The sequence below is a fragment of the Equus asinus genome, chromosome 14, assembly GCF_041296235.1.
Source record: "Equus asinus isolate D_3611 breed Donkey chromosome 14, EquAss-T2T_v2, whole genome shotgun sequence".
In the NCBI taxonomy this organism is placed as follows: Eukaryota; Metazoa; Chordata; class Mammalia; order Perissodactyla; family Equidae; genus Equus; species Equus asinus.
The window spans coordinates 32,228,170-32,289,508 of record NC_091803.1 but is presented as its reverse complement, the minus strand read 5'-3'; the positions used below and the strand labels follow the sequence as shown (position 1 = coordinate 32,289,508).

Sequence of the window (61,339 nt, the reverse complement as noted above, 5' to 3'; positions counted from 1 at the left end):
GATTTGCAAACTTAATGAGTGAGTATTGTTTTCGTGGCAATATAGTTCACGGCATAAGTTCAATAACAATCTGTTCTCCTTATAACAGGACACAACTGGAAACACTGGTTATATTACCAAGGCTTTGACATAAATGTCATATTTGAGAGAAACATAGAGACTCAGATATGACAAGACAGCTTTTGGGGAATAAAGGTTGACTTTCTGGACTAAAGCTGCTTGGAAATATTGGCCTGATACCTTGAGACCTTGTTTACAGAGTTCCCAGCAACCTTACCTGGTGAGTAAGGAAAGTCACTCCTCTGGCAGGTGCCAGGAACCTTGAAATATTTTGGGGGACCTTGAAAGGAGAGGAATTCACCCACATCTAAGGTACTGCAGGTGAAGCCTGATGACAAATCCTTGGCTTGGCTTTCCTGGCCTCAACAGGCCTTTAAAGTTCAGTCTGCAATTCCTTATAAAAAGCTCCAGCAAAGCAGATTTGAAAGAACCTATATAATCTGTTGCTATTCTTGCTGTACTTATGTAAATAATTGGGCCAAGTTTATTGAATCTAGACTTCTTTTGCAAACCAATGAGTCTTAATTGGCTATCTTTGGTAAAAATGAGGGTGATTTTAGAGAGAAAAATTATGTTTCAATAGAAACTATAGTACACACTCATGGATATTAGGTTCTTGTTCTGATAATTATTTTGAGGTTTTTGTTTTCTATCTGTAAACTAGACCAGATGCTGAATTCTTCTAGTCTCCTGAAATATCTGGCTACAAATCTCCAAACTAATGTTTTCAATTTTTTTCCATCATTTTCATTTGCAATCATTGAAAACTGAACCTGCCCTTTTCCAAGCTCTGCAGACTGAAGCTGGAAAACTTGATATAAACTTAAGAGAGATTCATGTCTGTTGCTGTGTAAGCCACTCAGAAAGATACCTGAACACCCAATGACATCATCAGAGGCATTTCAAGCTACCAAAGATGCTTTGACTCTGATATCTAGAGATCTTTTTGGCTGGCTGCTCTCTGGGCTCAGAAACTAATTTATAATTTGTTCTCACCATTAATCTTGTTTTTCTTTTTGATTCACTAGAAATGACTTACGTTAGTAACTCAGGGAAGGTTGAGACCAACATCTGGGAAATCTATGAACAAGCATCCTGCCTTCACTGATATAACCAAGGAACAGACCCCAATCAGGTGTGGTCACCTATCAAGGGTGCCCTCCCATCCCTCACTTGACTCCTTCCCTTCTTGGGATCCCTGGTAATCTATCCTGCTCCTATTAATTTTTGGCCCTGTCTTTTTAACCTTCTTGTCCTCTAGGCTCCAACAATTCCATGTTAAACTGACGGTCATCCAAGGATTCTAGCCACTTCCAATGGCTGACCCACCTGGTCCTCATTCTCTTTCCTATTAGACCCTTCAACAAGCTAAAAAAATACTTTTACTCCTCCTGGATATAGGGCCTCCTTCTCAAGCCCTGTCAGCAGGAAGTAGCTTCAGAAGAAGAGATCTTTGCCCAGGATCCTTAAGATTAAGGAGGATAAAATCTCTCAGGGGGAATGAGACAGGAATCAGCCTAATGAGACGGGCTGCAAGGCCCCTGGCCTAAAAAGATAAGGCCCCTAAACATTCCGTAAACTAAGAGAATCAGATAGAGGCCACCAAGATCCACATTCCACAGCCTCTGGACTTTCCTGGGCTTACACATACACCCTAGCACCCAAGAGTCCACTGAAGGTGATCCTAGCCCCATTAACATCATAAAAATCACACCCAGGGGTGGAGAGCTAGCATGCTAATGACACATGCACTTCATGTTGAGTAACATGCTATGTGACAGTGCAGATGCAAGCACAGCCTCACCTATACATGCTATGACAAGGCCCTCCTCCCCAGTCTTTGCCTAATAAAAGCCCCACAATCCCATTCCCTAACAAGCTGGTCACCTGCCCCTTTCCTTTGTGCACAGGCTCCCTTGTGCCTCACCTGTGCACAAGCTAATAAACTTTTACCTTTCTACTCTCGTTTGTTGTCTCTCTTGATTTCCATCCTAGGAGACAATAAGAACCCAATGTGCTGGTAACAAAACTAGCCAATGAAGAAGATATCATCTTTACTCTCATTGCAAAGATGAAATGAGACTTGGAGATGTTAAGCAACTTGGCAAAGGTCATCCAGAGAAGCAAGTGTGGGTGCAAGTGTGTACGTGGTATGTGTGTGTCTTTAGGAGAGGGATGGGGTCTCACTTTCAGCAGAATGCTAAATCATGAGCATGGTCCCAACGATTTCCTTTCTCTTCCCTCTTTTTCAATCTTGATACCTCCACCACACTTCCAGAAAATTGCTCATGTAAGGCTTGATCCCTATTCTTTCTACCTTGACATAACAGAGAGTTTAATATGAATAATATTGGAAGAAATAGCTATTCCTGGGCTACAGTAAACTGCATTTGCACCAAATGGGCCTCTCACTTCTCCAGACGTCACTCTGAGCAGCAAAGAAGGCCTGGCAACAACAATGAGGGGATGGTACGCCCTGCACCCTTTGTTCAATTGTTTATGTTATCACCATGCTGCAGGCTAAGGCACCCTTTGCACCTGCAGATTTTTACACTCCACGCAAGGCAACTAAGTAGGACTGAAGGGCAAAAGGGTGAGGGTGTTCACCATCAACAAGAAACCTTTATTGGAGAAGGCAGCACAAAGGAGACTGAATAGCAGAGAGGTTGCATAGGCAGGCCATATGGGTTCAAGCCTTGCCTCTGACGCCATGAGAGGGATACACTTGTGCAACTTACTTAGGTCTACATGGGTCTCAGTTTCCCCATCTGAAAATGGAGATAATAACAGCACCAGCTTCACAAGCTTGTCATGAATGCTGAACGATATTAGGAGTGCATAGTGCCTGGTCTGCAGCAAGCACTTAACAAACATTGGCTTCTATTACTGAAGATAGCTCTATGAGGCGTGCTAAGTGCTAAGCATGCAACACATAGCCTCTATCCACACCATCTAGGTAGGTTAGGGAGATGGGGCACACATTAAAAAAATAATTAATAATATAAGGTAGAAAATTGTCTCATGAGTAGTACAGATACATACTACGGAAATACAAAGGAAGAAATAACAATGTTAGAAAAAAACCCTGCTGGATTACAGATGGCCGGCCAGAAAGGGAAGGGGACTTTACCAATGTCACAAAGCTAGTTTTGAAAAGAGTTGGGAGTAAAGTCTAGATCTCCTGATTCACACTGTAAAACCCTTTCAGGAAACTATGCCACAATAGTACTAACGAAAATAATCTTAACAATAGCATTAGTTAACACTTTGAAGATACTTTTTATGTGCCAGGCATTTTCACATAATATCTTATTAAACCCTCATAGTAGCCCTAGGAGAGAGGTATTACATTTTCCCCCATTTTACAGATGCAAAAGTCAAGGTACAGGAAGCATAAGCAATTTGCCCAAAGTCCGACAGCCAGAAAGTGGCCCAGCCAGGACTTAAATGAAGGTTTCTAAACAGTTATAATGGAGGACTATAATGAAAGAGAGGGAAGGCAGGGGAGCCAGAAGCAAGGGGAATGACAGACTGAATCTTGGTGGTAGAAATGGACATTCATGAAAAGTGAATGAACTGCTTTTACTGGAAGAGGAAATTCAGGTAGAGGAGTTAGAAAATACGGTTAGAACAGAGTATGGGGCAGAGAGAAGGGGGCTTGAATGTCAATCGAGGCAGCAAATTTTCTGTTTGTCTGCTTGGTTGGGGAGAAGGTAGGGACAGAAGACAGGAGCTTGACAATTCTATAGTTGTGTGTTTTCTTTTTAAGACTGATCTGGTCACAGACAGAATGAAGGAGAGTCCAGTGGCAGGGAGACCAGTCAGCGGCCAAATGTCGCAGCTCCAAAGAAGGATGGGGTGTTTTTCAGGTGTTCCCCAACTTTCTGAGGTCACACGGCCACAAGTCCACTTCCCAATCTCACTTTAGAGCATCAGGAGAGACTAACACCCTCCACCCATCTCTCCCCACAGGCTGCAGTATTCCCACATCTGTATCAGTCAACAAAGCCCTTTGGGAATCATGAAGATTCTTTTCTGCTACCGATGTTCAGATTTATCTGGCTCCCCAAGCCATCTGGCCGGCACTTTCACAAAGATCACCAGCTTTGGGCACCTCTGACTTTTGCTGACTGTGAAGCCATAAATCATTGTAAGAGGTCATTACCTAAGAACTTTAATTTTGCTGGGGATGTGCTGAACCAGTGGTCCCAGAAAGAGCAGGTGTAAGATGATGGGCTTCCATTAGATGCTTGGTGTCTCAGCCTTCCATTCCCTTATTCTTCCATTCCACCTGTCACTTTTAATTCAGTTCTTTCATCCTTCTTGGTTTCCTTTGCTTGTTTTCCGCCTGTCCTCCCTTCTCCCCAGGGAAGATCTTTGATCCTCAACTACACGTGGCTGTCTTTCTCTGGAGCCTCCCAGGTTCCCCTCATCATGGCTACTCACAAAGTTAGGCCTCTTTTCCTTCATTTTCTCCAAGTCCCATGCAGAAGCTCCTTGCTTTCCATTCATTTGTTCAGGCTAGTCACAGGTTTATCCAAAGATCGGTTTTATGAATAGTCATCACTGGAGTAATTAGGAGAGAATCAGAAGTTGAGAATACAGCAACAAGCCTTGAGAAGTTTGTGGTGCAGCCTCAGGTCAAGGTCCCTGCTTACTGATCCCACCCCATGGCAGGCACTGAGCTAAACACTTTGCCCATCAGAGCTTACCAAAAGGCACTGCGAGGACCTGTGCTTCAGCAGATGCAGGTACTGGGTGTACACGGTATTAAAATACACTGCATCAATCCTTTCTATTAGAGAGAGGGGAAAGTCTTCCTTTAAATCTGTTATGTCTTTAACAGCTCTCTTACTTGCTAAACTTTCTTCTGAATAGAGAGAGCAGTTAGAAATTTAAAATCTCTGGATAAAATTTCAGGGCATATTTTATTTTCAATATATTCATTTTTCAGTAACCTATTTTTAGTAAATGGTACTAATTTTCGAATTATGGTCGTAATTAAGTGCATCTTCCTTAAGTAAATGTATACAAGTAAAAGTGAGTCGATGTAAGGAAAAAGACAAAGAACAATGGCACAGGTGTAGAAAGATCTGGCAAAAAAAAAGTGGTACTCAAATGACTCAAGGTTGAGAAATACTGACCTATATATTTCATGAAATCCCCATCACCACCATGGGGGGGTTGCAGATAAGGAACTTAACCTCATAGAACATAAACTACTTATCCAAGGTCAGCAGTTGCAAAGGGACAGGAACTAGCCCCGGATCTTAGGGAGCTTATACCCTACAGGGTAGGGCCACATCTGGAACACAGTACAGTATAATAGTTGAGGTACGTTTACAGCTAATTGAAAGTATGATGCCTTGCTTTGATGGGATATTATTAAAAGGATAATTATAAGGATTTCATAATGATGTTGAAAAATGCTCTTACTGCCAATGTTAAAAACAGCAATATATAAATTTTTTTTGCATTCACTATTAAAAGGAACTTGCAAATGTGAAACCAATTGTTGGGTGGAAAGAGATTAAAGGTGGTTTACATGTCATAAAAAATGTACTTAATGTTACTTAACATAATTTATGCAATTTTTGACATGCCAGGATTAAAACAAACCCCTATGTTGAATAGTCAAAAATATCCAGTTAATTAAATGCTAAGCAAGCAGCTAAGGATTGTTTCCTAACTCAGAACTTTATCTTCTGAGTGAATACTGAAATGCTTGTACTACACCACATGGTAAAAGATTTTGCTTTTGCTGTAAAGTGTATGCAGTCTAAGATCTGCCAGAAGAGAAGCTCTCCTGTAACCTCCAGACTGGATATCCATCCATCGAACATATTCATGTCACAGATCCACCAAGAGTACTAATAATTTCTGAGCCTATAAGAACACGTGGTTTGCAAAATAAAAATCTTATATTTCTATATTAGTGAATGATCTGAGGTCCTCTGAGGTGTTTTCTTTTTTTTTCTTTTGAGGAAGATTAGCCCTGAGCTAACATCTGCTGCCAATCCTCCTCTTTTTGCTGAGGAAGACTGGCCCTGAGCTAACATCCATGCCCATCTTCCTCTACTTTATATGTGGGACACCTGCCACAGCATGGATTGCCAAGCGGCGCCATGTCCGCACCCTGGATCTGAACTGACGAACCCCAGGCCACCGAAGCAGAACATGTGCACTTGACCGCTGCAACACCGGGCCAGCTCCTGAGGTGTTTTCTTAATTAACTTCCTTATAATCACGTATTTATTCATTTTCTCAAGAGGGGATGACATGTAAGAGCTGTTAAAGTATATTCAATAAATAAAGACTCCTTCCTAGCAATTCAACTCCACATTATTCCATTTAGCTGACTTCAGGGAACTGACCAAGAAATAAGTAGTCTGGTATATGGCACAGGTCTTGGGAGTATGGGAAATGTATCTCTGAATCCCCCTCCTGCTGCTTACTGACATTGCGACCCATGGGTTAGCTGTCATCTATACACTGGGATTAATTTTAAGTGAGATACCAGGCACATGATAAGTGCTCAATAAGTGGTTGTGGCTTCTTGTAATGCTTTACACACACTCTGCTTTCTTCCCATTGATCCACTTTAGAAAGTGCAAATTACCTTCCCTCTGTTTTTCATCTAATTCTCCCATATATGTTCTTCTCATAAGGAACTACTACTTTAAAATCAGGCCCATCCCAGGCCAGAGTTTAGAATGAAGGGAGGAGATGGGATAAATTAAGCATTGCCAAAGTAGTGTTGACAAACCTCCAGGGTGCCAGACCACTGCAAAGCCCCAGGTTTGAGGGCTGACTCTGCCACTCACCAGCTATGACCCAATCTCATATTCCATCAAATGGCAACAACTGCATGGACCTACATGGCTGCTTAGAACAGTGGTCTCCAGGCTTTTTTGGTTGCACAATCAGTCAACAAAAATATTTGGGGCACACATCCTCCCATGTGGTTATAGTTATTTACATTGTTTTACTGCGCTAACATAGTATGCATGTTATAAAATATACACACAAATGAGAGAAAACATTTTTTAAAATCTCAACAAATTTTGTAAAATTCTAATTCCTTTTCTCATCCTCAGTGGATTATCTTGCAAAACTTACTTTGGAGACCATTGGTTCAGAGGACTGAATGAGATAATGTTCCTAAAAATGTGTTATAAGCTGTAAAGTGCTATTTAATTGTTACAGAATGATTCAAATGTTCCACAAAATGTTACATGATAATAGCCCACCATTATAATGCGTACTATATGCCAGACACTATTATGTCCCCCATTTTACAGATAAGGAAAGGAAGGCACAAAGAGATCAAGTAACATGTTCAAGGTCACAAAGCTAGTAAACTGCAAAGACAGGATTGGACCCAGGGACTAGCAGACTCTGAAGCCAGTACTCTAAGTGTCTCCCAGTGATCAGGGTCCTGCGGGAAATCTCTGGGGACCAAGGCAGGGTATCTGAAGGCTGGATTCCACAGCTCCTCCTCACTCAGGCACAAAGCTCAAGTTTCCACAGTCCATCACCTTACCTAATAGACAACAGTTCTCTTCAGCTCAGGGCCCTCTCTCCTTCCCAGGACTTGTCTTCATGCCAGGAACAACCCAGCTGACAGCAAAAGACATCCTCTATCGGCTACGAGCATCCAAGGCCAAGTGCATTGTGGCCAGTGAGGAAGTGGTCCCAGCAGTGGAGTCCATTGTGTCAGAGTGCCCTGATTTGAAGACCAAACTCCTGGTGTCTCCACGCAGCCAGAATGGGTGGCCCAGCTTCCAGGAGTTATTTCAGTGAGTATTTGCCCTCACTTCAACTCTGGTACCAGCAATAACAATAATCACAGCTACATCTCAGAGTCTCCTTGCCTCCAAGGACTCTGCAATACTGTGGGTTGATCCTGGCTCCCTCCCAGAAAAGAAACACCTAATAAAAGACTTTGAAGGACAGAAAGAAGGGATGTAGCTCTGCCTCCACTTCCCTGTTTCCTGCTATGGCCTGTGATGAGTATCCTGCATGGCTTGGCCCTTGCCTAACTCCTGGACCACATTTCCCATGACTTTATCTGCCTTGACTCCCTCTGGCCACCCTTTTATTCCTCCAACACGCCCTCCTCCCCCACCAGGGCCTTTGCACCTGCTGTTTCTTCTGCCTGGAAGAAATGCTCTTCCTTATCCTTTTCTACAGTTGTCTCCTTCCTGTCAGATTTCAGCTGGCATGTTTTCTCCTCAGGGAGGCTGTCCCTGACCACCCCATCTAAAGTAGAGTTCCAGGCCACTCCAACACATCATCCTGTTGTTTTCTTCATGGCACTCATTGCTATCTGAATATCATGTCCATTCGTTTGTTCCCTTATTTACTGTCTGTTTTTCTCCTCTATGCTAGGGGTTGGCAAATTAGGGCCCATGGGCTGATTCTGGCTGAGCACCTGTTTTTTAAATAAAGTTTTATTGGAACACAGCCACATCCATTTGTTTACATATTGTCTATGGCTGCTTTCATCTTACAAGAGCACAGCTGACTAGTTGCAACAGAGACCTTATGGTCTACAAAGCCTAAGATATTTACTATATCTGGCCCTTTACAGAAAAAAATGTGCCAACCTCTGCCCTAAACTATAAGCTCCAAGAAGGCAAAGGCACTGTTTGTCTGTTTGGTTGATCACTCTGTCTCCAGTTCCAACCACGCATTTGGGGCTTAAGAAAAATTTCCTGAATGAATGAACAAAACAGATCACTTAACCTCAGTTTTCTCACATTTATAATGGGAATAATTATACTGCATATACTTTAAGGGTTGTTTTGAGGATAAAATAAGCTTATATGTGAGAAAGTGCTTCCTAAACTGTAAAAAAGGGAATAAAATGTTAATTAACGGTATTATCCTTCAAAGAGCTGTTAAATAGCTTATGTTTTAAAAAAAATTCTTCCTGAGAAGCTTATAGAAAGAAGACAAGTAAACCCTGTTGAATAATAGGGCAGTTTCCTCTGTTGGAATGAAATTTTATCCTACTAACTGATGTAAACCAAATCCTTTTGGTCGATCCCAAAATTCTCTCCCAAGCGCCATGCCAGAGAATCCTGTTTGTGTCTTTCATTGACTGTGGAACTTTGGATAAGTTGTTACATTTCTGAAACTATCTTACCATAAAACAGGGATAAGGATAGTATCTACCTCATGGGGTTGTAAAAGACTCAAATGTGATGAAGGATTTGAAGTGTTTAGCACAATGCCTGGCACACAGTAGTCTCTCCATAAATATTATAGTAATTATTGTTGCCATTATTATTTTCAAGTTAATAAAGTCACTCAGCAGTTCTGTGATTTCCTAAGATAATGTATCCAGATTATTTGAATATGTACCTACATAGGAAAATAGTTTTAACACGCTCCCCGTATACATGTATGTTTATTTCTTTATAAATTATATAAGTATGCTTTGGTGCATTATATAAATATCAAAAGTAAACATTTTCAAGGACAAAAGAATACATATAATTTGAAGTCCTCCTATTTTCCCCCATCCCCATTGTCTTACATAACTCTGGGCATCAACTACCCTGACTTTGGAGACTCCTGTCCTCAACAACTGCAACATTCTGCTGACTCCCCAAGAAAGCATAAAGGTGCCACAAAATTCCCCCCCAAAAATGCCTTGGAACTCATGTGAATTTCAAATTGAAATTTGCACATTTTTGGGATAGTTTTCAAGAAAAAGGAAATCACTATTTCAAACAAACAACTCTGGAGTGTCATAACTCCAAAAATGCCTTGGATTGTTTCTCTAAAAACTAAGGAAAAAAGAGCTGCCATGGCCAACAGTTGGCCAGTCTTTCAGAAAACCACACGCAGCAATAATGAGGGCTAATTTCACATTGTTACCGTCAACCTTTTATTCAAGGAGTTCATTTTAAGGCCTCTCACTCTCCTTCTGCCTCCCAAGGATAAAAGTCCATGAACATTTTCCAGAATATTTTAATAGGATGGGGAAAAGGTCAAAATTATGGGCCAGACTGATGTTTCCCTTTTCTTATCCTAGCAAAAAGGATCCCTTCCCTGTGGCTCTAGAACCCTGGACCCTGGTCTTAAGGGGACTGAAACAGTGTTCCAGGCAGAGGAACAGCAGGAGGAAAGCTATGGAGGCAAAAAACATTCTATGATGTGCAGAGAATGGACACAAGCAGTTTAGGCTGCCTAGAGAACAAAATGTGAAGTCAGAGTAGATGTCAGAAGAACCAGCACAGGCCAGATTATGGCCTCTTATATAAAGATCTCATACGTCATGCTAAATCTTTAACTTGACTCTGTCAGCAAGGGAAGCCACTGACGAATTCTAAGAGGTGAAGTGTCAAGGTCAGTTTTGGATTTTAAATAGATTTATCTGGCAGCTGTATCGAGGATGAATTTGAGAAGAACAAAATTGGAATCCAAGAGACTATCCTGGAGCCTAGTCTAGGGGAGAGATGAGGTGGGTCTAAATCTGAGCTCTGGTGAATGGGATGGAGGGAAGGAGGCAAACTAAAGAACCAGCAGGACTTGGAGATTGATTGGACGTGGAGGATGAAGGAAGAAGTCAAGGCTGATCTGCTTCTTAACCTGGGTGACTCAGTCAGTGGGGTACTATCAGCTGGAGAAAGAGTTTAAAGTTGGACATATTGAGATTGAGGGGTCTGTGAACATCCAAATGTCTAGCAGGTGGTAGATATATGAGCCTCAGACTCAAGGAGGTAAAGATACAAATCTGGAAGTCATCAGTATATAATCAGTTCTGAAAAATCCAGAAAGATATAACTCAGGTATCTAAAGAAAGAGAGACAAGTCAGATAATGAAATCACTGCTTAAAAATCTCTTTGGTGGGGGCTCGGCCTGGTGGCATAGCGGTTAAGTGCGCACGGTTCTGCTTCAGTGGCCCAGGATTCACCACTTCAGATCCCGGGTGCAGACATGGCACTGCTTGGCCAGCCATGCTGTGGTAGGTGTCCCACATATAAAGTAGAGGAAGATGGGCACGGATGTTAGCTCAGGGCCAGTCTTCCTCAGTGAAAAGAGGAGGACTGGCAAGAGATGTTAGCTCAGGGCTAATCTTTCTCAAAAAAAAAAAAAAACTTTTTGGCATTCAGATTATAATGTCTCTTCTTTTAGTAAAAGAAAAAAGAAAGAAAAGCCTTATATCAAAAGGTTTTCATACTGCATTGAGAAGCATTCAAAACAAGAGTTTTCTTTTTTTTCAGGGTATTAGATACTGGGAAGAATTCCCCTTTCTCCAGCCCAACACACACCAGCTTCACTCTCTCTCTATATAGTCATGCACCGCATATAGCAATGTCTCAGTCAACAGCAGACCGCATACATGATGGTGGTCCAGAAGATTAACACCATAAGCCTAGGTGTGTAGCAGACTTTGCCACCTAGGTTTATGTAAGTACACTCGATTATGTTAGCACCACAAAATTGCCTAACGATGCATTTCTTAGAAAACATCCCCGTCATTAAGCAATGTATGACTGTACTGAAGAAATCAATACAATTCAATAATCTTTTTCTATTTTTCTGGGGAGGAGGCAAGTTACCAAGAAAACCACATTAATAATTCATGAAACCATTTTTGATGATATGCTGTAAGTTTATGTGATTAATCTTCACTGTTTCACAGTTTCAATTCATCATCAGGATGAATTAAAATGGCATCCTCAACCTTGTTTCCTTCAACCTGGGAAGTTAAAAATATGATACGAGCCCCCAAAATTCTTAGGTATTGTATCAGTTATCCAATACTGAGTAACAAATCATCCAAAGCTTAGTGGTGTAGAACAAAAATCATTTTATTTGCTCATGATTCTGTGAGTTAGAAGTTCTCACCGGCCTCAGGAGAGGCAACTGTCTCTACTCCACATCAGCTTGACTGGGGCTGGAGGATCCAAGTGGGTTCACTCATAAGTCTGAGGCTTTTGTGTTGCCTGTTAACTGAAGCACCTCACTTCTCCCACACACGGCTTCTCTCTCCACCAGGATAGTATCAACATTCTTAATGGTGGCTGGGTTCCCCCCAGTGAAAGTGAAAACTATAAAGCCTCTTGAAGACTAGGCTGAGAAATTGCAGAACTTCTGCCACACTCTACCGGTCAAAGCAAATCATAAGACAAGCCCAGATTCAAGGAGAGAGGACATAGGGTCTACCCTTCAATGAACAAATGGCATGCTTATACAGGGATGGAAGGAATTGTTGGAGCTGTCTACGCAGACAATCTCACAGATATTGTTATCAGGCAGAATGCACATGGCTTTAGTAATGGGAGACCCAAGTAAAAGTGGCTTAAACAATACAAATAATTTTATTACATCACAAATAAGAAGTATAGAGGTAGAATGGAATGACAGTTGGTAATTCAGTGGTTTGATGAAGTGAGCATGGACCCAGATTCATTGATCTTTCTATCCTGCCATCCTCAGTGTGTCTGCTAATCCCCTCGTGATCCCACCATGGCTAGGGTAGTTCCAGACATCGTGCACTTTCATAAAAATATCCAAAGGCCAGAAAACAAGAAGCAGGGTGGGGAAAGGCAGCATCCCTTCCTCATGACTCTTTTTAGAACAAGGAAACAGTTCCCATAAAGTCTTTAAATCTCATTGACCATAACTGCATCATGTGACCATCCCTAAAGCAGGTGCTGGTAAGGGAAGGAATGACCATGATTAGCTTAGTTTAATCAAGAATCACCCTTGGAGCTAAACAGGAAACAGTCTCCCCTAAAGCACATGACTGTCTGATAGCTGAACAAAATCAGAGTTTTATCAGTGCAAAACAATTGGGATGCTATTCGGTGAGCAACTAACTGTTTCTGCCAGGGCTATTGAAGATATTGAATAAAAAAGCATTAAAAAGTTTGATTCAAATGCCAAAAGATCTTCCTTTAAATCATAAAAATTCCTGAAATGTTAATAACAATTTACAAAGATTCAATACTGATTTTTTGAAACTTGTAAATTAAAAAAAAGCACTTAGAAAAAAATGTTTAAATAAACAAAATACACATCCTTTTGTTATTGATATTGAAAGTTATCTTCCCTTTCTATTTGGCCTATAGGGAGGTGGAGCTTAAAAAAAGAGACAGAAAGAAATGTGCTGTTAAATCTTAGCACTGATGTACAAAGTCCTCTAAGATTTCTTCAGAAATTCCTCTCAGCGAGGCTCTGGATTAGGTTCTGTTCTATTAACTATCCTCTGGTATCAAGAGGACATAAGGAACAGAATGAAAGAACTATCAGAATTAAACTGGTCTGCCATCTTCAGCCACCATCTTGGGGTCCATATTCTACAGATCCGCGTCTGCAGAACACAGCTGTGTGGAGACAGGAAGTCAAGAACCAATGGCCATCTACTTCACCAGCAGGACCACAGGCTCTCCCAAGATGGCCCAGCACTCTCAGAGCAGCCTTGGAACTGGCTACACCCTCTGTGGAAGGTAGGGAGGAAACACTGTTTTTGCTAAACTCTCCCCTGAGCTGCCAGCACGTGTACCCAACTGTCTAGCGGACGCCTCTGCTAAGATGGCTCTTAGATATCTCCAGCGTAACGTCTACAAAACAGCACTCTCGACGCCCCTGCCCAAACTTAGCTCAGTAAATGGGCACCATCTCATCAACTGATCAAGCAAGAACTTAGGAGTCAACCCTGATTCAGTCCTCACAACAGCATGTCTGGCTCCTTCTCCTCATCGCCAGGTAAATGTCCCCACGCAGAGAGGCCCTCCTAGATATCCTAAAACAATCCCATCACTCTGTTTTATTTTCCTCATAGCACTTATCATTATTTGAAATTATGACACTGATTTATATAATTACTCATTTTATTGTGTGCTCATTCACTATCTATCTCCCTAAAATAAGAGCAGAGATCTGGTCTACCTTGCTCACCTTGCTAGGTAGAACAGTGCCTAGCATATAATATTTGTTCAATAAATACTTGTTGCATTAAAGGATAAACTCAGAAAATTATGCCAAACCCAGCCTCCCACTCCACCCTGAGACTATTTAGGATTCTGAAAAAGTCCTCTAACAAAAGTGGGGGCTAAAATCGCTCACCCTGCCTTGGGGCTTCTTTTGACCCTCCTCTGCAGCCACTGAGGTTCTGGCCAGTCCTCAAAGATACCAGTTTGTTTGCTCTCCTGATTTTTTGTGTGTGTCTTGTTGCTTCTCCGCATCATTTAGGTATTGGCTAGACCTGAAGTCCTCAGATGTCATAAACAACATGTCCAACACTGGCTGGGTCAAGGCCACCATTGGCAGTGTGTTTTCTTCCTGGCTTCAGGGAGCCTATGTCTTTGTGCATTGGATAGCCCAGTTTGACACTGACACCTTCCTAGATGTAAGTCATGACTTCTAGCTACATCTCTCCCTTACACAGAAAAATGATTCCTCAAGATACAGGGCTTCTTGGGCTTATGGAAATCATTCCTTTTTAAGAAGCAAAGTCTCCAGGGACTTGGCTTTTGAAATTTTTTTTTAAAGATCAGCACCTGAGCTAACAACTGTTGCCAATCGTCTTTTTTTTTTTTTTCCTTCTTCTTCTTCCCAAAGCCCTCCAGTACATAGTTGTATATTCTATTTGTGAGTGCCTCTGGTTGTGCTATGTGGGACGCTGCCTCAGCATGGCCTGATGAGCAGTGCCATGTCCGTGCCCAGGATCCGAACTGGCAAAACCCTGGGCCGCCAAAGCACAGCACACAAACTTAACCACTCAGACACGGGGCCGGCCCCTGAATGTACTTAACAGAGTCAAGAGAGAATATCCACAACACTCTCAGGCACAAAATTCACTCTTCTGCTTCAAATTGTTCACGATGTGCTAGTGTCGCTAAATCTGTGGCCGCTTAAGAGTCTAGTTCTAAATAACAGAAGTCTCAAGTCTAACCAAATCTTTGGTATCTGATTCAGTGAAACAAAGACAATGCTGATAAATCCAAACCCCTGTGCAGAAGAGACTGAAGCTGGGCTCACCTTTCTCGCAGAGCAGCTCCTTCCATTCTCCCCTCACCCCATGCTTCTTGCTTTGTTAATTCTCAGAACCCAAGATTCTTGAAACCAGGCATGCCTCTCCTTCTCAGCCAGAGACAGCTAGATTGAGGTATCAGATAACACCTATTTCTTTAGCCTTTAGAAAAATGTGATTCAGGCCAATTATTTTTCAACCATGAAAAGTCAATTAAGTTTAACAAAATATGTATTGATGTGGGGTCGGTGAGCCGAGGAGTCGAAAGAAAGATTTCTTGGACTCTCAAGATCTAGCAGTAGTGCTCTTTTATTTAGAGAATAGTGTGGGACAGCATGGGGACAGGGCCCATGGGCAGTCAGAGCTGCTGCTGCTGCTGCCCCCGCTACTGCTGCCATGGAGACAGGACCCATGGGCAGGCAGAGCTGGTGCGTGGGGACAGGACCCACGGGCAGTCAGAGCTGCTGCTGCTGCTGCCCTGAGTTGAGGGTTAGGGCTAGTTTTATAAGGCATGGGTATGTGAGTCGTCTCTTTACAAGACAAAGCAAAGAACATGAAAAAAAGTTAAAATGGTATCAGTGCAGGTGGGGTCTGGTCATTGGGTGATCCCATGACTTTTAGACAAGAATCAAATCGGATTAAGTAAAGGTTAGAAAGGTTAGAAGCCACCACCCTAAATCAGTTACATGAGATTGCCAGACAGCAACCAACTTAAGTTCTTGCCTTCCCCATTAAGAGTTTCTAGGGACGAGGTCATCTCTCTTCTTCTTCTTGGCACAGAGAGGGAGGCACCTTTTACAGATAGAGATTTACCTTACAAATGTAAATGTGTCCCAACAAGGGTAAGTTCCATTCCCCAGAGCCTCCCTCCCTGTCCCAGTTTATCAAAAGCAATCAGCCCCAAACAATCCCATGCCAAAGAGACATATCCTGGGGTGGCCAATTTCAGGTCCCTACAAGGTCATCCCCTCTTCCTCCACAAATGCAAATATCTCTCCAAGGGCAAGCAAATTCCAGTCCTCAGAGCCTGCTTCTCATCTGCAGTTATTTAAAATTAACCAGCCTAAAATTCTCATCATGCATTATTAAATAAGCACCACACCTGTGTGTAAATAAAAGCTATACTCACCCTGCAATTTTGCTAACTGGTCTGACGAGATGGCTTGAGGATCTTAACAGAAATGTAGGGTAACATAAGAACTGGGATCTCTACATCAGGTTTACAAAGTGCCCTAAAGTAGATAAGTTAACTGTGCAGTTTCAAAACCTACATTTCATAAAATAAGAATACTAGTTTTTATAAAATATTAAATATTTTATTTTTAAAATTTAATATATTAATATATATTCATAAATCATATTAATATATTAACATTATCAATTAGTTAATAATATATTAATATTATTAATACATCTTACTTAATATTCAATAAGAATATTCTTATTTTACAAAGATAATGTGTATATTTTAAGTGCCATAAAAAATTTCACAGATCGACACTACTCTTAGTTATATACAGTACGCTTAATATGAACAGTTGGAATCTAGGGAGCAAAAGTAGAAACACTCACTTACACATCAAAAGTTATTCTTGATCTCTGACAATCCAGATAGCCTAGACACACATCTTGAAAGCATTCTCCCAAATGCTTAAATTTAATACAAATTGTCGATTCATTACATGACAAAGTGGAACCTCTCTAGAAAAAGGATCTCTAAAACATTAATATTTCTCTAGATTTAAGATACCTAGGTCATTATTTGATTTTAAGGAGGTATAATGAGCCCACCAAATCTTAAACAATTTAAGAAAAGGCCTGAAAAATATCTTATGCATTTAATCAATCCACTCTAAAGGACTGATGTCTTTTATAGAAACGGTGTTGGAAAGGTCTCAGTAGGTTAGCTTACATCCAGAGTCAATACTGTACATGAATATATGGGCAGGAGTTTTCAAGAATCTACCATGAAAGGCAATTTGCAGCCCTGGGGTAGCATAAACCAGTTCATACTTTAGAGTTGTTCTCAAATTCAACAATTTATTTTTTGTTGAATTTGATTGCATAGGTCTCTTACTCTAACATATAAACATTCTTTCCAGTCACTGGAAATTCCCAAAAGACATACACTCCCTAGTGACAACTAATAAATATTTCCTGTCATATTCCTAGTAGTGACCATGAGATGGGCACATGTTAATGAAGGAGAGTGAGAGGTTAGACATCAGTTCCGGTTGTGGGCTTTAATTAACCACTTCTGACATCTGTGTCTTTCTCCATCGTCCAGACGCTTACCACTTATCCCATCACCACCCTGTGCAGCGCGCCCACTGTGTACCGGATGTTCATGCAGAAAGACCTTAAGACGTACTGGGGCAGAAATCTCCATTTGAACCACAAACAAAAGCTATAATCCAGCATCACAGATCTCCCCTTTTCAGAACAGGAAAGCCCAGGCTTTCTCAGTCTTGACACTATTGACATTTTGGATGGAATAATTCTGTGTCACTGGGGCCATCCCATACATTGTAGGATGTTAACAGCATTCTAGCTGGCCTCTACCTACTAGATGCCAGCAGCACCTCCCTCTCCACCAGTCATGACAATCAAAAATGTCTTCAGGTATTGCCAGCCTAAAGTCTCCTAGGGAACAAAATCGTCCCCCAGTTTAAGAATAACAAGGAGCAACTAGGGGCAACTGAACATTTTCCTGGGGACAATCAGAGCCCTACAGTCCCAGAACTCCCACCCCGTCCCCCCACCAAAAGACACAACTACATTTATACTGCCTTAAAGAGATGCTAATAAAGTCTTAGGACTTGAAGATTATATTCAATTTAGGCAAATCACCTGACTATCCAGTGGAGTTGCACTGTATATTTATGTAACTCATATGAATTCAACACATGAGAAAAGAAAGAAAGAGAATCAATTAAATGATGCAGCCTCGCCCATCCTGTTCCCCGGAGGTAGGGATGTCCAGGAGGGAGAGTGCTGAGACGGAATAAAGCAGATAGGAACATTCTCTTATCCTAGTCAGTGTCAGCTCCTTTGTGGCCCTCAAAGTAATTCAAGGGCTATTCAGAGGTTTTTCTGAACAGGCACCATTCCTGTCCTAGCACACCCTCCTGCTCAGTTGGGACTTCACTGTATCACAGTGGGCTGTTTCAGACTTCTTCACCCGAGTCCTGGGGGCAGCTGAGTAGTAAGGCCAGCAGTTAAAAGCTCAAGCTCCAAAGTCAAACAGGCAGGGCTCTGCTACTGACTAACTTGTGACCTCAGACAGTGAAGATGACCTTGCCAAGCCTTCCTTCACTCCACCCAAAAGAAAGGATTAAGAGGCACCTCATTGGGTGGTGGTGAGAATTCAATGTCAGCAGCAGGCTTAGTGAGAGACCAGGAAGCATCCAACTCCGCCCTTCATTATTTGAGGCCTTGGGCAAGTTTTTTAACTTCTCTCAGACTCAATTTCCTCATCTGTAAAACAGGGGCTGTGAGGATTGAGAGTGCTCCTAAAGCGTTTACAACAATGGATGGAAATGCTCGATTAACATTAGCTCTTATGCCACCTGGCATAAATAAATGCTTAATAGCATTATTAGCATTTTCTCCTACTTTTTTCCCTTTAATAGCCTGCTAAAATGTAAGCTCTGTCAGGAATCCTTGTTTTAATCACTAACACGCCCCACTTGCCTAGAACAATGTCTGGAAATGTATTAGGTGCTCGGCAAATATTCGTTGAATGAACTTTCCTGAGACTTGCCTCTCCTAGCTCCTTTGCTTGTTGCTTGATATCTAGGACAATCCAGAGAAAACTGCTGCCACGATAAGAGGGAATTTCTATGTCCCTGGAGACAGAAGAGAGATGGACAGTGACAGGTATTTCTGGTTTGTTGGCAGAGCTGATGATGTCATCATGTCCTCTTGGTTTGTACATTTTCCACTTTAAGAAAGTAACACTTTGCCAGGTGAGATCTCCTATTTGGGGGTTGTAGTGATCAAAAGGTTCTTTTCCTCTTCTAGGTACTGATTGGACCATTTGAAGTGCAGAGTGCACTGACTGAGCACCTAGCAGTTGTTGAAGCAGCTGTTGTCAGTAGTCCAGATCCAATGAGAGGAGAGGTAGAGTGAATGTCACTGAGGAGCAATTTCATAGTTTCAAGTTCTGTCCCTTTGACCATTCTAAGGAGTGAATCAATTAGTCAAGCAATTCTTATCATGAGGCACACATGCAGCAAAAATGTACCCTGGGCAATCAACTTTACAAATGACTTGTGTCCCAAAGGGGATATATTAGGATTCTTTTGATAGCAAGTGACAGAAACTCAACTCAAACTGATTAAGTTTAAAAAGAAAAAAGAGAATGTATTGGCTCACACCTAAGTGAGGTCTTCAGGTACAGCTACATCCAAGGGTTCCTGTGAAGTTAGCAAAACTTAGCCTCTCTCCATTTCTTGGTTCTGCTGTTCTTTATGTTGGCTCCATTCAGGAAGGTTCTTCCTCCTTGACAGCAACCAAGTCCAGATGTACACAGGGAAGGAGACTGCCCCCTTTCCATTAGTTTCAAGCGACTCCCAGAACTGCATTTGCCTATCTTAGATCACAACTCTTAACAACATGGTCTGGGGAATGGTATATGCTGACCAGCCAGACATGGATCACAGGCTCAACAATGGAGGTAGGAGTGAGTGTCAACCCAACCAGAGACTGTAGGGTAATTCTCCATCAGAAAATCAGGGTACTGTTACTCAACAGGCTGGAACAGATATTGCCTATGTAAAAGCAGCAAATGTTACTGTATGTATGATTCTTATGGAACTCAGAATACATTTTCTCACAGAAACAATGCAAATAGGAGACTGTGGCCAGGTTCCCAAACAAGTTCCACAAGCCTAATTAGGACCCAGTGAAAGGGAACTCAGGGAATGACAGCAGAAGCCTTAGTTCTCAGAAAAAGCCATCTCCTATGGAAGAGAAAAGTTTCCTTTCCTCGTGGACGTTTCCTACAGACTCAGGAACTGGCAGAATTTCAAAAGCAGTTCGCCTATCACCATCCTCCCACATCTTTCTGTACACCCGGCTCACATACCAGTGACCCTCTGCAGTGACACTATGGATCCCATACTCACACCTCCCGTACCACCTCCACGCTCAATGGATTCCATTCTCCAAAATCTTTTTCTCTTGCCACCATATTCTCATTCTCTCAATATAACTGATTTCAGCTGAACATCAGAAGGAAACGCCAATTAGAATCAATGTATGAATAATTAGTAATTTAAACTATACTTACTAATCTCAATAATTATCTGATTGGTGGGTTTTAAATAGTATTACAAAGAGAAGCAAAAAATATCAGGCAAGAAAGATCTTGTAGAGGTAGATCGACCTTTCCTGAGAGTCGATCTCCCAGCATACACAACCCTTCCTCCATCAGGCCTCCCCAAACCCGTTTCAAAACACACATTCTGCGTTCTTGTACCACATATTCATTTGTCCCCTTCTACATACTTTTAACAGTACAGGTCTGTGGGAGGAGGTGGTCATCTGTAAACCAAGGACTGCCTGTAGAATAAATAGGCTTAGTCTGGTGGAAATGTTAAATACAGGTGTGACATGTAAATAAAACTCAACCTTCAGCTTTATTGAACCACTGCACTCCTCACACTCACAAACCATTCATCTGGAATTAGATCTCAAAAACCTCACTTTGTTCACAGGTGATCTCTGGCATTTGCCTTCATCACTCAAGCTGCCATTAACAAATAAAATCTGCCTATATTCAGTATTAGTTCCGAACTCTTGCTATGTCTGAAAAACAAACATATCAGCATAAAGTGACTTTTCTCCTTCAGGAAGTGAAAGATCTTATTGCCTTGTCTGCACCCTTTAAATCATCCAACCCAGGGAAATTGACTCTTGAACTTCAGGATTATGTGAAAAAATCAACCGTACCTTACAAATATCCAAGAAAGGCAAGTATTTTGCCCAAAAGTTAAAGTGTGTGTTACCAGATAAGGGTCTAAGCTAGTAAGTATATAGATTTTATTAGCTTTTGACTTTATAGTAACTCATTACATAAGTAGAAGACACCTATTTCAACCTGTTTAACCCTAAGAATTTTGCTTTAAAATATATTAGGATACTATAAACGCTTGATAAACTGTAAGTTTTTACCAACTCCAATACTGAGTAACCAACAACTGTAAGTGAGCAAAAGTGAGGCCATCTTGTTATGCTAAGTTGCCCCAGCCCCTCTGTGTGACTACTTGCTGCTTTGCACGTACTCTAAGAAATTAAAATACTCTCCTGATTTATGGCCTCCGCTTACATATATACTCCCCAATAGCTTGATAAATTAAAACTTTGTTCTATGAGTTTCTCTCCAGGAACAGGCTGACCACAGGTGGGAAACACACTTACAAGGTATCCATCACAGCTGACAGAAGAATAGAACAATAAAAGACCCTGAAGTCTGTCTGGCTGAAAGAAACCCCCTCCTTACCGCCCATTTCCCCATACAACTACCTCAGGATTCTGTAATTTTTGGAAGATGGTATTTTGAGACACTAGTCTGCCATCTTCCCAATTATGCCGGCTAATTGAGTTAAAACTTCCTTTCTCCATCCCTAATTAATTGGCTCAGAACATGGCAAGCAGAGAGAACCCATTGCTCAGTATCACTACTAAGGATCCTTATCATACTAATCAGTCTCATTCCATGAGGAAAAAAGATAGTGGCCAATTGTTTTTACAGACAACACCTGATTCACCTCGCATAGTGCACTTAGGCCATAATACTCTTATAAATCCAAAGCATGTGTCTGTGAGTACCAAGTGACTGAATTTAAGGCTCAGGAAGAAGAAATTATCCAAAGAAACTGTGGAATCTTTCCTGAAACCTTCTTCTTCAAAGGAGGGATTTAAGAATAATTCTATATAAAGACTCAGAGAAGGCACTGCAATTTCCTTCTAGTCCCAGAATCCTACTGGCTGATATTCACTGATCCTCTACATGAGAATTCCATTTCAAGTGGCATCAATTCAGCTAAAAGGTAGTTAATTTCAACCTAAGAATGTGTAACATTTTCTCTATTAAATTCAAAAAATCAATGACAAGTTGATTTTCAGAAATGTTTGAGGACATTTTAAAATACAGTAGCCCTATCTTGAGGGAGGGGAACAAAGAGAATTTTACTATCTAGCCAGGGCACAGGGGAAAATTGTATATACTCTAAATTATCTCTCAAAAGTCTCCCCTAGAAACTCCAGGACCCAGCTCTTAAAAGCTCAAGAGCCAAGAATTAACTTGCTGTTTCTCTTTGCTTTTAGCTGAAGCCTCTACTTCCCTGGGGCAGTAGAGGCCTAGGTCTGGTTTAAACTGGGGAAAAGCAAGGGAGTCAAGAGATTATTTTATTCTTCCGGCAAAGCATATAGGTGAATCTGCACTAAACTCTCATATGATGGAGCTCCGCTGTCTTCTTTACTATATAAACAACAGTTTCTGGTGTCCAATAAATTCAATGAGCTTAGGCTAAGAAAAGCCCCAGAGTCTGGAACTCAATGCCAGAGTTTCAAGAAAACTCTCTCCTATTGTACTGACAGCTGGGATAGTCAAAATGGAATCAAGTGTCTCATAATATGTTTCTCTGTTACTTAGGTGGAATTTGTTCAAGAATTCCCAAAGACTGGGCCGGCCCGGTGGTGCAGTGGTTAGGTGTGCACGTTCCGCTTCGGCGGCCTGGGGTTCACCGGTTTGGATCCCGGGTGCGGACATGGCACTGCTTGGTGTGCCATGCTGTGGTAGGCGTTCCACATATAAAGTAGAGGAAGATGGTCACGGATGTTGGCTCAGGGCCGGTCTTCCTTGGCGAAAACAGGAGGATTGGCAGCAGTTAGCTCAGGCCTGATCTTCCTCAAAGAAAAAAAAAAAAGAATTCCCAGAGACAATCACTGGGAAAACCAAGTGAAATGTTTTAAGAGACCACAAATGGGGACAGACATAGGCTGATAAGAAAACTATGGCATTAAGTAGTTACAGGGCTGCTTCTTTTAGTCCTGGCTTCCTGATAATTCAGTGACTACTCTCTAAAGTGCTTAAGATTTTTCCTGCTGAAAAATTCAACTTAGTTTTTGTTTTGTACTTAAGCCAAAAAATAAATAAAAATCTAAAAATATTTGGGAAGAAAATTTTTATAATAACCAAACCAAGTAGCAAGGGTCAAATGATTAGTTAGAAAAGCACGGTGGACAATGAATTTATCTTGTGCCTGATTAATTCAAAATAAAGATTAGAACTGTTCCAAGAGAAATGTTCATGACAGAATTCTTTCTGCTTAATATCTTTACATATTTCTCATTCTTTAAAGTGGCTTAAAATATTAATGTTAAGGAATATAAACAATTCAAAGCCAATAAGTGAATTTAACTACTATATTACTATATCTCATTTTGGAGCAAATTCACGGTAAAATATCTTAAGCTTGGATTATGTAAAAGTATTTATTTATTCAAGAGCAACTAACAAATTTTTGTATCTTCACTTTTTAAGACAATGTACATGAGTTTTATTGATACATAATTTGACACAGAAACATCTTTTTTGATATATCTACTTATTAAGCAAGAGATTTATTACTAAGAGGCAGAAAGAGAAAGTACAGAACACCAACCTTTGGGGAACAAATTTATTTTGATTTTTCTGAAAATATCAAGAACTATGAATTACAAGCTAAATATTTGGCCAAACCAAAAACAAAATATAAGTAAAAATAACATTGACAAATCACGTTTAACCTTAGAGAAACATGTTTTAAAATACCAACTTTAACACTCTTTCCACCATGGTGCAAAACAAGTTTACCAAACCACAACACAGAAGTGGAGCTTTTTAATTGACGTAACTTTTTCTTTTTTAACAATTGGCACCTGAGCTAACATCTATTGCCAATCTTTTTTTTCCCTTCTTCTTCTTCTCCCCTAAGCCCCCCAGTACATAGTTGCATATTCTAGTTGTAGATCCTTCTGGTTGTGCTATGTGGGACGCTGCTTCAGTATGGCCTGATGAGCAGTGCTAGGTTAGCACCCAGGATCCGAACTGGTGAAACCCTGGGCTGCTGAAGCGGAGCACGTGAACCCCAACCACTCGGCCACAGGGCTGGCCCCTAACTGACATAATTTTTTAAAAGAAAAATTAAAAGAAAAAAGGCATTCAATTCCCACCCTGGAATCTTGTCATTTATAAAATAACATATTCAACTGTCAGTGGAAATAAACCTGAAAACAAATCTTGCAACGAATCAATTCAGATTCCAGCAGAACAGAGTATACTTGAGAGCTGAGGAAGAACACGTTTTTGTCACACTCAGGTCTTAACAAATATTGATAAATTCAAAAGGAGATTAGAACCAAACCACTAAGCCAAAATCTTTCTGTGGAGTAGCTGCTTTCACAAAGCAAAAGGAGCCCCGTTCCACAGAGTTGTATGTTCTGTAAGCAGATGGCCAATTTTACTCCCAGAGTCTCAGAGTCTCGCACCATCAAAATAAAAGTATTTTTATCTTGGACAAGTCTGATGAAGGAAATAAAACTCTATCCTCCAAATGACACTTTCAAAGCTCTTACCATCCTTTCAAGATGACTTCAACCTATTAAGAGCTAACTTTCTAAATATCTAAAGATATATCAGGAAGTTCCAGCCTGTCTGCATTAGCAAGGCCCTCTCTATTCTCTTTGCCCCTCCCAAATCCTTCTAGCCTGGTTTGCCAAGCTGGACCACTAGCTAAGAGGATAAAAACATATGCCCACGTTCACCAGCCATTAAATAAACAGCCATTGGTGCAGGAAGTCTTAACATTTATAATACTTCCAAACTTTTTAAAACTTAAAAATAAACCCATTTCCAAAAGCTAATTTCACAACCCCTTAATATTCTCAATCTGGACATCTTATTTTGTAGCCTTCTTCGGTGTTTGTCTTTTCAAGTTTTTTCCAGTAGTTTTACCCTGGAGGAACCCATGAAAAACTTTCAAATTAAAGGAACGTTCATGGTATGTGAGTGTGAGCACTAAGTTGAAGGAAGCTCTTGTTTCCCGCAAATCCAGAACTGTCTGACCGGGACTCACAGAGTTCTTTCTCTTCTCTCAAAGACAAAGTCTCAGGCTAAGAAGATTTAGCGAAAGGGTCCCTCACCCAGTCACACACCAGTGTTGGGAAAAGGAGGGGAAATGCTATTGAATTTGGCTCTGCAGCTCTTCAAGGATAGCTTTAGTAAGGCTTGAGACGCTGCTATTTTCCTTCATTCTCAAGCCCAATGGTGTGGAAACATTTCAAGAGTTCCTTTGGCAATGTGCTTGTTCCAAAGACTCAGTTTCTTTTTTATCTAAGAAGCTTATCACTTTTAGGAAAAAAGAATTTTCTCCAGGACCTCGCAGAAACTTGTTCGTACAATGAAAAATGTCTGCTAAAATAGACTAATTTCTGCAGCCATTCCTTATCTTCAAAGCATTCAGCAAAATCTCTAAGTACTCTGGCAATTCACCTTCCAACTCAAATATCCTGTTGAGACCTCTTCCTCTGATAAGCCACTGGATTTCTGTATGTAGAAGATTTTAGGTGCTCTTTGGGCAGGCTTTAGTTTTGGGTTTTTTAAAAACATTCTTGCATAAATGGGTCTTTAATAAAGTTAACCAATTTTGTAGCATTATTGAGAACTTTCCCCATTTCATCGCTAAGTATTTTATATCAGCACTTCTCTGTGAAGAAAGCAGTGTGCTGTAATGTCAAGACCAGGATTTTCTTGTATTAAAATGAGGCAAAACTTGTCATGGAGCCAATCATTGATGGGGTAGCAGGAGTACAGATGACAGACCTTTGGTTTTCAGATAAGGAGACCCATTAAATTTATATTTGCCTGTGTCTGGGGAGGCGCCTAGCAGCAGAAAACATTTTCATGAATTTCAGTATCATTTACATATCTTACAAATGCTACCCCATGACAAATATTTGTGAAATGTGTTGACACGTCAACGCAGATAGAGAAGCTGCTGCTTTTCAGTTAATTATACAAATCTCTTTAGCATCACATGATGTCAATTTATTAAATTGAGAGTACAGTCATTTCGATTTCTTGTACTGTTTCTTGCCCTAGCATTTTAATGTTGGTATTATTAGATTCTTACCAACTATGTGAATTTTTCTTTCCTAGAATAAATTATGCTACTAAATAATTTGATTACTAAACCTTTTCACTGAATGTGATTTTCCAACAAAAGCTTTACTGTTTTGATATTCCAAAAGCCATTTAAAATAATCAACACCCTTACTTATCAAATGGCTATGATTTATAGTTACAATTGCTGGAGCAAACACCAGATTTCTAAGTTGCGTTCCACAGACAACATACAATGGAATAGGACAGCTTGGATTTTGAGTGGCTATAAAACCACTGAGAAGTAGCTTTCCTTGTAAACAAAGAATTTCTTTGTGTCCCTTTTTGCTCCAGTAAACTGTAGTAACTCAGAACACTTAATTCTTCCTCACTAACCTTATAGGAAATGTCTGCAGTTCTATACCTAGAATGGTCCTCTTCTATCTCATACCTCGCCTTCAAAAACTGCAGCACTGGACCGTCAGATCTGTTTGTAAGCAACAAACGTTAATAAAATATAAAAACAGGCATAATAACTAAAAAAGAAAATCACAAAAAGTACAAAAACTTCACAGAACAATTCACTTCTAACCTATATGACCCATGTTTTTGCAATGTTTACAACAAAGTGGCAGGGGACAGCTGAGTTGCAACACAAAAAAATTCCTTCCTTAGAATGAAAATTTCCCTCTGGGTTTATCTTTCACAAAGCTTGTTTGCTCACACTAAGTCAGCTGGCAGTGCAGGAGAGGCTAGGAAAGGTAGTTATAAGGGAGAGGCCATCGTCATCCTCCTACCACTCTCCTCTCTGTGCAAGTGTTCACCAATTATCCACAGCTTCTCTTAGCTCACCCAAACGCATGTGGGTGACTGCACACTGCCACACAGAGCAGAAAAGATCTCTAACAAAACTGTTAACAGGGCTGCTCAATCATTGTTCACCACTGTGAGCACAGTATTATGCAGCACACACAATTCAAAAACTGTATTTTCAGTCACAGTTTTATATGGAATTCCAGAAACATCCCACAGAACCCCAGTGGAGAAACTCACCTCCAACATTGATCGACTTTTTTCCTCTGAGAGGCCATTTTCATTTGACTCACATCCTTCTGTGACCTGACTTGCAAATTCAGGTTTAGCTCCTCCCTCATTCACCACCTTAGTCTCAGATATGGTTCTGTCTGCTCCAGCTCCTCACCATCCTCTGGTACCACCTGCTGGTTATTCGACCCTTCAGCTGGGTCATTTTGACTAGATTTGTCACCAGATTCCAATTTAGATTCTTCCCATTTCCTGCTTGTGCTGCCTCCTTTGGATTAAGCTGTGATGGGTCCTTAGCATTCTTCACCACCTCCCGGAGACTATATTTTCTGAACATATCATCTTTCACAACAGTCAGGCAACAGGCAGCTTTAATGATTTCTACTACCACTGTGTACTGTGGATTGCTAAAATCCACTCTATTTTCCAAACTGAGGCTGTCTACTATTCCTGTAATAAAAAGAATAGCGAAACAGTCTGAGAAGGATACATGAAGCTTGATGGATACAAAAACAATCTTTCATCTCTTTCTGTTTGGGACTTGTTAAAGTAGTATATAAACTAATACCCTCACCGTATATATTCTAGTCCACTACATGGACCTCAATGAAATTCCATAAACTTTTTCAATAAATAAATACAAATGAAATCCTGAGAAAGAGATTTTTGTTTTTTGTTTCCCAAAGAAAATTCAATCTTGATTTGGAAAAGATTTGATATCTATCAGGAAATCTCATATGCAACATATTGAAACCAGTTACATTGGATATTATTTTAAGGACTTTAAAAAAATTTTTTTTTTTTGAGGAAGATTAGCCCTGAGCTAACTACCCTCAATCCTCCTCTTTTTGCTGAGGAAGACTGGCCCTGAGCTAACATCCCTGCCCATCTTCCTCCACTTTATACGTGGGATGCCTACCACAGCATGGCGTTTGCCAAGCGGTGCCATGTCTGCACCTGGGATCTGAACTGGCGAACCCCACACCGCGGAGAAGTGGAACGGGTGAACTTAACTGCTGCGCCACCGGGCTGGCCCCTATTTTAAGGACATTTTAATGTACTTGTTCTACACTCAAAAATGTAAGCCTTAAATCTTTAAAAACAAATTCTTAAAAGCATGAACAAGTATTTACTGTTGAACACCAATGTAAAATCACTACAGAAACATACCTGCCAAGTATTTGATAACTTCTGTATTCAAGTGACTGTTTTTTCAAGATTTGTAAACAATCCGAAATGTCCCTTTGTTTGGAGCTTTAAACCAGGGTTCCAAAAATGTTTCTCCATATTTTTTACTATCTTCTAAGAAAGCCTTGCATGTGCCTGAGATGGGTAACATTCATAGAATAACCCAAGTCACTGTCTTCTTGGTTTTGTACATATCCTGGAGAATATGATGTACTAATTTCTCAGATTCTAAATAAAGAAAAAATCAGCACAGAGCAAACAAATAAGTTAAGATTATAAGTTCTCAGACATTTTAAAGACTCTTCAGGGGCTAATCTGGTGGCGTAGTGGTCACACTTTGGCAGCCCAGGGTTCAGGGGTTCAGATCCTGGGCATGGACCTACACACTATTCATTGAGCCACACTGTGGTAGCATCCCACATACAAAATAGAGGAAGACTGGCACAGATGTTAGCTCAGGGACAATCTTCCTCAAACAAAAAAAAAAAAAAAAAAGAGGAAGGTTGGCAACAGATGTTAGCTCAGGGCCAATCTTCCTCACCAAATCAATCAATCAATAAAAAGACTCTTCAAACTCTCTGAAATGAATTTTCATTGGCCATGATGTAAGTTGACAGAAGAGCAGCAGAAATTATCATAATGAATTTTAAATAGGTCCAACTACCCAGTTTTCCAATTAATACTTCTTCAGTGCCTACTATGTATTAACACTGTATCTAATATGTGAACTCTTCAGTATTAATACTGCTTTCACTAAAAACAATTGTTCATGAAGACATTGGACTTAACATTTTTGTGAAGTCTGATTTTATCCAACACCACCACCATACTGTTTCTTTTCGTATAACAATAGCAAACATCAAAGTAACAAACATTACATAGCACACATTTTTTACAAAAACAAACAAAACAACATCTGCAAGTCACTTAAAACATTTCATTATCCATTAGCTACATTTGTACAGAAGTCTAGATCTCTAACTGTGGAGGAGTCTCAGAACCACGATTTGCACAAGATCATGATGTAGTCCTTAGGCCACATCCTGACTACATACAAGTCTTTTTTGTGCTGCTGGGTGTTTTCAATAGTTTTATATTAGTTAACTGCATTTAAATACCTAGAACTTCTCATGATTTCCAACTTCTTTTGAAAAATTAGAAGATCTGGCCCTACCAGGACTACATTCCCAAACGGCTGCAACCATTCCAAATCAGCCAGAGCTGAGTAGCAGCTGCTCCTTTTAAACAGAACTTGCATTCTTGTTTTGCCCAAAGTTACATACAAAGAAAGTAGCAAAGCCAGGTTTCCACTCCACCACCCCATTCTACCTCTCTATATGCCTAGTGCTAACCACTCCATATGCCCAGTGCTAACACAGTGTAGAGAGGATGCAATCAAATGATTAACTGGAGGCACAACCATGAAGCCATTTTGTAGGGAGTGTTCTCTGAGACAGGGAGGTGTCCAGATATTATAGGCCCAATACTCTTAAGGCATATTGGTCAGAAATACCTAGCCCAAGTGTCACACCTATCCCAAATGCCACAACAACTGATGTCAAAAGCTATAATTAACTACTTATGTGAAACTCCCAATGGCAGATGGCTCAATATTGACAATAAAGCTTTTAAGAGACTGAGACATCACTCTCCTCAAAATGCAGAGGAAGAAGGGAGTTCCCTCAGACTGCGGTACATATAATTTATAAATGTTTTCAAGGAGTGACATCAGCATCATGGCAGAGTGAGCTCTTCCCTTAGACTCTCCTCTCTAAGATACAATGAAAAGGACATTCATAAACCAACAGAGGACACTTACACAACACAAAAGACGTCTGAGAGGCCCACGCAGCCAAACATCTGAAGGTGGAGGTGCTGAACCCCCAAGAGGAAGTGGAAGGAGGTAAGGGCATCTCCTCTCCCTCCCCCAGTGGCAGTGATCCAGGCCACACGACCACAGGTGGCTCTTAGAGGAGAGGGGGGAGGGGTGGTTCTCCATGGGAACACCTTCGCTCTGCAAGTTGCCTCACAGCCCATGGGAAGGTTCCAGACAGAAGTGGCTAAGCTATTCTGGGCGGGTCTTCATCAAATCAGCATGCCAGGAGAGCAGACAGCAAGGGCAGAGCAGGAAAGCCCCCAGGATGAAGCAGGTAAAAGAAAGTGCCCCTCCCACTGCCCAGTGCTCCAGCTCAGCCAGTCAGCGAGTGGCCACACCTATGTTAGAAAAGCAGCAGCTGTGAGCTAGTGAGCTGGGGAACACAGTGGGCTCAGAATACACAACTCTTGACCCCCATCCAGTGATGGCAAGTGGAAGCTGCAACCAGATACTACACTATGCAGAGGCACAAATTTACGTCATCAAACATTATGAAGAAATATATTAATACTCCAGACGAGAAGCAAAATGATAAGCACCCACAAATCAATCCTGAAGGCAGAGGAATTTATAATCTAAATGACAGAGAATTCAAAATAGCTACCATAAAAAAAACCAACAAATTACAAGAAAATACAAATAGTTTAATGAAATCAGGAACATTATTAATGAAAAGTGGTAATTCTTTACAAAAGAAACTGAAACTATAAAGAAAAACCTATCAGAAATGTTGGAGGTGAAAAATACAATGGTTGAGATACAGAAAAATCTGGACTCCCTGAATAACAGAGCTGATATTCTGGAGGACACACTTAGCGGTCTGGAGGACAGAAATATAGCGATGCTTTAGATGGAGGAGGAGAGAGAACTAAGATTAAAAAGAGATAAAGAAATTCTCTGAGAAATATCTGAGTTGATTAGGAAATGCAACATAAGGATTATAGGTATTCCAGAGAGAGATAAGAAGAAGAATGGAGCAGAAAGCTTATTCAAAGAAATAATAGCTGAGAACTTCCCAAACCTGGGAAAGGAGTTGGAAACATAAGTGAAAGAAACTAATAGAACTCCTAATTATATCAATGTAGAAAGACCTTCTCCAAGGCATATACTAGTAAAGCTGGCAAAAGCCAATGACAAAGAAAAAATACTAAGGGCAGCAAGGCACGAAAAAACAACTTACAAAGGAACCCCTATAAGGCTTTCAGCACATTTCTCAGCAGAAACCTTAGAGGTTAGAAGAGTGTGAAATAGTATATTCAAAATTCTGAAAGACAAAAAATTACAGCCAAGAAGACTCTATCTAGCGAAAATATCCTTCAGATATGATGGAGAAATAAAAACTTTCCCAGACAAACAAAAGCTAACGGAGTTCATCACCAGAAGACGCCCCCAAAAGAAGTGCTCAAGAGACCCTCATACCTGAAAAAAAAAAAAAAAGAAAGGGTTTACAAAGCCTTGAGCAAGGAGATAAAAAGGTAGACAAAATCAGAAAATTGCAGCTCTCCATCAGAAAAGGTTAGCAAACAATTAAAACATTAAAGACAAAGGGAAGGAAAACATCTAAAATAAATATAACCTTGTCATTTTAGCCACAAACTCACAACACAAGATGGAATAAGTTGTGACAATAATAACTTAGAAGGGGGAGGGGAAAGGGATGGAATCAACTTAGTCTAAGGAAATAAGAGGCTAGCAGAAAATGGACAACCTCATCTATGAGATTTTTTATACAAATCTCATGGTAACCACTAAACAAGTAATCAGAACAGAGACACAAATAATAAATAAAGAGAAAACTGAGAAAACCATCATATAGAACTATCAAAGTGAATTGATAATTGGAAATACATGGGACAAGAAACAAGGGAAATGCAGAAGAACCAGAAAATGAGTGATAAAATCGTAGGGTTAAGCCCTCACATAACAATAATCACTCTAGATGTAAATGGACTGAATTCTCCAATCAAAAGACACAGAGTGGCAGGATGGATTAAAAAAATGAGACCCAACGATATGCTACCTCCAGGAAACACATCTCACTCCTAAAGACAAACACAGGCTCAGAGTGAAGTGATGGAAGACGATACCCCAAGCTAACGGCAAACAAAAGAAAGCAGGTCGTGTCATATTTATGTCAGACAACGCAGACTTCAAGATAAAACAGTTAATGAGAGACAAAGAGGGGCAATATACAATGATAAAAGGGACACTCCACCAAGAAGACATAACACTTATAAGTACTTATGCACCCAACAGAGGAGCACCAAAGCAACTATTAACAAACTTAAAATGAAATATTAACAACACAATAATAGTAGGGAACATTAACACTCCACTTACACCAATGAATAGATCATCCAGACAGAAAGTCAACAAGGAAACAGTGGAATTTAATGAAAAACTAGACCAGATGGACTTAGTAGATATATAAAGAACTTTACATCCAAAAGCAGCAGAATACACATTTTTCTCAAGTGCACTTGGAACATTCTCAAGGATAGATTATATGTTTGGAAACAAGACAAGCCTCAACAAATTTAAGATTGAAATTATCTCAAGCATATTTTCTGACCATACTGCTGTGAAACTAAAAATCAACTACAACAAAAAAGCTGGGAAAGAAACAAATATGTGGACACTAAACAACATGGTATTGAACAACCAATGGATCATTGAAGAAATTAAAGGAGAAATCAAAAAGCATCTGGAGACAAATGAAAATGAAAATATACCATACCAACCCATAAGGGATGCAGCAAAAGCAGTCCTCAGAGGGACATTCATTGCAATACAAGCCCACCTTAACAAACAAGAAAAATCTCAAATAAGCAATATTAAACTACACCTAACAGAATTAGGAAAAGAAGGACAAACAAAACCCAAAGTCAGCAGAAGGAGGGAAATAATAAAAATTAGAACAGAAATAAATGAAATTGAAACAAAAGTAGAAAGGATCAATGAGATATTAACAAAGAGTTATGATATTAACAAAGAGATATGAAACAAAGAGTTACTTCTTTGAGAAGATAAACAAAATTGACAAAGCCTTAGCCGGACTCACTAAGAAAAAAAGAGAAGGCTCAAATAAACAAAATTAGAAATGAAAGAGGAGAAATTACAATGGCTACCACAGAAATACAAAAGATTATAAGAGAATATTATGAAAAACTATATGCTAACAAATTGGACAATCTAGAAGAAATGGATAAAGAAGAAACGAAGAATCTCAATAGACCAGTCACAAGTAAAGAGAGAAGCAGTAATCAAAACCCTCTGGAGAATTCTACCAAACATTCAAAGAAGATTTAATACCTATCCTTCTCAAACTATTCCAAAAAATTGAGGAAGATGGAACACTTCCTAACACACTCTATAGGCCAACATCACCCTGATACCAAAGCCACACAAGGATGACACAAAGAAGAAAAATTACAGGGCAATATCACTGATGAACATAGATGCAAAAGTCCTCAACAAAATATTGGTAAACCAAATACAGCAACACATTAAAAGATCATACACCATGATCAAGTGGGATTTATACCAGGGACGCAGGGATGGTTCAACAGCTGCAAATCTATCAATGTGATACACCACATTAACAAAATGAGGAATAAAAACCACATGATCATCTCTATAGATGCAGAGAAATCATGTGACAAGATCCAACATCCATTTATGATAAAAACTCTCAATGAGTATAGAAGGAATATACCTCAACATAATAAAGGCCATATATGACAAATCCACACCAAACATCATACTAACAAGGAAAAACTGAAAGCCATCCCTCTGAGAACAGGAAGAAGACAAGGGTGCCACTCTCACCACTCTTATTCCATATAGTACTTGAGGTTCTGGCCAGAGCAATGATGCAAGAAAAAGAAAAAGAAGGAATCCAAACAGGCAATGAAGAAGTGAAACTCTCACTGTTTTCAGATAACATGACCTTATATATAGAAAACCCTAAAGAATCCATGAGAAAACTATTAGATATAATCAACAACTACAGCAAAGTTGCAAGTGATGGGGTTCAGGGCAGGCTGCCCCAAGATGTGCCACTCTGGTATGTGGACTATTTTGAGCTGAAGACAATAAAAGATCTAAAGACTCAGGAAGAGCAGCTGACCTTCCCCCAAAAAACTACCTAAAAGACTTTAACACAGAAGGTCTGTTCCAGGAAGGAGCTCATACCATATGATAGCTGTAGTATGATGTAAAATAGGTGTGATAAAAGGACACCAACAAACCCATTTTTTTGACATAGCAAAACCTGTTTAACAAACATTTGCATTCCATCTCGACGTAAATTGTCTTCCTCCCCTTTGAAGCCCCAAATCACTATCCCCAACATCCTCCTTGTCTGTAGCTGAAGATACTTAAACAGGCAGCATCAGCCAGATGGCTGAGTTACTCAGTTTCTTCTGTGTTTCTCCCATGTATACACGCTATTAAATGTTTGATTTTCTCTTGCTAGTTTGCCTCTTTGGTTATTTGGCCAGCCATAAGAACCTTAAGGAAAAGCGGGTTTGGGGGGGGGGTAGGGTGAGGAATTCTCCCACTTCCCTGACACAAGGTACAAACTCAACTTACAAAAATCAGTGGCATTTCTATACTCCAAGAACAAACTAACAGAAAGAGAACTCAAGAACACAACCCCGTTTACAATCACAACTAAAGAATAAAATATCTAGGAATAAATTTAACCAAGGAGGTGAAAGACCTATACAATGAAAACTAAAGACATTACTGAAAGAAATTGATAATGACATAAAGAAATGGAAAGATATTCCATGCAAATGGATTGGAAGAATAAACATAGTTAAAATGTCCATACTACCTAAAGCAATCTACAGATTCAATGCAATCACAATCAAATTCCCAATGATATTCTTCACAGAAACAGAACAAAGAATCCTAAAATTCAAATGGGGCAACAAAAGACTGAATAGCTAGAGCAATCCTGAGAAAAAAGAACAAAGCTAGAGGCCTCACAATCCCTGACTTCAAAATATACTACAAAGCTATCATAATCAAAACAGCATGGTACTGGTACAAAAAGAGAAACACAGATCAATGGAACAGAATTGAAAGCCCAGAAATAAAACCACGCATCTACAGCCAGCTAATCTTTGACAAGGGTGTTAAGAACGTACAATGGAGAAAGGAAAGTCTCTTCAATAAATGTTGTTGGGAAAACTGGACAGCCACATGCAAAAGAATGAAAGTACACCACTGTCATTCACCATACACAAAAATAAACTCAAAATGGATCAAAGGTAAGACCTGAAACCACTGAACTCCTAGAAGAAAATATAGGTAGTACACTCTTTGACATCTGTCTTAAAAAGATCTTTTCAGATACCACATCTACTCGGACAAGGGAAACAAAAGAAAAAATAAACAAGTGGGACTTCATCAGACTGAAGAGCTCCTGCAAGGCAAAGGACATCAGGATCAAAACAAAAGACAATCAATCAATTTGGAGAAAATATTTGCAAATCATATATCTGACAAGGGGTTAATCTCTATAATATATAAAGAACTCACACAACTCAACAACAAACAAACAACCCAATCACAAAATGGGCAGAGGATATGAATAGGCATTTCTCAAAAAAAGATATACAGATGGCCAACAGACACATGAAAAGATATTCAACATGACTAACCATCAGGGAAATGCAAATCAACACTACACTAAGATATCACTTACACCCGTTAGAATGGCTATAATCACCAAGATAAAAAATAGCAAATGTTGGAGAGGATGTGGAGAATAGGGAACCCTCATACACTGCTGGTGGGAATGTAAACTGGTGCAGCTATTATGGAAAACAGTATGGAGAATTCTCAAAAAATTAAAAATAGAAATGCCATATGAACCAGCTATCCCACTACTGGATATTTATCCAAAGAACTGGAAATCAACACTTCAAAGAGACTTATGTACCCCCATGTTCATTGCAGCATTATTCACAATAGCCAAGACATGACAGCAACCCAAGTGCCCATTGACTGATGACTGGATAAAGAAGATGTGGTGGAATGGAATGGAATACTACAATGGAATACTACTCAGCCATAAAAAAGACAGAATCATTTCATTTGCAACAACATGGATGGACCCTGAGGGTATTATTTTAAGCAAAATAAGCTAGACAGAGAAAGACAAACACCACGTGATTTCACTCATAGTGGAAGATAAACAAACACACAAACAAAGGGAACAGTTCAGTGGTTACCAGGGGAAGGGGGTTGGAGACTGGGCACAAAGCATGACGAGGGGCACTTATATGGTGACGGACAAATAATAATGTACAAGTGAAATGTGACACTTTTGTAAACTATTATGACCTCAATAAAAAAAGAATATCATCAATTGCCAAGGAATTTTTAAATGTACAGTATAGAAGTAATTTCTGAACCAAATCTGTTGGTTTTCAACTCATAGTTGAATAATTCTTCTGATACATTGATATACAAACCAGAGCCAATCTTCAAGCATTGAAATAAAACTAAAAAACTCATACAAGTTTTTAGAAAATATAACAGAAAATTATCATAATTCTCAAAGTACAAGTATCTACTTGAAAATAGGCTAGGGATTTTCATTAGTCACATTTTTATTCAAATAACTTAAAAACAGTTTAAAATTTGTTTCAAGGTCTAACTGTAAAAGAAGGATATCATATACTATGGTTGCTTATTATATTTAATGTAATAAATACAGTTTACAGAATATTTCATTTGTGGTTCTTAAAAAAGTATGATAAATTTGGCAAATAATATATGAAATATAAATAAAATAGTGTAAGACATTATCAGAATACTCGTAATGTTCAGGAATTCAAGGAACAATCAGGAATCATACGTGAATAGAAGACAAATGTCAGATAACTGGTGAATCAAATTAGAAACCTGTGAAATTTACTTTTTCTCTGTTTTCACTGTGTGTGTGTGTATGTGTTTAACAGCTTCACTGTCATCTACAGACTACGCGAAACCCTCATAACTTGCAGCCGTATACACTTTTTTCTCTTTACTATACTAAAAGTCACATTAAAGTAAAAATAGTTTAGATGTAAAGAAAGTTTATCAACTCCTCATTGATGGTCTGAGTCTCCATGAATTTTTAGTAGAAAACTCTACATTTCTGTCATAAACAGGGCTTATTTCTGGAGAACTAAAAGTTTATTCCTGGGGAATGAGACAGAACTATGCTATTGGCTCTTTCCTTTTGAAGTGTTTATTCCCATTTGAAATAACCTTGTCTGGTTTTTTGGTATTTCCCAATAGGGCAACAGTAGAAGACTTTTCCATGGTTTGGTCCATTATTAGAAACAAGCCTCTTAGATCTTCGGTCACACTTGCATAAAGGAGGTGTCATCCTCCCACTCTTCCAAGGTTCTCATAGGTTAACTGTAGAAGTTAAGACAGAGGGGAGAACCTTCTGGGAAGACCTTCTCCCTGGGGAGCCAAGAGATGATGTGGGCTTTTCTTCATGAATAGTGAAGGTCTGTTTTTTGGCTGGTGGGAAAGCTGAGGGAACGGATGGACTCCTTTCAGTACCACCTAAAAGAAGAGGATGTTTCCCCAAAACTGAAGGATGAGACATACTGGCATTAACGCTGTTGAAGCTACTTGATTTGCATTCAGGTAATTTAAAGTCAGAAACATCTGAACCTGGATCTTTGGCTTCTTTTACATCATAAATAGTAGTATGTAAACTCTTATACACAGCAGACTTAGAGGTTTCAGATTTTTGACAAGTTTCCTCTGTGCCTCCAAAGTTTTCATGACTTAGCATTTCAGATTCTTTTAAAACCATTAATCTTTCTCCAGAATTAAATGAAGTATCTAAGTTTGAGTCACTAATAGCAAGTATAAATCTATATTTTGCTCAGGCTGAGAGGCTAGCAGTAAAGCTACATCCTCCCAATTGGCCAACACAAGTAAACAGTCAAGAGCAGAACTCATTTCTGTATCAGAAACATGAATAACAGATGAAATGGCAGTTCAAACAAGTACCAATTCTGAACCAATTGCTGAAGACTTAGATCTGGTATTAAATGCAAGACGTTCATTTTTTATTTGTTTCTGCATAGGTGCAGCCAAACTGGGAGACTGCAACTGCCCCAGAGATGTGGAGGACTTAGCATTAAAAAAAGACAAACAGCTTTTGACCTTGTGAAGATCCACTTTTATATCGTTCTTTAGTTGTAACTGATCTTGCTGTACCATTATAGGAGAATTGACACCAATTGATGCCATTTTAACTTTTTCATGAGGATTTATTGTATTTTTAGGCTCACTATTAAATATGCTGGGACCCTGAATGTTACTGTTGCAGGCCAATGTTTCTTCAACTTGATTTGTATTCAAATTTCTGGCCAAAATGTTGGGATTCTTCTTAGTGGGAACCTATGATTCCACAGACAAGTCCAACAACTTTAGAAACTGTGTATTCACAATTTCTCTAATATACGTTAAATGATACCACAAAAAAGAAAAACATCTTGAATGATTGATTTATAAATGATTGCACATATGACATCTACATTTCATTGAACCTATGGTTACTTCTGGAGTCTGAGATGACAGGATAAAAGAGGCAAGACACCACTAACCTTGATCAAGGACCTTGTAATTTTCATGAAGCAACCATCCCTGATCATTTTCCAAGCAAGAAGGGCAGTATTCGGAGAATTATCCAACCCTGACGAAACAGCTACCAAACACAAATTTTGTGGTATCAGTGTAAAGATACATAGCACAAAAGCCCCCAAAACCAAAAACCACCACTTAAATAGAAATTGGAACATACTGTTAGTTTTATGATCATCTACTAATTTTAATCATGATAAATTGGTCTCGTGGAAAGCTGTGGCAGCCTTACCAATGAAAGACAAGATCTCCCACATTCACAGAGGACGAAGTGAAATCTCGTTAGACAGTTCACAAAAATATGAGGAACATTCTGTAGGGACCATGTCTCACGAGTAATCTAATAGTCTTGTTCAGGTTTTTCACTAGTCCACTGTATTATTTGGGCATTTGTTTAATCTTCACTTGGTTTGGCTAATTCTTTTCATTCTTTTTAGCAACCAGAAAACCATTAGATGGCAGTCTTTATTTTACAATACTTTATGAAAGTCAATTTGAAAGTCTTAGAAACAATTCGAATTGTATAGATTAGGAGCTTTCTTTAGGCTGAAGGATATTCCTTAGTAGTGACATCAGAAAAAAGTAAGATTCATACGAAAGACTTTATACAAATAAAATGACTTACATAATAAAGTGATTTTCAATTTACACTAACCAGAATGTTCTCATCCCAAGAATTCTATTCCCACTTCCTGCAGGGCACAACTTAGTCTTTTTGGTTTTCTTCTGCAGAAAATATAATCGAATAAAAGAAGACGTATCTACAAAAAAGGATTACTATTTGAAAGGCTTTGTATTAACCATTTACTTTTCATAATTTTTCATTCTATTAGATTTGGAAGGTTCTTACTTTTGTTGTGTTGTTTTTACATACTTTAAGAAATGTATCTATGTGAACATTTCAAAAGAAAAGATTTTATTTGTAGAAACCCATACTCATGTGGGATAAAGTTTAGTCATTTTTCTTTTTTTTTTCTGCTTTATCTCCCCAAATCCCCCCCAATACATAGTTGTATATCTTAGTTGCAGGTCCTTCTAGTTGTGGCATGTGGGACGCCGCCCCAACATGGCCTGATGAGCAGTGCCATGTCCGCACCCAGGATCCGAACCAGGAAAATCCTGGGCCAGTGCAGCAGAGCGCGCGAACTTAACCACTCAGTCACAGGGCCGGCCCCCTAGTCATTTTTCAAGAGAAGGAAAGTGAACATGCCTCCATCTTTGACCCTTGCCTGGTAAGTTACTCTGAGATCAATCCAAGAATTTAAGAATACGGGTTTTAACAGCTGTTTTCTTTTACACTCATACTCCAAGAAAACCCCAAGTCCCAGTCTGCATGAAGTATATTAAAATAGAACAAAGTCAATGATGCCAACCTGAAGTTTACCTCCTCTGGATTTTCATTTATGTGAGCCAATAAATTCCACTTATTTATTTACAAAAAGACAATGATGCCAGCAGTTTTTACTTATGCTATCATCATTTATAAATAAAACACTAAAAGATGATATAAAATAGAATAGTAAGATTTAGAATAATATATAGTGGTATATTATCATGCTATAATAATATAACATATAAAATAGTAAGATTTAATTTCTCTGTTAATATCTAACAATTTTTCACTTTACATACTTTCTATTAAGAAATTAGTTGGTAACTGAGTTTCAAAGTTTCTTAAATACCCAATAAAATACACCGATTATTTCAGGAAGAAGAGTAAGGCGTCAAATTACAAAGGCTATAGGGAGAAGGTTATTTGCTTTCAATATTCTAAGAAAATATTAATGTAATTGAGAAAACAGACATCTTATAGCAACCTGAAACCAAATATGACTATCAGTGCTATGCTATCAATGGCACAGCATTGCTATTAATGACTATTAATGATAATAATACATCATGGGCATACAAAAGATCTACCAAATGGCCCATTTTTTCTCTTGATGTCTATATTAGTGAGTGTGAAAGTATAAAAGGAAAGGATGTGAGTTAAATGAGAACTCTTTTTATTCAAGGTTGTAGAAAATAGCATGATAAGAGTTTTCACTAAATCATCTTTACCTGAATTCAGAAGAACAGACAGGAACACTCTAGAAAGATTCTTAAAGTTAAGTCTTAAAATTTTAAGGTATCTCAGAATGGTAATTTTAAAAATATGACTAAATTTACCATTCTTGTTTAACATCTGCTAGGCATTTGGATTTCTTTTCCTGGCCCAGGAGGTTAACAAGTATAATTCTTACTAGGGATAAAGAATTACATACTGGTAATGCTACTCACTTATAATTGATAGATATAATTTATGTTTTACCTGACTAAGTATCAAATGCACATAATTTTACTTTGGAAGTAGAAAGATCTGCAACCCCAGAAGCAAAAATAATTTTCTTCTGTTGCTGAGTCTTCTGAATCCATTTACAGAACTGAGATAAGCAAATCTTCAGAGGGACTCCTTCATCAACTTGAGCCTAAAGAGAGTCACAAATCTGAATTCAACAATCGAATTCCATAAAGACTGAGCACATAAATAGGAACTGTGGGGGGATATAACAAAGAAGAGGTTCTAACTGGCAAAGAGTTTATCTAGTGAAAGATGGTAAAACACATGAGAAAGAGACAATATAATGATTAGAACTCTTCAAGATAAGAAAAATTAGGTTGAGCAATCTAAAATCACATCAAAATATAATAATTAAATCCAGACTGATGGAAATTTGATGTCATTTAATTTCCACAAAATAAATTTGATATTCATTTTTATAACAACATTCTTCCCTATTTTTAAAGATTTCAGTGGACTTCTGGATGGGATATTTCTCTTAACACTGAATAAATCAAATTCCAACTGGTATATAGCTTTTGCTTTCTTTTTAAAACTGATTTCTGAATTTTAGTATTTGCATCATACTCGCTTGGTTTTTGGTTGGGGGCAGGTGGAAGAGAGGTGGGGAAAAGAGAAGGGCATACCTGCTTTATGCCTGGCAGTTCTGTGCAAAATTCAGAAAGAACTGGATGTTCTGGAGACTGAACATAAGCGTGGAACTCAGATTCAGTCTCTCCAGTTGATGTGTCTAGCAATACTACTGGAAATTCAACCACATGAAAGAATCAACTGACAATTGAATACATGATTGTTAAATTAATGCTGCAATCACTCTAAATTAAACATTGATTACCACCACATAGCATTATGAAACAATCATTGTTTTAGCCAAAGCATACTAAAATGACCAAAGCAGCATGATTATAATAAAGTTATGCCAAAGAATAAGTAAAAATATTAAAGTTACGAGTATATCTACTTAAAACTCTTGAACATATTTCCACAATCAAATATGAAGACCATACGGAAGTTAAAATGTACTTCTTTTTTGCAAAGGTATTTTTTTAGCTTCTGTGCAATTGAGATTTTGTACATAACCCTAAAACAAGTATTTTATATGATAACACATGATTATTTTATACGATGACACATTTAAGTATTTAGGTTTTTGTTCTTTTTTTGTCAAATCAGGTTTTATAGTAAACTACCAATTCATAGACCATTTTGTTTTCTTAAACTAGCTGTTGACTCATTTCTATCTATAAACCTTAAAGTTACTCATCTAGTGCTACTCTTGGCCATTGGCAGTCCAAATATGCTTATTTCCTGGCTCTGGTGGGGTTTCCCATCATTCCAGCATGTCCACTCAAAATCAATGACAATTAAGTAGTCATACGGCTGCTCTGCAAAAGATCAGGGTGTCCTTAGGCGCTGCCAGTGTTAAAAGTGCAAAGCTACAACATGTAAAGAAACTAAGGACACTACTTACTGGATTTGCTTCTTTCTAGATTTCCATTTGCTGGTGCAATTGACTTTCTCCTAGTTAATCCAAGCTGCCTAAAAATGTAAAACAACCCAATATGTTCAACAAACTCATTCACACTCCTGTTTGAATAGGCTAACAAACTAATGGTATAACCCTCACTATTAATGTAGTAATGTATTGTGAGTGAGAGGAAACTGACCTAAACTTTGAAGGCAAAATTTGTACTAACTGCTACCCTCTCTTTTGATTTCAGTTGTCATTTTACCTGCGTGGGCCTCAGTACCTATTGCAAACTTACACTAATTCTTTCTGCTCCCCTTGTTTTACAGTAGTACTGAAGAACTCAAGTGATTGTAGAGGTATAGAGGCACTGAAAAGCTTATTTTTTCACCTCTGCAATTTTCAAGCCCTTGCTGTGTGTACAGCCCAGTTCTGAGGAGACAGGGCAGGTCCAGCCTTCTTGGAGCTTAAAATATCTGAGAAAAAAAACAGACATCCATGGTAAACTACTGGAAGGTAGTATATGATAAAGGATCCCCAAAGACCCTGAGTCCACAGAAAGGGATGGGCTTCCCGAGGTCTTAAGTGCAATGAGACAAACTACTCTGATGAGTAGCTAGAGTTTCACTAGGCAGGGGCCTCCTGTTCTAGTTTTTTGTTTATGAGGTGTGATGGGGAGTTGGGAATAATAGCTAACATTTATTCACTGCTTACTACATAGCAGGCACTGAAGATGGCGACCTCATTTAATCCTCAACTGTACAAAGTAGTCACTTTTGCTACCTATATGTAATGGATGAGAAAACGATTTCGGTCATTTGCCAAAGAACACATATTTGGTACGTGAACCGGGGGCATCCAACTCCGAACCGACACTTTTCTCTATTACACCAATTCTAGAAATCGGAAATGTGCACAGCGTTTCCAGGCATCAGGCAGAAGGCCACAATGATCCACATTATGAGTTACACGGCTCACTAGGACGTGATGGGGTGAACGGCTTCATGGGTGCACTGGGGGCTGCCTGAGACCTGCGACCGGTCTACAAGGCGCTGTCACGTCCAGTCGTTTCCCGAGGCCTAGAACGCGCCGACACGGGCTCCAGGCCACACAGTCAAGAACCCTGGTCCTTCCAACCTCGCGCACAGGGCGGCCTGAGGCTCCAGGCCGACACCTCTCAGCCCGGGTGTGAGAGGGCAGGTTGGAGACGCCGGGGCTGCAGAGAACGGGGTCTGACGCCGCGCGCCCCTGCCCAGCCTGCGGCGGACGCCACCGCGGAACTTGGAGCGACCCCGCCGGGAACTCTCCCGCTACGCGCGCCAGCCTCTTAGTCGCCGTTCCCGACACGCCTTTCGCTTCAGGGGCCAACAGCCGGAAGTCGCCCGAATCCACTTCCGGTCTGTTCAAACGCCGCGCGCGGCTCAAGAGGGAGTCGCGGCGGCTGCTCAGGCTGAGTCTGAGGGAGTGGTGGCGGCGGTCTGAGCTCTCTGCTCGGCTTTTCCTCGGCGTTTTCGGGGCTCGGGGGCGTGGGAGCCGTTTTGGGGCGCCCCGTTCCCTGTTTCCGACGGGCAGAGTCGCGTTTGCGCCCTTGGGGAACCGTCTGGAATCCTGCCTCCGGCGCGGACGGTAAAACCGTTGGGCCTGGGGCTGCGCGGTTCGCTCCGCGGCGGGGCGCGCTGTGTGAACGGAAGTGGGGAGGGTCCGAAGGAGGCGGTAGCCGTGGACGCCCTGCTGCCCCCCGCTCGGGAAGCCGGCCGTCGGGGTTTCCTCAGCTCCCGCCCGTCTTTCTGCGCAGCCTCATGGAGCCCGAGAGGGGAAGGACCGGGGCGCTCCTCCAGAAGGGCCGGAAGAGGAGGCGCGCCCGCGGCAAGCACGTCGGGGCGGCCGAGGCGCGTAGAGCCCGCTCGGAACCTGAGGAGAGGCGGCCCGGAGCCAAGGTGAGCGGTGGGGCTGAGGGGGCGGCCCGAGGCGGTTCGGAGCTCCCAGCCCCTCGGCCCAGCGGCCGGCAGCGCCCGGTCCGCGCTGGACGCTGCTCAGGCGCCCCGCCCTCCGGCCTCTGGGAAGCGGCTCTCCCAGCTGTAAAATGGGAGTGACGGGGCAACGCCTCCCACCTCCGGGGAGATCCTGGCGGGTTAGACCTGTGTAGACCTGGCGCACAGGACGGATGTTCACTCGGCAGACGTTGATTCGGGTGTTCCGTGTGCCAGGGTTGTTCTAGGTGCCGGGGACATCCCGGCGCACGGAAGCACGATTCCCTGCCCTCGTGCAGTTTACGTTCCAAAGGGGAGTCGTGAGGCTGCTGGTCGTCCCTGCCATTTGCTGAGAGCTGAGCATGGGTCGTTCATCCGTCAGTCGTCACCTGTGTCTTGTGGGCCGGGTGCTGGGCGCCGCCCTGAGCCCCTGGGCTGCAGCAGGGAGTGGAAGACCACTGCTTAGGTTCCAGTGGGGAGAGACAGAAGATCAACAAAAGATACGATGTGTCATCCAGGATGCCGGACGGGAGTTAGTGCTCGGAAACAGATTTTATTGAAGGGGGATTCCTTTTTCTTTTTTTGCCTATCAGGTTAACAAAACAGTTTTTTAAAGGTTAACGTGGTAATAAGTGTAAGGAAAGTGACAGTCTCATCACTTTCTTATTTTGAAGTACTGTCAAACTTACAGAAAAGTTGCAAGAACAGTACCCAAAACTCCCCCAGCTAACATTTGAAAGAAGTTGCTAACACAATGCTCCATCTCCCCTCCCCCGTTTTAGTGTATATTTCCTAGGAACGATCCTCTGTAACCACCAAAATCAGGAAAGAACTGATACATTGCTACCATCTAATCCATAGGCCTCATTCGAGTTTCTCCAGTTGTTCCAGTAACATCCTTTTCAAGCAATAAGATCCAGGCTAGAATGTGTTACATTCAGTTGTCATGTCTCCTTCCATCCAGACAATTCCTCAGTCTTCCTTGACACTCATGACTTTACTACTTTTGAAGAATCCTGGACCAGTTATTTAGTAAAATGTCCCTCAGGTTAGGTTTGTATGTTTCCTCATCAATTAGACACAGGGTATACATCTCTGGCAGAAATATTGCAGAGTGATACTCTGTTCTCTTGTATCCGGTTGTACATGATTTTGATTTGTCCCATTACTGGTGATACTAACCTTGATTACTTGATTAAGATAGTGTGTGCTAAGCTTCTGTAAACTTACTGTTTTTTCTCTAATTTTGTAGGGAGATGCTTCCTCAGACTTGCAATTTATTCCTTTTTTTTTAATCAGTATGAACTCATGGATACCTCTTTTATTCAGTGGTTTATTGATGCTGAAAAGATTCCAGATTTGGTCATGAGGCTAGCTTCTGTGTCCTTTTGACATGACCCTATCATTGTTTGAGCATTTACTTTTCTGGCACAAAAAGATTTTCCAGGCGCATGTGTGCTTTCCCTGCCCCAGCCCTGGAATTAGGCATTTCTCCTAGGATACTTAGTTTTTTTTAATGTAAAATGACATTTAGAAACTGAAGATCTGGATGCTAGATGTGCTCATTGCTCTTGGGATATCAGTAGTCCCAAAAGAGAGCTAGGAAATATGTGCGTATATGAATATACACATATAGCCAAACACACATACAAATGTTTACATTTAAATATTTTTCCGTATCCATGCATATTGAAAAACATGAATTCAATCAATATCTCTATTCCACAGGGTTGCTTGTAGTTTTCTCCCTTTTCATACTTATAACTTCCTTCTCTAACAGTGAGAAACCTGACTCCCATTATCTTCAATACGTTTGATCAGTCTCCCGTTGCTGCCACTGCCCCACACCCTCCTCACCCTTCTAGAGCTCTGTCACCCTGACCTTGTACCAGGTCCCCCTCCTGTATCCTTCTCATGTGGCCACCCCCACCCTGTTTGGGCTCTGAATTCTGTAAAGGGCTACCGTTGTCCCTCAGCATTGATGCCCTCTTTTACCCTAATGAGTTTCTGACATCTGAGATGAGGCCTCGCTGCTCTCTACTTCCCACAGCATGGATGTCCTCCTCATACCTCTCAGGGTTTGACACCCCACACCAGGCCACCCTCCTGCATGTGTGTCCTAGGTTCCTATCCCTAGTCCTGGGCTGTCTCCCCTACAGGATGCCCTCCTCACCCTACTCAGGCTCTGATGACCCATGCTTGGCAACAGTGATGACTCAATGCCATATAGACCCCTACCTGACTCACTCCCACCTTGTCAATCTCATACAGTTCTGGTTGGTAATTACACATTGGTACATTCTTTCTGGAGTTAGCAATATTTATCAGAATGTAAAATATACATGGTTGTTTTGACCAGGAATTTATCCTGGAATTTAGATGTACAGAGATGTTTATACAAGGATGCTCATCATAATATTGTTTATAATTCTTTTGAAAAAACAAGTGTTGTCAGTAGGGAACTTTTTCAGATAAATTATAAATTTTTAGGTAAATTTAGAGAATGGATTATTATCAAAATTGACGTCTGTTATATTTAACTGATATTTACAGGATTTTTTTTTGGTGGGTGGAGTTGGTTACAAAACAGTGTATACTATAATCCCTTCAGGACAGAGACAAAGAGAGTTTTGGCTTTGGAGTCTGCATGCCAGTCTTGGTTCTAGCATTTATCTATTCCTCCATTTCTTTATCTGTAAAATGGGTATAATAGTAGAACCCACTTAAGAAGACTTTAATTATGATTTAATAGATGTAAAGTGCTCAGAACTGTAAATGGCTAATAATAAGTGCTCAACATTAGCTTAAAAAAGTCACAGGGGAAAAGTAATAATAATAGCTGTTGTTTATTAAGTACTTATGATATGTCAGGCACCAGCCTCAGTACACTGCACTTGTACTACCTCAGTGGTCTTCCCAATAATCTCATGAAGTAGAATTATTATTACTCTGTAGATGAAGAATCCGAGTCTTAGTTTCAGGCACTTGTCCCAGATGGTAGAGCTTAGTGTTGGAACTCAGGTAGTGTGACTCCAGGGCTTGAGCTCCTAACCACTATACTCTGCTGCCTCTCAGACCAAAATGACAGTGGTAATTATCTGAGTTGTACAATGAGAGATGACTTTTATTTTCATTTATCTATCGTCTGTCTTTTATCTCTTTTACCTTTATTATCTGACTCTTTTGTAACAAGCATGAACTACTTTAATAACCACATATAAGTGCAAAGCTATTTTAAGGAGGGGAGAAGCTTTAGGGGACTCCCTGATGCCCCAGGATAAAGTCTGAGTCCTTACCTTTGACCACATTGATCTTGTGTGATCTGGCTTCCACTGCCCTCTCTTCTAATATCTCCACTGCTCTGCAACGTGCAGTCTTGGCTCCAGCCAAACCAAACTGTGTGTTTAGATGCAATGTTCCCTCCTACCTGGCTGACTCATTATTTTCAAGGCCCAGCCCCAGTATTTTCATCTCAGTGAAGCTATCCCCAAAACTCTAACCCCCAAGGTGGTTAGCTTCTTTGCTGCTATATCCCTGTAAAAGCACTTAACACATTGTATCTTAATTACTTGTTTCTGCATTTTTTCGCCTTAGTAGAATGGTTTCCTTGAGAGCATGAATCATGTTTTATCCTACTATCCCTAGCACATAAACAAGTATCTGTAATGAAGGTTCTGTATCAATGTTTATTAAATATTCTGTTAATAATGTCATATCACAGGATATGGTTTTAGACCTTCATTTCCAATTAATTAGAACCCTCCTTTTGTTTGGATATTTGCTAAAATAATCAGAAACTAGAGTATTTTAATAATTTGCCTTGCTTTGTTGCTGTTCTCGATAATCATAATTTGTCATACCCTGATTTATTTTTGCAGAAAGCTCGCTTATCTACTTTTTTATTGGCTGAAAACTATGAGGTAACCCATGGCCAGCTATGTGAATTGCTGAAGTATGCAGTTCTGGGAAAATCCAGTGTTCCTAAACCCAGGTATGGTATGAGCTTAAATGGTGGGTAATAGACCTTAGGTTGTTAACTGGTGTCTAGAGGGCCATATCGGCGTTAACTGACATTGTTTGTTTGCCATACAGAATGTCCTAAAGTTTTTCTTAGAATAGTTTCCAACAGTTTAATTTGAAAATTCTCTTATAAAAATCTGGATTTTTGACTTCTTCGAAAAACTCAAGATCTCCCAACTGTCACTGTATTCCCACATGGCAATAATTTGTCAAAGCTCCCCACTTTAGATGGGGCATGTACACTTCACTGTCCCTCCTGGCCTGCTTCCCTTGTTTATAGTGTTTGTCTGGCCACCATAGGGAATTTGGTTTGTAACCCCCAGAGGAGAACCAGTTGAAATAACATGGTCATATGTTAAGAATTCTAGTCAAGGGGCTGGCCCCGTGGCCGAGTGTTAAATATGTGTGCTCTGCTTTGGTGGCCCAGGGTTTTACTGGTTCAGATCCTGGGCGTGGACATGGCACTGCTGATCAAGCCATGCTGAGGCAGCATCCCACATAGCACAACCAGAGGCACTCACAACTAGAATATACAACTATGTACTGGGGGGTTTTAGGGAGAAGAAGGAAAAAAAAAGATTGGCAACAGATGTTAGCTCAGGTGCCAATCTTTACAAAAAGAGAATTCCAGTTAATATGTTTTCATTCTTTTACAAATAAAAGGCAAAGAGAATTTTACTATTTTGATATCCTCAATGCCATTGTTAAATGTCTAATGAAAATTGCCCTTGTATATGTACCAACAGAGAGATTTTTCAGATGGTCACATCTGTCCAGGGGAGGTTAGGTAGATACCTCAATAGCCATCTTCCGCGTTAACAAATATTGCCATTGCCGTGTCAATTTATCTAAAACTGGCTTGGTTTTTTTTTCTGTTTTCTCCCCAAAGCCCCTCAGTACATAGTTGTGTATTTTCAGTTGTGGGTCCTTCCAGTTCTGGCATGTGGGATGCCACCCCAGGATGGTCTGATGAGCAGTGCCATGTCCACGCCCAGGACTCAAACCGGCGAAACCCTGGGCCACCGAAGCAGAGTGCACGAATTTAACCACTCTGCCATGGGGCCGGCCCCTAAAACTGGCTGTTTTTTTTTTGAGGAAGATTAGCCCTGAGCTAACTGCTGCCAATCCTCCCCGTTTCACTGAGGAAGACTGCTCTGAGCTAACATCCATGCCCATCTTCCTCTACTTTATATGTGGGACACCTACCACAGCATGGTGTGCCAAGCGGTGCCATGTCCACACCAGGGATCCGAACCAGTGAATCCTGGGCTACCGAAGCAGAACATGCACACTTAACCGCTGTGCCACCGGGCTGGCCCCTAAAACTGGCTTTTTTGAAGCCACTCATATGATTACGGGCTTTACAAAAGACTGCAGAACAAGTTGGGATCTTGAGGATATGCGTTTGTAAAGTGAGCTTAGTTCTGATTTAAAACAAGACTTAAGATTTGAAACAAATCGTAATAGGATTTTGGATTTCAGTACATTGCATTTCACTTGGTATTCTACTTGATTTGAATGCAGTAAATAATCATCTCAAGAGATCTTTATTTGAATTCTATGCAGTAAAATAGCTGTTCTCCATTTCTAGTCAATCAGCGAGTGAGTATAAACTCCATTAACTGTTGCTCACGGCTTTGCCCCCGCACTTCCCTTCAATATGCCTATAAGTGACTTGACAGTATCACTCTTAGCTGTGAAGGGAAGGTGACATGGCCCACATGAGCACCAGCACCAACGAGAGCTGAAACCCACGGGAGCAGGGCCAGCACCCCACCCGGCCCCCTACCCTACAGCAGGTGCCAGGAGAGGAGAACCAGTGCCAGACCACTCCACCCCTGCCATGGTGGGCCCACCCGGACGGGTGCAGGACCAATGCCGCACCACGGGCAAGGGCCCCCGGTGCCACACCTCCCTGCCTGTGTCCGCCAAAGCAGAAGAGCAAGGGCTCCTGTCCAAGACAGGGCCGGCAGAGGCCACACCCAAGGAAGGCAGGGGCAGGTGCCAGGCAGACAGGCATCTCGGACCAGGGTGCCACCCTGCGCCCTCCTCCCCACCACCGCCACCCCAGAAGCTTGAAGCTGGTTGGCTTCCCCTCCAGAAGAGGGGAGGATGGAGGAGGATGGAAAATCCCACTCCCCAGCCCTGTAAGCCGAGCTCTTCCTTGTTGGGCCAGGCTCTGCCTGCCAGCCCCTCCCCTGCCCGAGCCCAGCCTCTGTGGCCCTCCCTCACAAAGGGGTCCTCTCCTCTGCGCAGGGGCTGCCCACGGGCACCACGGCCTCTGGGGAGGCGGCCTTTCCCGGGCTCCCGCAGGGCAACAGGTACAGCGTGCTCTGAGAGGAACGTGGGGACCTGCCAAGCTCAGCCAGGCCCAGCGCACCGCTCTGGGGCTCGGCACTCGCAGGGGAGTCTGCTTCCCAAGTCCCCGGGAGAGGCACATGGGCTGAGTCCAGTGCTAACATGAGGGCAGCCTTCCGAACCACATGACCAAGACAAGCGTGTGTGTTTTGATCTCAGCGGGAAAACCTTGGGACGGCTGGGCTGAGGAGGGCATGCCCTGCGCCTGGCTCCAACGGCGCCCCGGGACACCACAGGACCACCTCCCCAGGAACACGGGGGAAGGCCTCTGGTGGGACTTGGTCCTGCAGGACCTTCCTGACAGTCACTCTTCCCTCCTTCAGGGGCCCCGTCCACCTCCGCCTGCACACAGGCTAGCTCTGGCCATTCAGCAGATCGTCACCGAAGCCACCACGGGAGAGCCTGAGGAGGGCACGATAGCCAACAAAGACGGCACCGGCAGGAACTCCAACCATCGCCCCCCGGACGTAGGCCACCGCACGTGGCACGTGGCACAGAGCACCCGCACCCGAGAGCCACTAGGAGCCAGTGGGAGAGCCTCTGACGTTCCTCGCCTGGGAGGATGACAGCGGACGTCCCCGGCTGGGTCACGCCCCCAAGCCGCACCATGAGGAGCTGAGGCACCACGGCCAGAACAACGCCACGTCTAGGAGTTCGGGCTGGGGTCGGCCAGGACGTGCTAGTAGACCTCAGCGTGGTGTTTAAGTTTCAGGCTCCGAGTGGCAGCACCAGAAACGCAGCGGGAGAGCCCTGCAGTCCTCAGCCTGGGAGCACCGGGGGCCACTGGGTACACCAGCAAGGGGAGAGCCCAGAGGGCGGGGGGCCCAATGCACCTGGGGCGACGGCTTGTGCTGGCGCCAATGTCGATGACACGGTCGCTGTGCTACGGTACACATGAAGTGCCACGGAGGCCAGGAGAGGCTGCTGCAGCGTAGGACCACGCTTCGAGAAAGAGGCGTGACAGAAGAGAGACCGCGCCATTGACCTTGCCTACGGCCTCCTGCTGCACCACTGCAGCCGCCTGCTCCAGGGGGCGGGAGCCGCTGTCCCTCCGGGGAGCCGTAGCACCATGTCCCGCATCTGAGAAAGGCCAGAGAGGAGGGATGGAGGCTTATTCCTCAGGCCCGCGCGGACTGGGCCATGAAGAAGGAACAGGGACCCTCAGCACCATCCTCCAGAAGGCGCCTGATGCCCTGGCCCACCCTCTGGGCCCTGGCCGACGGCAGACGGCTCCCCACACGCCTCGGCTTGCCCCTGAGGAGGCAGGGGCAACCCGCCCCCACCCCTCCTACCCTTCCTTGAGGAATACCCCACAGGGCCCGCTTCGGGAGTCTCCGTGACTCCTCAGCAACGTGTGGACGGCTCAGGGTTTGGCCGGCAGTGGCCAAGTGGTTGATGGGGGCACCTCAACCTGGGCAGAGTCCAGCACGGGGTCTCCAGGCCATGCACCTCCGCAGAACCGCTCTTTCTGCCTCTCTGCAGGCAGCCTCTTTCCTTCTGCACCCAACGGCCCAGCGGCCCAGCCCAGGCTGCACAGAGGACGCAGCCCGTGGGACATCTGGCCTGAGAAAGGCGAGGAACGCTCCAGTAGCCTCGGCCAGCTTGGCCCTCCCGCTGCCAAGCCCTCGCGCAGGTCTCCCCATTCGACCCAACCAAGCCAGAGGCCAAGAGATGAACCCGCCCTACGAGGCAACTCCGACTCTTCAGGTGACCTTACTGCGGGGGGCAGGTGGAGGTGAGGGCGGATGGCTCAGAGGCCACCCGGCCACAGGAGGGGCTGGCGGCCCAGAGCTCGTGGCGGCCGCGACACCCATGGCGTTGGGCATGCTGGCTGGTCCTCCCGACGCAGCAGGCCCGCCAGACCGCACTCTCACCTGCAGGATACAAGGGTGAAGGGAGGGTGACGTGGCCCACGCAAGCACCAGCACCAACGAGAGCTGAAACCCACGGAAGCAGGGCCAGCACCCCACCCGGCCCCCTAACCTACACCAGGTGCCAAGGGAGCGGCACCAGGGCAAGACCACTCCACCCCTGCCACGGCGGGCCTGCCCGGCCGGGCGCGAAACCAACACCCCACCACGGGCAGGGGCCACTGGCACCACACCTCCCTTACTGTGTCTGCCAAAGCAGAAGAGCAAGGGCTCATGTCCAAGACAGGGCCGGCAGAGGCCATGCCCAAGGATGGCACGTGCAGGTGCCAGGCAGACAGGTATCTCAGGCCAGGGGGCTGCCCTCTGCCCTCCTCCCCACCGCCGCCACCCCAGAAGCTTGAAGCTGGTTGGCTCCCCCTCCAGAAGAGAGAGGAGCACGACGCAGATGGAAAAGCCCACGCCCCAGCCCTGGAAGCCAAGCTTCTCCTTGGGGCCAGGCTTTGCCTTCCAGCCTCTCCCCTGCCCGTGCCCCGCCTCTGCGGCCCTCCCTCGCCAAGGGTCTTCTCTTCTGCGCATTGGCTGCCCACCTGCACCACGGTCTCCGGGAGGCAGCCATTCCCAGGCTCCTGCAGGGCAATGGGGACAGCGTACTCTGAGAGTAACGTGGTGACATGCCATGCTTGGCCAGGCCCAGCACTCAGCTCTGGGGCTCTGCGCTCGCAGGGGAGTCCACTTCCCAATTCCCCCGGGAGAGGCACATGGGCTGCGTCCAATGCCAACACGAAGGGAGCCTTCCGAACCACACGAGCAACACAAGCGTGCTGCGTTTTGATCTCAGCAGGAAAACCCCGGGACGGCTGGGCTGAAGAGGACACACCCCACGCCCGGCTCCAACGGTGCCCCGGGACACCACCGGATCACCTCCCTGGGAACAGGGGGCAAGGCCTCTGCTGGGACTCGGTCCTGCAGGACCTTCCTGACATTCACTCTTCTCTCCTTCAGAGCCCCCGTCCACCTCCGCCTGCACGCAGGCCACCTCTGGCCATTCAGCAGATCCTCACCCAAGCTGCCACGCGAGGGACCCGGGAGGGCACGCTGGCCAACAGAGATGGCACCGGAAGGAACTCTGCCATCACCCCCCAGGCGTAGCCCACCGCACGTGGCATGTGGCACGTGGCACAGAGCACCCACACCTGAGAGCCACTGGGAGGGATGGCCTCCAGCGTTTCTCACCTGGGAGGATGACGGCGGACGTCCCTGCCCGGCTCATTCCCCACGCTGCACCAGGAGAGCAGCCAAGGCACCACGGCCAGAAGAATGCCACATCAAGGAGTTGGGGGTGGCTTCGGCCAGTCAGTGCCAGGAGACCTCAGCGTGGGGTTGTGTCATCCTCTGAGTGAAATTGACAGAAACACTGTGGGAGAGTCCTGCCGTCCTCAGCCCAGAAGCACTAAAGGCTTCTGGGTCAGAAAAGATGAGAGCTGAGAGGGGAGGAGGCCTCGGGCTCCCAGGAAACGCTTTTTACTAGCGCTAAAGTCAATGACACGGTACACCTGCAATGGAGCACACTAAGCCTAGAGGGCGAGAGAAGATGCTGCTGCAGCACAGGAGCATTCTTCCAGAAACAATTGCAATAGAAAAAGACCTCAGCATTTACCTCACAAGCGTCCTGCTGCTCCACCTTCTCCTACACCAGGGAGCAGAAGTCATTGTCCAAAACAGGAGATACAATAACAGATGCCACATCTGAGGAAAACGAAGACAGAAGAAATGGAGGATAGGTCCCTCTAGCAAGACCCTGAATAAGTAACCAGGGGCCAAGGAGCCATTCTAGGAAAGAATCTGATGATCATTCCAACCATCAGTGCCCTGGCCAGTGAGAAACCGATCCACACACGCCTCAGCTCACTGCCTAGGATCCCGGGGAGACCCGCCCTCCTGACCATTGTGGAAGACCCCCTGGGCCCAGTTTGGGAGTCTCCGCAACTCCTCAGCAACGTGTGGATGGCTCAGGGCTTGGCCGGCAGCGGCCAAGCAGCCAAGGGGAGCGCCTCGACCCGCGCAGAGCCCGGCACGGGGTCTCCAGGTCCTGTGCCTCCACAGAACCGCTCTTTCTGCCTCTCTGCAGGCAGCCTCTTTCCTTCCGAAGCCGATGGCCCAGCGGCCCGGCCCAGCCAATGAAATTATCCTTCAAAACAACACCACAGAGTAAGGAAAATTATCAGGGAAAATTAGGGGCATCATTTTGATGGTAAAGGGGTCAATTCTCCAAGAAAACATAAAATTCCTAATGTGCATGTATTAACAACAGACTGTCAAAATACATGAGGCAAAAAGTGACAGAATTGCTAAGAGAAATAGATGAATCCATTATTATAGCTGGAGATTCCAAAACTCTCTATCCATCATTGACAGATCCAGCATACAGAAATTCAATAAGAGTACAGTGGAACTGAACAGCATCTTCAATCGACTGGATCTACTGACGTCTGGAGAAGATTTCATCCAACAGCAGAATATATGTCTTTCTCAAGCTGACGTAGAACATTCACTCAGATACACCATATTCAGGGCCACAAATTGATCATAACAAATTTAAAGTAATAAAAATCAGTGAAACTATGTTTTCAGACAACCATGGATTTAAAGAAGAAATCAATAACAGAAAGATAGCTGAAAAACTATAAAAGAATAAGACACTAAACAACACACTTCTGAAGAACACATGGGTCAAAGAAGATGTCTCAACATAAATTTTTAAATAATTCAATCTAAATGATAATGAAAATAGGACTTATTAAAATTTGTGAGATGCCGTGAAAGCAGTATTTAGAGGGAAATTTGTTGTACTGAATGGAAATAAAAGGTCCAGTGACTATCAAACTTCCTACTTATTTATGATTAAAACTGTAGCCATAAGGAAATTTAGTATACTCACAGCAAGGACAGATATCCAGAGGAAAGCGGCATACGCACATATTCTGAAGGAACATGTAATGACTGTCAACTTCCACAGCATTCCAAAATCACCAGGCCCAAGATGGAAGAGGTCTGGCAGAATACGCATTAGCTGAAGTAATTTTGGAGATAATGAGGATCCTCAAAGACCTTTACAATATTTCTGTTACAGAGTCATCTTTAGAAACCCTAAACCAGCCTGCAGGAGGTAAGCATACCCCTCAAGTATCTCCTCATGGAGGAGCGGGAGGACAGATGGATTAAAATCAAACAGGAGGAAACTTTAAGGAGTTATGAGTGTATTTACTATCTTAATATGGTGATGGGTTCATCATCATTTTATTCATTCAAAAGATGCTGTTTTTATACATAAATTATGCCACACTTAAGCTGTATGTGACACACAAACTGTTAAAGAGTTTTATTTTGCTGAAAAGAACACTGCAAATTTTTTTAAAAATAAACAACTTAGAATTTATAAGCCAACTTACAACTGAAAAATACGTAAATACAAACTTAGAGTGGATGGAAAGTCTACTTCTTCTATTATATATTCATGAAGTACCTGGATTAAATTCTTTGGGACATCCCCCAAAATATATGTATGGAATACATATGTATGGAAGACAAATGTATGGAAAAATGGGAAAAAAATAACAATCAAAAATGTGTGTTAAATGGGGCTGGCCCCGTGGCCGAGTGGTTAAGTTTGCGCGCTCTTCTGCAGGCGGCCCAGTGTTTCGTTGGTGCGAATCCTGGGTGCGGACATGGCACTGTTCATCAAACCACGCTGAGGCAGCGTCCCAAATGCCACAACTAGAAGGACCCACAAAGAAGAATATACAACTATGTACCAGGGGGCTTTGAGGAGAAAAAGGAAAAAAAATCTTTAAAAAAAAGCGTGTGTTAAAGATACAAATGAGAATAATATATATAGAGAGATGTTTGTTAGACATGCACATAACAGAGAGATGGGCAGCTGGTATTATAATAATACTGGGATTATTATTCCAACAAAAATGAATTCCAGATTACTGTTTAGCCCAAGTTTCTAAAATCACTGAGGTTTTCTTTCAATGCTCACTTTGATTCTAAACCAGAGCACACAACGTCAGATTTCTGAAGTACACAGAGATTTGCCTAATAGGGTGATGTTGTATTATGGTTAAAAATATGAGAATTGAGGTTAGTTAAAAACAAAATTCCAAATAGCCAATAAAAAGTATTCACATTCATATTTCATAGATTTGAACCTAAATCAATAGATAGCCACCATGATAATTAATCTGTAAAAAGATAAGCATGAGGAGTGAAGGATAGAGAAAGCCAAGCAGGTAGGAGTGGCCCATGGACCCAGGTGACTAGGATAAACCCCATTGGTGATCATCTCTCCTGCGCCCTGTCGTGAGCTGCCTAAGGTGCACACAGCATTTCCTCAACTTGTTCAGACCCGTGGCAGCTTGAAATCGTTGCTTTAAATCCTATTGCTTTTTATTATTATGTATATTTATAGCAAACAGGAAACATTCAGTTATATCACTAATTTCAGTTACATCAGTTATATCAGTTTCATAATTGATATATTGTCAGTTATATAACTATGTTGTCAGTTATATAATTGATATTATATCAGTTATAATGGAAAACCAAAGTCTTTTACCATAAATGTAAAGAAACCGTCAAGAAGAAGTAAAAAAAAAAAGAAGGACAACAAAACAAGTGCATATGAAATTCTGTTTAGATGCTGTTGCCTGCCTCAAGAACCTCAGAGGTGGACTGTCCTGTCTAGGAGAGACTATTACAGAAGGGGTGGAAGTCAGACTAGCCCAGAAGTGAATGGGAGAGAGGCTCCTGTAAGGGACTGGGGACTTCATGAAGGGTGCCAGGGTCACCTTGATCAGAGCTCCAGCAGGGAGGAGGGAAAGAAGGAGAAGAGAACAGAGGTTGGGGGCCTGGAACAGGTGAGATCTTTCCTGCAGCTGAGGAAGCGCTTGCTCCCCAAAGCCACCCAGTGTGAGCCTCCCATGCAGGAGAGCCCTGCATGGCGCCTTGAGGCCAGGCCAGCAGCCTTGGGTTTAAGATTCAGCTGTGCTGCTTACTGGCTGTGTGACACTGAATGGGTTTTCTTCATTAAAATGTGAGTGTCCAGGCCTGCATCCCAAGCCTGTCATAAGGACAAGAAGCAGCCTCATGCTGAGTTCGTGTGAAGATTAGCATCATCATCTCCCAAGGGCATCTGTCCTCCCAGAACTGGCACCTTTAAAAGTGTGCAGCCGTTAAAGGCAATAATGATACAAGCAAGGGCCTCTCTTCCTATGGGACGGTGCTAAGCCCTGTGCAGGCATCATCTTGTGGCGTCCTGAGGTTGGTACCATCTCTATCCCCCTTGCATAGATGGAGGTTCAGGTTCAGAGTGATCAGAGAGAGGGCTTTACCCAGGGTGAGAAAAGGGTCAGAGGACACTTTGGTCCGGGAAGGGATTTGGGGAGAGAGGGAAGCTGAGGTCTGGAGACTCCAGAGGGAGAAGGGACCAGAGAGAAGCTCTGCCTAGGACCCAGCTTTGCTTGGGGTTGGCCCTGCTCAGAAGATGAGCTCAAACCAGCTGGCTATGGTCACAGCCCTTTCTTCTCCACCAGGGACTGCCTCAGTCATTGCTGTGTTAATGATAATATTGTCACATAATAGTCCTGATGATGGCATTATTCTTATTATTGTTATTGTGAGAGAGGATGCAGCCGAGTCTGATACATGCAGGGTCCTAACACTGCAGGGTCCTGGGGACACATGCCTCTCTCCCTCTCTTGACCTCGGGATCTGCTAAGCCCCATGCAACACCTCCACTCAAAGTGCACACTGTCAGGGTCCCTGTACCTGCCCGGGGCCCCTGTCCACAGAACCACCCTACCCTGGCCACTCTCTGATACCTCAGGACCCAGCATAGCTGTCCAGAAGGCCGTGGCTGGGGGAAGATGCCCAGCACTCAGTTTGGAACCAGGAAAACACCCCCTTCCATGGCAGCTTAGGTGGGGCAGGTCATACCCCGGTCTATTCATCCTGTCTGCCTGCAGTGGCCTCCACTGAGTGTCAGGGCTGCTTGTTTTGTAAGCCTGGGTAAGGGATGAAGGTCTGGGAGTGTGTGCGTGTGTGTGTGTGCATGCGCATGCATGCACAAGTCTGTTTGAGTGTGTAAATCTGCATTATGGCCCTTGAGTGTGCTTCTGTGTCTGTGAATGTATTGATTGTGGATGTGAGTTTTCCACTGTATGGCACTGTGTTTCTGTGTGTCTTTGTATGTATTGTGTGTGTCTGTATCTCTGAATGACTGTATGTTGGTCATGCAAGTCTGTGTCTCTGGAAGTGTGCATCCCTGCTGGAGCATCTATGTGTGTCTGTGTTATATATCTCTGTGTGTGTTGGTTGTGTGAGTGAATCTACTACCCCTTTGTGTGTTCTTGATTTTATCTAAGTGTGTGTCTCTGTGTTCTCTGTATGTGTGTCCAGTGTGTGTAGGGTCTGCCATGTGGGGCTGTCTCATGTGGCCCTAAGTATGTGTGTCTGTGTGTGCATATGTTCTCAGGGGTCATTGCCTGTGTCTGCAGTGTGGGTCTGTGTGTGAGCCTGTCCCTGAGCCCTATGCCCGAGTCCCCAGGTGAGGATGGAGGTGATTCCATGCCTGTGTGTCTCTGTGCTTGTGGTGTCTTATTTCCCTGTGAGTGTGTGTGTCTGTGCACCCCAGAAAAGGGCAGCTGCAGAGGGGATCTCTCCAAGGGTGACCCTAGTGGTGGGTGAGAAGGAGACAGTATGTGCTTCCCCCACCCCCAGGCTCGGCCCCTTCTGCCCCTTCTCCCAGCCTCTGGTTTTCCCCCAGTGGTCCTATCTCAGGCCCCAAGGATGGATGGAGTAAAGGATCAGTTCACAGGACCCCAGGCCAGGGGGGCAGGAGGGCTCTGAATGTCAGGAGGGTGTTATAGCGTGTGAAGGGAAGGATGTTGGGGTGGGGGGATGGTGGACCCCTGGGAAGGGCTGGGGGATATCTGGGCCCTTGGAAGACATGAGAGGGTGGGTGTAAATGGGCAAAACCTGAGGGGCAAAAGCACCATGTGTGAATGGGGGACTGGGTACCTCTGGAGCAGTCTGGAAGAGTCCTACAGGACTCCTGGGTTCCCAGAGAGCAGGTCCCTCACTCACCCATGTGGGACTTAGGGTGGGACCTAGGAAAGGCTGGTGCCAGGGGCTGTTCGGAGCCTTCCCCCTGGACCTCTGTGTCCTGGATATCTACTGGGTGCACAGGGACACCCAGGAAGCTGGCGCCAGCAGGGAGAATCAGGACCCAGACTCTTTCTGATGGGGCTTGGGGACAGTTACAGAGGGACCACATTTAGGATAGGTTCATCCATAGAATGAATGCACAAAACAGGGGCACCATTGATGTTCATATTCAGATTTTATTACCTCTAGTCCCAATCTGAGCACTCATCTGGGCAATCCAGAGGGTCAGTTCACAGGATCCGAGGCCAGGGGGAGTAAGATGGGCTCTGGATGGCAGGAGAGGGTTATAGAGTGTGTGGGAGGGGATGTCTGGGGAAGACACTGGATCCCTGGTTAATGCTTGGAGGATTCCTGGGACCTGGGAAGAGTGAGTGAGTGGGGCACCCTAGCGAGGGATGTGGAACAGAGCTCCTGGGTCCCTGGGAAGGAATGAAGGTCTAGGCACCCCTAGAAAGAGCTGGAGGAATCCTGCAGGATTACTGCATTGGCAGAGGGCAGGGCTCTCACTCACCTGCACTGATCCAGGCTGGGACCTGGAAGCTGCAGCAGTAGCAGCAGCAGCAGCAGCAGCAGCATTATTGGTGAGCACAGAGGCAGTGGATCTACCTGGAGGGTGTCAGGTGAGGGATGGTCTGGCAGCAAGTGTAGTCACCAAGCTGGGCTGGCCACCCCTCCTTCCTCCTTCCCCAGACCCCACACTCAACCTGCCCCTGGCCTCACCCTCCAGTAGGGCATGGGCCTGCCAGGCAGGGCGGACACCTAGGACCATATGCAGTGTCCCTCCTAGAGCTACCATTAAGTATGATGTTCGCTGTAGGTTTATTCTATGTGTTCTTTATCAACTAGGAGATGGTTCCTCTATTCCTAGTTTGCTGAGAGTTTTTATCAGGAATGGGCATTGGTGAACAACTAATTGGCAAAAGAGAACTCAAAAGAGAAATCAGAAAGTATCTTGACAGAAACAAAAATGAAAAGACAACATACCAAAACTTATGCGATGCAGCAAAAGCAGTTCTAAGAGGGAAGTTTCTATCAATAAATACTTAATTTAAGAAGAAAGAAAGATCTCAAATTAACAATTCAGCTTTACACCTCAACGAAGTA

At 42.7% G+C, this 61,339-nt stretch overlaps 1 protein-coding gene, 1 long non-coding RNA gene and 2 pseudogenes across 2 annotated transcripts; 1 reads left to right on the top strand and 3 right to left on the bottom strand.

Moving 5' to 3' along the window:
• Positions 1-6,529: 6,529 nt before the first annotated feature.
• On the top strand, positions 6,530-19,258 carry LOC106846143 (acyl-coenzyme A synthetase ACSM4, mitochondrial-like). Its single transcript, XM_070483989.1, has 5 exons — positions 6,530-6,533; positions 7,568-7,859; positions 13,387-13,530; positions 14,276-14,432; positions 17,344-19,258. The coding sequence occupies exons 1-5, from the start codon at positions 6,530-6,532 to the stop codon at positions 17,467-17,469; spliced, it is 723 nt and encodes a 240-aa protein (XP_070340090.1). The 3' UTR covers positions 17,470-19,258.
• Positions 19,259-23,514: 4,256 nt separating this feature from the next.
• Positions 23,515-29,642, bottom strand: LOC139040111 (THUMP domain-containing protein 1-like; annotated as a pseudogene).
• A 7,708-nt stretch (positions 29,643-37,350) lies between these two features.
• On the bottom strand, positions 37,351-38,991 carry LOC139040110 (ERI1 exoribonuclease 2-like; annotated as a pseudogene).
• A 65-nt stretch (positions 38,992-39,056) lies between these two features.
• LOC139040197 (uncharacterized) lies at positions 39,057-42,045 on the bottom strand. Its single transcript, XR_011494240.1, has 3 exons — positions 41,948-42,045; positions 41,292-41,448; positions 39,057-39,741 (listed from the first exon to the last, which is right to left on the bottom strand). It is a non-coding gene; the product is annotated as an uncharacterized lncRNA (long non-coding RNA).
• Between the last annotated feature and the right edge of the window lie 19,294 nt (positions 42,046-61,339).

Coding starts and splice junctions, on each gene's coding strand:
- LOC106846143 (XM_070483989.1), top strand. Junction 13,531..14,275: donor GGCTACACCCTCTGTGGAAG/GTAGGGAGGAAA, acceptor CGCATCATTTAG/GTATTGGCTAGACCTGAAGT. Junction 14,433..17,343: donor ACACTGACACCTTCCTAGAT/GTAAGTCATGAC, acceptor TCCATCGTCCAG/ACGCTTACCACTTATCCCAT.